The sequence below is a fragment of the Meles meles genome, chromosome 20 (genome assembly GCF_922984935.1).
Source record: "Meles meles chromosome 20, mMelMel3.1 paternal haplotype, whole genome shotgun sequence".
NCBI lineage: Eukaryota > Metazoa > Chordata > Mammalia > Carnivora > Mustelidae > Meles > Meles meles.
This window is the reverse complement of record NC_060085.1, coordinates 12071425-12132372: the sequence shown is the minus strand read 5'-3', so window position 1 is coordinate 12132372 and position 60948 is coordinate 12071425. Positions and strand designations below refer to the sequence as shown.

General features: G+C 55.2%; 3 protein-coding genes across 3 annotated transcripts in view; all 3 read left to right on the top strand.

Annotated features, from left to right (window-relative positions):
• The first annotated feature begins 917 nt into the window (after positions 1-917).
• EPHX3 (epoxide hydrolase 3) lies at positions 918-5832 on the top strand. The gene is made up of 9 exons (XM_045989801.1): positions 918-1047; positions 1437-1526; positions 1724-2231; positions 2447-2532; positions 2907-3064; positions 3156-3284; positions 4122-4225; positions 4318-4454; positions 4548-5832. The coding sequence occupies exons 3-9, from the start codon at positions 1989-1991 to the stop codon at positions 4771-4773; spliced, it is 1083 nt and encodes a 360-aa protein (XP_045845757.1). The 5' UTR covers positions 918-1047; positions 1437-1526; positions 1724-1988; the 3' UTR covers positions 4774-5832.
• A 10001-nt stretch (positions 5833-15833) lies between these two features.
• On the top strand, positions 15834-47677 carry NOTCH3 (notch receptor 3). Its single transcript, XM_045991626.1, has 33 exons — positions 15834-16004; positions 18540-18618; positions 22156-22298; positions 22378-22716; positions 22806-22928; positions 23014-23247; positions 23854-24009; positions 24105-24290; positions 24947-25060; positions 25461-25574; positions 26131-26364; positions 26481-26591; positions 27064-27256; positions 27333-27484; positions 27706-27819; positions 28285-28440; positions 29353-29578; positions 29995-30196; positions 30297-30450; positions 30890-31074; positions 31613-31745; positions 31832-32089; positions 32170-32288; positions 32637-33202; positions 34602-34934; positions 36415-36569; positions 36668-36890; positions 37854-37938; positions 40379-40541; positions 41626-41930; positions 42183-42330; positions 44691-44788; positions 45595-47677. Exons 1-33 carry the CDS (start codon positions 15887-15889, stop codon positions 46645-46647), a joined length of 6972 nt encoding a protein of 2323 aa, XP_045847582.1. The 5' UTR covers positions 15834-15886; the 3' UTR covers positions 46648-47677.
• Positions 47678-59760: 12083 nt separating this feature from the next.
• LOC123932195 (olfactory receptor 10T2-like) overlaps positions 59761-60948 on the top strand; it is a 5029-nt gene continuing 3841 nt past the window's right edge. Inside the window, exon 1 of the mRNA XM_045989950.1 lies at positions 59761-59769. Within this exon, the coding sequence (XP_045845906.1) occupies positions 59761-59769 (9 nt within the window). The remainder of the gene's footprint in view (positions 59770-60948) is intronic.

Here is a 60948-nt window from a genome sequence, read left to right as displayed (position 1 = left end):
AAATTGATTTGATGGGTAGTGTTAAAGGAACCAAAGCTATGATACAGGCTAATCGTGCAAGAAAAGAAAGGTACTAAGTACAGGGAGAATAAACCTTTGTACAATACTGGCTGTGTAATCATAACCGTCTACCTGAGGCTGAGATACATTGTTTACTGAAGTGGAACCACATAAACCACCATTCCCCTTTATGTAGGAACCCACAGACTTAATTATGGTCCCAGGACAGTGTAATGTTTAGCAGTCAGAACAATACAAAGGTAAGGTTAGAAGGGGGAGGTGACAGAAACCATGAGTAGAGTGCTGAAAGTTAAAGGAAACCAATAGGAAAACTAAAAACGGGTAAGGCCTGTCCGGTGGTGATGACGGAGTCCATGCAATGCTTAATGCCCCAAATTGGTCATCAAGAAATAGCCACACAAGCGGATTGCGAGATACCTGGATAATCACCAGAAGAAAGCTATAAGCATTCCGACGGCTGCCTCTTGGCTGAAGTGGAGGTGGAGCCTGACATTGTTGATTTTTTTCTGTCAGTCCTGCTCAGCAAGCTGTGTGGCTTTAGGCAAATGACTTAAGCCCGGAATTTCAGGTTCATGGTCTGTAATACAGAGATGTGATAATAGTACCTAAACTTAATAGGGGTTGTTATACGGGTTAAACCATGAGTGACCCTGAAATGTTCAGGATCTTGGGGGAAGATTGCAAAACAGGAGGAGGAAGCTGGCCCTATTGGGCCTCTCGCCCGACCTTACCCCACTTCCTCTTTCAGACAACCCTACGGGCTCAACCGGCCTGGTCCTCCGGCTCCCGGGCCGGGCCTGCCTTCTAGAAGTCAGAGTCTCCCAGTCTTCATTGGTCCGCCCCCGCGGAGCCCCCGGCCTCAACACCTGCCTATTGGCTGCCGGGCGAGACCTGTGGTCTGCACGTCAATAACCACCGCCCTCCAATCACAGCCGCGTAGGGGCGGGCCGACGACGGACCCGCCGGACTAACTGGAGGCCGGCGCGGGATCGAGGCCACTGGACCGGCCGTTGGAAACAGGCCTGGGTGAGGGTGCTGCTAGTTCTCTCCCAGCCAGGCCAAGGACAGGGTCGCACGCTCCAGGAGGGGGAGCTCTCGGAGGGCGGCGGAAGGGGCCCCCCAGGCCTCCTCGGCTTACGGCGACCGCCCTTGCCTAATCCCAGCCAAGGCACCACCTGCCTCCTCCTTCCGCTTCCGGGCCCACCGGCCCCGCCATATTAGGTTCCGGCCCCGCCCCCCGTCTCATTGGCCCGGACCTAGGCCCACCTCCAGTTTATTGGTCCAGCCCTCGCACCCAAACCCTCCCCGCCCAGCCTAGGGCCTGCTCCCGGCTACCTTCAGGCCCCTCCTAGTCTGGGCTCCACCCTCTCTCCGCCCACCCTTTAAGCCACGCCTCGGTCGTGCAACGCTTCTAGGCCAAATTGGGTCCAAGTTTCCGGCTCGTAGGCCGCACCTACCCTGCATTGCTCCGCCCCTTCGTTCCAGGCTCCGCCCATTTCACCCAGGTACTCCGCGGTACCCCGCTCGTTAGTCAGCATATCTATCTACCCCTACACTTCGGATCCCCACCCACCGGCGCCGGGAGTCCTACTAGACCCCGCCCCCTCCTTAAGCCCCGCCCAAGCCTGCCTAGGCCCCGCCCGCAATTCGCAGCCCTTCTCGCTAAGGCCCCACCCCAGCCACCAAAGCCCGGTCCTCACAGGCTCCATCCCTGCACCCCATCCTGTTCCCTGTGGCCGTCGCACCCAGGTGTTTACCTGGCTCTTAGGTGAGTCGTGTGCCGTGGCGGTTTCGGTCTAAGCCTCCCGCCTCTTCTCCGGGAGGGTTCCTCAAGCCCGGAAGACACGGAGGGGCCCCAGACCAAAGGCGGTGGGCTCCCCAGCGCGGGTCCCGCCTCGGTGCGGCTGCTCGCGCCCCCCGCCCACACCCCCGAAGGCAGCGCCGAAGTGGCCCCGGGTCGCGGCGACATGCCCGAGCTGGTGGTGACAGCGCTGCTGGCGCCGTCGCGCCTCAGTCTGAAGCTGCTGCGCGCCTTCATGTGGAGCCTCGTGTTCTCCGCGGCGCTGCTGGCCGCCGCCGTCTATGGCTGCATCGCGTTCACACACGTGCTGTGCCGGCCCCGACGCGGCTGCTGCGGGCGCCCCCGGAGCGCCCCACCCGCCTGCGTGAGCGACCCCACGCTGGGCGAACACTGCTTCCTGACCCTCAAGGTGAGCGCTCGCGCGCCCCGGGGCGGGCGGGGCGGGGGTTGTGTGTGCAGCCTTCGGGGCGTGGAGGGGGGCGTCAAGCGGCCCGGAAGTCAGGCCCTGTGGGGCTAGGGGGGCGGGGTGAGCAGACAGCAAATGGTTGAATCCAAATCTGGGGCTGGGGTGTTCAAGCCTAGCGAGGAAGGGTTTCCGCCGTCTCAGACTGTGCCGTCCCCCAGAGCTCGGGCCTGCGCCTGCACTATGTCTCCGCTGGACGTGGCAATGGGCCCCTCATGCTGTTTCTGCACGGCTTCCCAGAGAACTGGTAGGTCTGAAGCCCAGGCTCCTGGGGCACACAAGCCCGGAGGCGGGGATGGAGATGGAGCTCACACCACCAGGGCGTCCAGAAGGTGGGCTCGCGGGCTGGGTAGACTGGGGGCACAGAGCATCCAGATGGGGTGCTCAAGGACAGAGATCTGTCTACAGGAGGAGGCCCTGAAGGGATGGGACAAAGAGGTCTTGGATCCAGTGTGCAGCTGACCTTGCCCTCTGCATGGGGTTCCCCCGTCTTAGTTTCTGGGAAGCCCTTCCCCACAGGGCAGGAAGGTTGGGGGAGGTGATGGCCCCTGCTGGGCATAGGGTGGAGGTGGAGATGCAGCCTGGGGACCCTGACAGCCTCCCTCCCCACCCGCCGGACAGGTTCTCCTGGCGCTACCAGCTTTGGGAATTCCAGAGCCGCTTCCACGTGGTGGCTGTGGACCTACGGGGATACGGCCCCTCAGATGCCCCTCGGGATGTAGACTGCTACACCATGGACCTGCTGATGACGGACATCCAGGATATCATCCTGGGCCTGGGTGGGGATACCCCCCTCCCAGACCTGGCCTCCCTCCCCCTGCCTCGCCTCTCCCTGGCATCTCGCTGACACCAGTTCCTCTGGCCCCCCAGGTTATTCTAGGTGTATCCTGGTGGCCCATGACTGGGGTGCGCTCATCGCCTGGAATTTCTCCATCTACTACCCATCCCTGGTCGAGCGGATGGTAATTGTCAGTGCTGCCCCCATGTCTGTGTACCAAGGTGTGTTGGGGAGTCCAGGGTGCTGGGATGTGCCTGTGTCTGTGTCTGTGCTTCCCCAGGGGCTGGGGACACACATACCACTCCCCACCTGCAGTCAGTGACAGCGCACGTAGGAGTGACTCAGTGTCTGGAGCGCCTGCAGGTAACCATTGCTCCGACAGGGAGCGCACATACAGTAACCTACACAAGCCTCCTGAGCAGATGAAAGTGTTATCATCTTCGTGGTCCAGTTGAGGGAAACTAAGGCAAGAGAGGTTAAATGCCTTTCTTCTGGCAAGGAAGGTGTAGATAACTAAGCAACTACCATAGCATGAGATGCCTTTCACCTCACCTGATTCTATTTCCCAGTATTGCAGTCGAAGTGACATAGGGACATGGCCTCTCATCTTTTTTCTCTCTCTCTCTTTCTCTCCCTCTTTCCGTCCCTTTCTGTTGACTTTTCTCAGCTCTCTCTGTCTTTAGACTGTCAGCTCCCAGGGGCCGGGGAGTTTGGTCTGTTCCTTTTACTGCTGTGTCTCCAGGGTTTTAAACAGGTCCTAGGTGCTCAGTAAATACTGAAATGCAGGCCTGGGCAGGCGAAGCACACCAATGGCTCTGGGGGCTCCTGAGAGCTGCAGAGGGAGGGGCCCCCGTTTTGTGGGCACAGTGACAACTGGGCAGGGAGGGAAGCTGGTACCCAGGCCGGGAGGAGTGTCGAGCATCCTCAGGGCCTCAGGCAAGCATTCCTGAGTGTTGGCACATCTTGTGCGCCTGACCCGGGCGCCTGTAGGAGCGCAGGGGTATGGGCCACCCTGGGCCCAGGCCTAGGCCTCACATCTGCCTTTCCCCTGCCCCCAGACTACTCCATACACCACATCGGCCAGTTCTTCCGTTCCAACTACATTTTCCTGTTCCAGCTTCCCTGGCTGCCTGAGAAATTACTGTCCATGTCTGACTTCCAGGTGCAGTGGGGCAAAGGCCGGTGGTAGGTGAGGGTAGGGGGTTGGGCCAGGGCAGGCGGGGCACTGAAACCACAGTCCTGTTGTGTACCCAGATCCTGAAGACCACCCTCACACACCGCAAGAGAGGCATCCCACACTTAACCCCCAACGAGCTTGAGGCCTTCCTTTATGACTTCTCACAGCCCGGTGGTCTCACTGGGCCCCTCAACTATTACCGAAACCTTTTCAGGTGAGAACAGATCCAGGGCGGAAAGCTCAGGAGAGTTGTCGGGGCAGGGAGTTGGGGCAGTCATTCTTCTGTCTGTCCCTGTCTTGGCCACAGGAACTTCCCCCTGGAGCCCCAGGAGCTTGCCACCCCCACTCTGCTGCTGTGGGGAGAGAAGGACACCTACTTCGAGCAGGGGCTGGTGGGAGCCATCAGCAGTCGCTTTGTGCCCGGCCGGCTGGAGGCCCACATCCTGCCAGGTGTGGGGCACTGGATCCCACAGAGCAACCCTGGGGAGATGCATGAGTACATGTGGGCCTTCTTGCAAGACCTGCTGGACTAGTGCTCCTCACTCACTGGCCTGTGTGCACCTAGGAGACCCCACAGTGCATGTACATGGGTGGACTCCTGGATTGTGCACAGGTGTGGAACTCGAGGCACGCAAGGGTGTCTGCGGAGGCCCTCAGGCGCACCAGCCCATGGGCTCGCACACAGGTGTGCGTGCGTGCGCAGGTGAACAAGCGCCTCGATCCTGGAGAACCAGGGGCAGCTCTCCTCGTAGAGCTAGATGTGGAGCGTCCTACCTCCGCCCTGCCCCGGGGCCTCACTCTTCTCCCCAGCGTCAGCCATCGGAGCAGCACCAGACACAGATTCTGACCTTCCTGTCCCTGGCTTTCCTCTGCAGTCTGAGTCTTCAGCTAAATGCTGCTGTGTCTGATAGGGTGCTGGCCGTCACATCTGGCTGCTTCAGTTCACATGCAAAGTAACTAAAAGAAAATCAATTAAAAATTCAGTTCCCCAGTCACGCTGGCCATACTTCAAGGGCTCAGTTGTCACAGCAGTATAAGGGATTCCGCTGGACAGTGCCGAGGGGCGTGCTCCTAGAATAGGGGTATCCACACCGGGCTCCTGACCAGCTTCCCCGAGGGAGGACCCTCCTGTGCCAGCAGCTGGGTATCTAGACTCTGGTCTAGCTGGACCCTGAGCAGTTCCCACAACCTTCCGCCCAGCTGTGACTCCAGGCCTTGTAAGCTCAAGTTCTCTTGCTGCGGCCTGGGAAAGATCCCTGGGACCCCTGTCTCAGATCCATGGAAAAATGGCTCTAGGCTCCATTAGGTTGGATGTGTGAGATTCTGGACTGGCCCAGGAAGGGACCAGCTCCTTGAATGATCATCTGAGATCTGAGGACTGCCTCTCCAGCTCCGGGAATCTTCTCCAAATGAACCACAGTTTCTCCTGATTCTTTCTGGGGTCCTCCCGCTCCAGCCTCTGGGTGAGGGAGGTGCAAGTAGAGGGTGAACCATCCAGCCCCAGGCTGATGACAGCACTTCGATCTCCCCAGCTTTTGCCTGGCCTTTGGGGACAGTGTCATGACCTGCCATGTGATGAACGTCTCTGGAGACAAGCAACCTTAGAAATACATTCTCTTATTCATGGGATGGCCCAGCCTGACTAACGCCTGCCTGCTGGTCACCCCCCTCTGTCCTCTCTTGTCTCCACCATAACATCCTGCCTCTTGTGCGTCATGTGTGCCAGGCACTGATCTAGGCCCCCGTGGTGGAGTTAGCAGAGAACAGGCATAGAGAGTTATGTGAGAGTATGACGGCTCTGGAAGGGCTTCCCTAGCTGGGGGACGCACTTCTAAGCAGTAAATTGGAAGGTCGGAGGCTGAAATAAGCTTAGGCCGGCTACTGGAGGAACAACGTGGGGATTAGCGGCTGCTAGGGCAGAGCGAGGGAGGAGAAGAGGCCACACAGCCAGACCGCCAGGGGCTGCGAGGAGTTTGGATTGATTCTCAAGGGGAGCCAGGGGAGGGTTTTCAGCAGGGGAGGGACATGGCTTGCATTTTGAAAAGCTCCCTGTTGTGGCTGGGCCGTCCCACGCAAGAGAGCGAGCGGGGAAACAGGCAGGGGGCTATGCACAGCCTCAGCACGGGGCAGCCCGTTTGGCCCGACGGGATCCGGGGCCCCCCACCCCCGCCTGGGTGGGAGCAGCGCCCCCTAGGGGCGAGGAGATGGGCGCGAGGGGACGGGGACCCTGCGATCTCGGAGCCTAGGGCGAGGAGGCCTGCGGGCAGGATGGGGACGGTGTGTCCAGGGGGCGGTGGGTCTGGCGACGGTTGCCAGGGGGACGGGGAAAGGGCTGATGGTTGACCGGAACGGGTAGCGGTTGTCTGGGCGATTGAAGGGGCCCAGGCGAAGGCTGACGGGAGGCCTCGGACAGTTGCCGGGGCGACGGGTCCGCTGACGGTTGCCAGGGCAACTAGAAGGCGCCGTCTTCCGACTCCTCTGCAGCAGGCGGGAGGGAGTCAGAGTCTAGGGGGTGGGGGCGAAGATTAATCGCGCTGATTGGACAGAGTCCTGGCCAGTGAGCCAATGGAGGCTCGTGGCTCGGCCAAAGCCCTCCTCTCCCATCCTGAACCAATCCTGGCGCGCCTTTCTCCCGGCCGAGGGGCTCGGCGCGCGCAACCCTTCGAGCGGGAGAAGGGATCCCGAGGGCTCTGCGAGGGGGGCGGGAGAAGCGGCTCCCGCTGGGACCCCCTCCCAGGCGCGGCAACTCCCTCTCCTTGCTCTGAGCTCCCGCCTCCGAATCACCTTTCACCAGTCAGTCACCCGTTCATCTGTCCCTACTACCAGCTCTAAGCCTCTGGCCCGGCACCAGAGGGGCGGGGGAGCCAGAGCCGGAGCTGGGCTCGAGCGGAATAAGGCACGGGGCGCTTACTTAAGGAGTGGGAGGGAAGGCTCCCTGGAGGAGGCAGCCTTGGAGCTAAACTCTACAAGGGCGTGCGCCAACCCACCCTCCAATCCAACCTCCAGGCCCAGCTGATTGTGTTCCGCGAGACTGGGGGGAAAGTTTGGGATGGGACGATGTGGGATTGCAAAGGACTTCAAACATCGGGCAGACGGGGAGCTTGATCCCCAGTAGGATGGGCGCCAGCAGGGGAGGGTTCCGGGCAGATTTGCGTGTTTGGAATCTTACTTGGGGGATGGCCAGGGGGAAGGACCAGAGGGGGAAGACTGAGGGTCAGGAGGCCTGGAAAGAGGATGGGCATGGTTCAGACAATAAAGGGTGAGATGCAAATCTAGGCTCTGGGTGAGGAGCAGATCCAAAGGGAAGACCAGAAGCCGGCTTAGGTCATGCTCAGTCTAAGGGGCCTGAATCCCTGGGCCAAGGACCTAGACACATCTGTGGGTTAAAGACAAAGATGGCCAAGCGACCATGTCTGTGTGGTGGGGCAGAGGGATGCCGAAGCTGGGTAAGGATTAAGTCTCCCCAGAACAGAGCAGACAACAAAACTGGAGACAGAGCCCTTGGGGCCCCAACATCTAAGGGACAGGCAGAGCAGAGAAACCACAGAGTTAGGAGGCAAAGCAGGCAAGCATGATGCCCCCGCCGCGGTTGGGGGGTGGTGTCAAGGAGGAGCACACAGCCCATGGTGTCACAAGCTGCTGACAGATTGAGAGGACTGAGCCATGCACAACTGGGGGGGGGGGGGGGGCGGATCTGAGAGTGGAGGCTGAGGATACAGGACTTGGATGTTCTGAGCATCCTTAAACAAGAGAAGGAGGGAAGCATGGGGACCCCAGCTGGGAGCCTAGGAGAGATAAGTGGCACATTCCAGTGGGGTAATTTAAGGCAGGGTTGCTATAGGGACTATATACAGTGGGCAGGGTTTGGGGAAGCCAAAAGGGTGAGCACCCATGGAGAGCCATTACCATCTCTCGGTTCTCCCTGACCAGACAAGGGGAAAGAGGAACGGTAGAACCCAGGGGTAGATTTATGTGCACAGGGCCTTTGGTCAGGGGATACAACCCCTGAGGTGACCCTATGGGAAGGGATGCCGGAGGATTAATATCCCATTCTCTCCCTCGGCTTCATCTTCCGCCAGTGCCTTCTGTTGGCCAAACCCACCTGGCAGCCAGAGGACAAGGCCGTCCATTGATGCAGTCTGTAGAGGTCAGCCTCTGGGGGCACGGAGTGGAGGGGAGAAGGGGAAGAATGAAGCCAGGCATGTGCAGAGAAGCAGGGGAGAGAGTGAGGGGGTGGGGGTGGGGGACGTGAGACTGTGAGACGAGCATTTGCTATGGATTCCTGCAAACTTCACCGCATCATGGAAGCGACCTCAACCTATGGCCAAGGGACGAGGTAATGAAAAGCCCTGGGGGAGGCACTCCCCTTTTCTGAAGCAGGAGGACAAGTGCCATACCTACAGGAAGGACAGGCTTCAAGGGCTAGGGAGCCAAGGACAGGCAGGGGACATCAGAGCATCATGGTTCAGACCTGAGCAGGAGATGGGGGCTGGAAGATGAGAGTGGTCTGAGCCCAGGGTCCATGAGGCCAAGACATCCAGTGGGTGTCCCACCCAATGGAGGGTCCTAAGACAAGGAAACCACCATCTGTCTCCATGAGGCATGGGAGATGCCCTCCCCTTTCGCTTGTCCAGAACTGCAGGGCCTGTAGCTTCTCACTTGAAGTGAGTTCACTTCTCTTCACGCTCTTCCATATTCAATTTTCGCCCCCTCTCCTCCTTGAGAAGCCCTACCAGCCCCCATCCCTGCCTGTGACCAAAGCCTGATTCAATGGGGATGTCTCAAGGGCTGGCACTGGGCACATTCAGGTCCCAGCTCCTGGGTCTTGCTCTGCACTGAGAGGTGCTTGGTGTATCCATTCATTCGGCCTACTGTGAAACAGACTCACCGCTAGACACCGTGGATTCAGCAGCAAGCCAGACAGATGCCCGCAGGGCTCAGAATGTGATGGGGAGCCAGGAAGGATCACACGGAGTAAAGAGGCCATGGGAGGCCAGAGGAGATGGTGGAGCCTCAGGGACAACTCCCCTGGAGAGAAGAAGGTCCATGTTCCAGAGTGGTCTTCTACAGCTTCCGTCAGATCAGCTTCTCCCTGCTAAAACCCTCCAGTGGCGACCACCATGCTTGTGATAGAATCCCAGACCCTGTAGCCCCTTGCGACCTGGCCTGAATCATCTCCCTCAACCTCCCACCCCTCACTCCCTCTGTGCCTAGCAACCCGGCTTCATCCCTGTTCCTCTCCTATCCACTTGCCCCTTCTTCCTCTGGCTGGCCTTTGCACTTGCCAGTCCCTCTACCTGGCACCCCCTTCCTCTGGCTGTTTGCTCCTGCTTGGCTTCTCCTCCTTCAGGTCTAAGCTGTTATGTCCTCTAATTCAGCGAGGACTGTCCTGCCCCCCAACACTGAAATCTCCCCTTCCCCTGAGCCACACTCAATGGTTATTTGTGTGCCTTCTTGTTTCTGGTCTGTCTCCTCCATCAGGACAGGAAACAGCTCTGGCTTTGTCACCTCTGCCTTAATAGGGCCTAGCACCCAGTAGGTAGTCAGTAAGGTTTGTTGAATGAATGAATGAATGAAGGCGAGAAGAGCTGGAGGGTCCTAGTGAATGGCCAGGTGAAAGGAGCCTTCAGGGTATGAGAAAGTTGCTCCTGTGGTGGGTACAATGCGTGCCAAGACTGGGAAGGCTGGGAGACTAGTGAAGCTGGTGAGGTGAGGACGGTGTCACTCTGGGCAGTGGGGAGCCATAGAGGGTTGGAGCATGAGAGGGCCCTAGGGAGGCAGTGTCCAAAAGAACTGATTGGGTCTGTAGCCAATGGCCTCTGGAGTCCAGCCTTCCCACTCTTGCCCAGGGCCCACAGCCAGCAGCCCTCACCCCTGCTGGTCCTTCTTGGACTCCCATGGCCCAATGGGCATGAGGACCTGGCCCCAGCTTTGGTGACAAGGGCAGGACTGTGGTCCCGGGAGGAGAAGCTGAGGGCACGTTCTCAGGTTCCTGGTCATCGGCCCTGGGCCCAGCAGCTGCGTCTTGGCCTGGCCCCAGGTCCTGTGTCCCTGGGGACTGAGCTCATTGAGGAGAAATGCAGTCCTGGGCCAAGGCTGCCGGCAGGGGCAGGGGAGAGGGCTCTCGAGCTCACCCCTACCCCCACCACATTGGGAACTGTGTGGCAGCCCACTGCAAGGCTGTGGGAATGGTTGCTCCTGACTATCCTGTCCCCTAAGGATCCTGACAATTTGCGGTGGTTCTGCCACTGTGGTTCAAGGGTGGCAGGAATCTGGAGCCAGGAATCCACGTTCTGCTGGCTGAGTCATGGGGACTTCAGAAAGGGATTGGCACACAATAGGCACTCTGTAGACTTTCTTTCTTTTGTTCCCACTCTTCCCCCCACCCCCTGCCACGCTGGCCTCACCTATGTTTTCACTATTATTGCTCCCCCTCTGTCTCTGTTTGTCACAGACCAGAGTCCACCAGATCAGCAGAGTCACAGACTCTAGACTTCCTGTCTAGCAAAATGTGGGTCCAGGTTCCTTGGTTGCTCCTTCTGATGGGGAGCTCAGCATCTCATAGGCCATCCATTCCAGCAAAAAGTCCTTTCTCAGATGGGTCAGGGTTGGAGCTAGCCTGCCTCCTGAAGCCCCTACCTTTGTCCCTGGAGCCCTAGCCTCTGGAAGGGTACTGAAGAGAGTGGTCCCCCTGCGGCAGCCTTTCTGGGGTGGGCATCCTAACTCCTTCAGCCAGTTCCTGAGTCACCAAACCCTCCCATGCCATCCCTTCTGTGTCCACAGCATACTCTGTGATGCCTGGTTTCTGGGAAGCTCCTGGTTTAGATACAGAGAAGGATACAGATATCCCAGCTATTTATGGATAAGGCAGAGACAGAAGGAGGATGCTGGGAAAGCCCAGGGGGGCTCTGCCTGCAGGGGAAGAGAGGCCTTCCTAGAACAGGAACATACTTCTTCCTTCCTTTCTTACCTTCCTTCCTTCCTTCCTTCCTTCCTTCCTTCCTTCCTTCCTTCTTTCTTTTTTAAAGATTGTGTTTATTTCAGAGAGAGAGAGCATGGGGGTGGTGGTGTCAGAGGCAGAAGCAGCCTTCCTGCTGAGCAGGGATCCTGTGTGGCTGGATCCTAGGACCCTGGGACCATGACCTGAGCCACAAGCAGATGCTTAACTGACTGAGCCACCCAGGCGCCCCACCCTGGAGCCGGACTCTTGAGGAATAACCGGGAGTTCCCCAGGTACAGGAAAGGGGAGTTGGAAGGCAAGCCAGAAAGAGGGACCTGCATGGGTAAAGGGGTGTCATGTGTGGGAAATAACAGAGTATTCCCTATAACTAGAAGAAAATACATTTTTGAAGAGAACGCATTTGTTGTGAGTTCCTGCTGGGGAAGGAAGCAAAGGGTCCTTTTAGCTTGTTGGGTGTCTCAGTCGAGGGAAGAACCTGGGCAAAGGCCATGAGGACGCAAGGCCTGCTGGGTGAGGAGGCAGTTTGACTCAGTGTGATGGGGGAGGGCTGGAGAGGGCACAGGGGCAGATGGGCTAAGGGCTCTGAAAGCAAAGCCAGGGAAGGGGGAGGGGGGCTTGGATTTCCTCCTGGGATGATGGGCAAGGGGAAGGACCAAAGCCACACCTGCCCTAGGACCTGTTGACTCAGCACGCTCACTGTGAATCAGGCTGCACCCCTTCTTGTGCAACTTTTGTCCGTTTTGCTGCCCAATCCCCAGCCTCACCCTACCCCACCCCTCACACTTCATGTGGCCTGGAGTCACTCAGCCCTGGGCTTGAATGTCAGTTCCTCCTCTAGAAAGCCTCCAGCAAGTCACCAGAAGATGGGCAGCTACTCCCTCCCCGTGGGAGCCCCAGCCAGAACCTGGGGGAGGGGCAGAGCATCCTCAGTTCCTGTCCCCAGGGGCTGGCCTGTCTATACCCGCCGGGCCAGGCCGGGCTCCAGCCAATCCTTCCACTTGCACTCTGGGCCCTTCCTGCTGCTTCGTTCTCTCTGACAGCACTTCTCTGCCTCCTTCCCCTTGTCCTTTACAAGCATTTAAAAATCATCTCACGGGGCGCCTGGGAGGCTGAGTCGCTGGGTGTCTGCCTTCGGCTCAGGTCGTGATTCCAGGGTTCTGGGATTAGGCCTGCATCCGGCTCCCTGCTCAGCAGGAGCCCTGCTTCTCCCTCTGCCACTCCCCCTGCTTGTGCTCCTTCTCTCCCTGTGTCTCTCTCTGTCAAATAAATAAAATCTTAAAAAAAAACCAAAACAAACCACCTGATTGGGGGGGATGCTTGGGTCGCTCAGTTGGTTAAGTGACTGCCTTCTGCTCAGGTAGTGATCCTGGGGTTCTGGGGTGGAGTCTCACATGGGCTTTCTGCTCAGCAGGGAGTCTGCTTCTCCCCTGACCCTCCCTTTGTTGTGCTCTTTCTCTCTCTCTCTCTCTCTCTCCCATTCTCTCTCCCAAATAAATAAATTTTTAAAAATCTTAAAAAAAAAATCACCTTGGGTTGCCTGGGTGGCTAGGTTTGTTAAGCAGCGGCCTTCAGCTCAGGTCATGGGGTCATGTTCCCAGGGTCCTGGGATGGAGCCCCGCATTGGGCTCTCTGCACGGCGGGGGGCCTGCTTCTCCCTCTGCCTGCCACTCTGCCTACTTGTACTCTCTATCTCTCTGTCAAATAAATAAATAAAATCTTTTAAAAAATCATCGCACGTATTAATGGGTGAATGGATAAGCAAAATATGGTATAGCCATTCAATGGGCTATTAGTCCGCCACGAGAAAGAATGATGCTACATGGAGAACCCCCCAAAACGTGAGGCTGAGTGAAACAAAAGCCAGACACAGAAAGCCCCACACTGATTCCATGTACACAAAATGTTTAGAACAGGCAAATCCTTAGAGGCAGAAGGCAGACCCCTGGCTGCCTGGGGCTGGGGGAGGGGGCTTGGGAGTGCCTGCCTTTGGGGAAGGGGCTTCCTTTAGGGGTGATGGAAGTGTCCTGGAAGTAGATACAGGTGATGCTTGCACTAAAGTCTCTGAACTTTACACTCAAAAACGGTAAGTTGTTGGGGCGCCTGGGGGGCTCAGTGGATTAAGCCGCTACCTTCGGCTCAGGTCATGGTCTCAGGGTCCTGGGATCGAGCCCCGCATCGGGCTCTCTGCTCAGCAGGGAGCCTGCTTCCCCCCTCTCCCTCTCCCTTCCTCTCTGCCTACTTGTGATCTCTCTCTCTCTGTCAAATAAATAAGTAAAATCTTTTTTTTTTTTAAGATTTTATTTATTTATTTGGCAGAGAGAGAGATCACAAGTAGGCAGAGAGGCAGGGAGAGAGAGAGGGAGAAGCAGGCTCCCTGCTGAGCAGAGAGCCCGATGCGGGGTTCGATCCCAGGACCCTGAGATCATGACCTGAGCGGAAGGCAGAGGCTTAACCCACTGAGCCACCCAGGCACCCCAATAAGTAAAATATTAAAAAAAATTAATATCACAGAAGATGGGGGAAAGCTAACGAACTGATTCAGATTACAGGGCACCAAGAGACATGACCAGTTCATGAAACACATGGTCAGGGATTGGATCCTGGGCCAGCAAAGAAACATGCTATCGAAGATGCTACTGGGACAACAGAAAACTTGGAACACAGACTAAAGGGGACAGCCGTGGTCTGTTTGGGTAAGAGAATGCGCTCATGCTCAGAAAACATGGTGTATTAGGTGTGTATTAGGTGTATGGTGGTGTATTAGGGAGTAAAGGGACATTGTATCTGCGATCTGCTCTTAAAACCGAAACACAACTGGGCACCTGGATCTCAGTTGATTGAGCAGGGGACTCTTGGTTTCTGCTCTCTGGCTCTCTGGTCTGATCTCTAGGTGGAGAGGTGCTCAGCGGGGAGTCTCCTTGGGATTTTCTCGCTCTCCCTCTGCCCCTCCCCCTGCCTGTGCAGGCTCTCTCACTTTCTCAAAATAAATAAAAACTCAAAAAAATAAAATAAAAAAGGCACATAGATAGATACGCGTGTGTGTCCATATATATCTGTAAAGCAAACGTGGCCAAGTGCGGAAAGAGTTGGTGAATCTGGACAAAGGGAATATGGAAATTGTGTTATTCAACACTTGAAATTATTTTAAAATAAAAAGGTTAAAAGTTGCCTGAAGATCTCGGGGTGCCTTTGTGACTATCTCCCACCATGGCTTCCCTGTGCTCAGCCCCAGTGTTCAGCTGCACATAGGTGACCCCCAGGCTCCACGGACTCAGCACCTCACTCCCCAGACCATTCCTCCCCCTGCAGCCTTACCAGCAAGCCAAATACCAGGGAGGCAGTCTGGCCTTCTCCTCCTCATCCAGGCCATTGTGACCCTGGCCTGTCCACTCCTTCTCCTTTCTCTGCTCCCTCCTGTGGCTGCAGGCCTGTGTCTCTGCTGGGATGTTTTCCCTCTAATTCATCTGTCCTGGGTGAGCTCCACGGGGCCCCCCTCTGGGAAGCCCTCTCTGGAGGAGCAAGGTGTACCTCCAGCCCCTGGAACAAAGTCAGACATAGGACTGGAGCTTTATACCTACTCGTTGAATAAATGAATGAACAAGTTAAGTAACTACTCTCAGGCCCAGCCCTCACCAGCCCCTCTATGGACCCTTCCCAGACTCTGCCCTCCCAGACACTGTCCCTCTGGCCCAGCTCTGAACCCCCAGTGCTGGGGGTGGGGGCCGGGTTCTCTGCCCAACTTCTTCTTCCGCAGACTGAGGGCTCCTCCAGGGTTGGGCTTGGGGTCTTTTGGAATCCCCATTATCGCCACAGGGACAGAATGGGCTGCTCCGTGGCTTTGCAGCAGAACTGATTTTGGAAAAGGCAGTTGATCCAAAATCAGCAGGACTGATTTGGGAAAAGGCGGTTGATGGAACTGCCAGGCTGAGCAGCAAAGCTGTGTAGGGTTTGGGTGGGGCTGGGGGCTGGGATGGACCTTTGGAGTTCACACAGGGTAGTAAGGAGCTTTCTAGGAGAGTAAGAAGGTGTGTGTGTGTGTGTGTGTGAGTGTGTGTGTGTGTGTGTGTGTGTGTGTGTATCTGCTCACATGCATGAGGCTCCTTCCTAATGTGTGTCTGAGGTCTGAGGCTGCAGATGCTGCCCCCGGCTCAAGGCCTGGCTGGGCCTGAGCTTCGGGTTTGTTTTATACTTTCAGTGCCCATGAAGCTCTGGGCATGCGTCTGCATTTGTGCATGGTAGCTGTGTGTGCATGAGCTTCTCAGGACGTGCTTGGCCTCAGTTTTGGGGTATCTGGAGGTCTGTGTTTGCGCCCTGGCTCTGTGTGTGTCCCGGGCTCTGAGTGTGCGCTGGGAGCCAGGGTGTTCACGAAGCCGGTGTGTCTGTCACTGCGGATTCAACCCACACTTCACCACATGGCCGGCCTGAATTTCCTAGGGTCTGTGGGTCCCAGGCTGTGTGGGTGGAGGGTGGGCAGGGACCCCGGGAGGCTGGGGGGGGGATTAGGGGTGGGGGGTGCGGGGGAGCTCAGGGCCGGCCCCGGGGCGGGGCGAGCCGCCCAGGGCTGGGGGCGGGGCGGCCCGGCAGCCTCACTTTGGCGAAGTTGGCGGCGCGGAGGCTGGCCCGGGACGCGCCCGGAGCCCAGGGAAGGAGGGAGGAGGGAGGAGGGAGGGTCGCGGCCTGCCGCCATGGGGCCGGGGACCCGGGGCCGCCGCCGCCGCCGTCGCCCGATGTCGCCGCCGCCACCACTGCCGCCCGTGCGGGCGCTGCCCCTGTTGCTACTGCTAGCGGGGCCCGGGGCTGCAGGTGAGGGGCTGGGACCTAGCGGGCGGGACTGGGTGGGTGGGTTGGGGGAGGGTAAGAGCGGAGTTTAAGGACCCCCGAGTCTGGGACTGGGAAGCTGGTCTAGAAGCCAAGGACTAGAGCGGGGGCAGGGAGCAGGAGCTCGGGGGCTACGTGCCAGTCCCGGGGGGACAGGGGCTCAGTGGGGGAAGGGGGCAGGTCCCTAGAGGTCCGAAGAATAGGGGCCCCGGAGCGATCAGTGTTGCAGATGAAGGGACCCAGGAATGAGGGACTGGGAGCTGGAGGGGCGGGGATCAGGGACGCAAGATCGGGGGGACCAAGAGTCTGGGGCTCGCTCCCAATGCACGTCGGTCTGCAGTCTTGGGAAAGTCACGGTTGGAGCCCAATACCCCCAGGTTGGGGACCCCTCGCACAAAAGCCCCCCTACACACCCAGGGCTGGCCTGGCCGGGCGGGGGACGGGGAGGGGGCGCGAAGTTCTCGGAGCTCCGAACTCGGGGAAAAACTTCTCAGGCCGGAGCGCGGCAAGACCCGGAGCCGGAGTCGGAGCTGGAGGCACATCGGCGCCCGCGCCCCTTTCCCCGCCCGCGGCCCCGCTCCCTCCCCTGGCAGCAGAGACCGGGAGGCCAGGGGACCCCGCCCCCGCGAGGGGAGGGAAAGAGAGGGCGGGGGGCGCGAGCCCACGTGCTCCTCTCCAGCTCCAGCGCCCCGTCTCCGCAGCCCGAGCCCCTCCCCAGCCGGCCGGGGCCCCCAGCCCCTCCCCCTCCCCCGCTCTCCCTTCCCCCGCTTGGGACAATGGCCGCGCCGTCTAGACACCCCCTCCCCCCCGGGCCGGCCTCGCGCTTTCTTTGCCAGACAAAGCGGGACGGGCGGCGGGGCCTGGGCGGGGGCTGCGGGGGCGCACACCCCCAAGGGAGGCCTGGCCGGCGGAAGAGGGACACTGGCCGAACGCCCCTGGCCCTGGGTCCCGGGGAGCCGCTGTGGGGCTCGGTGCTGGGAAGGAAGGGCCTGCACCGCCCAGCCCGGTGCCCGACGGGGCAGGATGGGGCAGGAGCTGCCGCCCCCGCAGGGCCAGCGCACACACACATGGCCTGTCACACAATCGGAGGCACACACAGCCCGGGGTCACACAGGCAGCTAGAGACGTGCACACACACACGCACACGCACTACACCCGCACAGTGGATACGCAGCCCGTACACTATCATACTTGCACATACAATTACACATGTTCATACACTTTGTACACGCTGCCGGTGTACATTCAGACACACACAGATCCAAGGCATGCCTGCACCCAGTGTAATATGTGCAAAGAGGCACACCCAACCCATACACAGACACTCGAGAATACACTGGATGCGGAGACACACAGCTGTGTACCATATGAACGGGGCTCACATGCACCAGCACGCGCGACAGACCCAGTGCACTCATAGATGGCGCAGGCATTTGTACACACATGTACTTCCAGCACACACACATGTGGCTCACATGGCCCACTGCTCGGTCAGGCCCGCAGTCTGCCTCATGTGGCTCCTACTGTGAGTTCCCAAACACCCCCAGGCCCTTGTCTGGGTGGTAGTGTCCTGTCTCTCCCTGTCCCCTGAGGAAGGGGACACCTGCCCTGTTGTCCTCTTAGCATGTCCAGCTCAACTTGTGTGTCTCTTCCTCTCTCTCTCTGCACATCTCTGCCTGCTCTCTGTGTTGGCCTGCTTCTAGTTTCCTTGTGTCTGTCTCCGTTTTTCTCTATCTCCCTCTATCTCTTTCCATCTCTCCATCTCACACACACACACACACACACACACACACACACACACACACAGAGGCCCCACACCTGCTGGCATACACAATTCTCCACTAGCTCACACCCAGCCGCGTCTGGCACAGACCAGTCTGGCAGGACAGTTAGACTGCCACGCCCCAGAGGGACACAGCCCTCAGGGATGGGGACGCTGGACCGGGCAGCAAATGCCTACTGCCAGCTGCCCCTCCCTTCAACCCACACTCTATCCCTGCAGCATCCAGTGCTGGCTAGGCTTGGGGTACAAGCCTTGGCCCCTCTCACCAGAGCACCACACTGCTCTGCCCAGCTGGAGCAGATGCCCAACATCAGGCCAAGAAAGACCCAGGGCTCCAGGCCTCCTTGCCCCTGCCCTCTCCATTACCCTGGGATCTGGGCACACAGCCCCGGACCTCCCTTCAACGCTCAGCACCCTCATTTCCTGCCTCTGCACCCCCCATTCTGGCAGCTTCCTGAGTCCCCACATCTGGCACAAGTCAGCACCTCCTCCTGCCCGCCCCTGCCTTGTGGTTCCCAGGGCTTGAGCTGGCAGGGACAGCTGCAGCCCCAACAGCTGGGGCCGGGGCGGGGGGCCGTGGGAACTGGGGATGCGGGGGCTCCATGAACCCACAGAGACACCCCCAGCCCATTGCAGCTGTTGCCTGGGGGAGGGAAGGATGGGCTCTGTCACTCTGAGCCGGGGTTCCTGGGTGCCTGACTGACCCCCTCCCCCAACTTTCCTTTGCCCCTACACAGTACCTCCTTGCCTGGACGGAAGCCCGTGTATGAATGGAGGTCGCTGCACCCAGCTGCCCTCCCGGGAGGCTGCCTGCCTGTGAGTGCCTGGCTCTGAGCCATCAGTGGGTCCTGTGTGGGGAGGTAGTCTGTCTTCTTCCCTTGCCTCTGTGTCCACCACCAACGCCTCTACCACTTCCTACATGTGTGTGGCTTGGGTAACCTCTTGTTCCGCATTGGAATCGAGCAGGGTTAAGAAGTGAGGAAGGTTAAGAGCGGGGGCTCTGCAATTTGCGGGGCTGGGGTTCAGATCCCACATCGTGTTGCTGACTGCCTGGGACCTAAACCCTTTAAGCTTTGGTATCCTGGTCTGGTAAACAGGCACATTAAACCCCACTTCACAGAGTTCTTGGCTGCCTGAGGTCATGTGTAGAGCCTCCGATGGAGGTAGTTATTATTCAATCAACAGATCTTCAGGGACCAATGGCTTGGTAATAGTGGGCACACCAATTGCATCTTCCCATGTCTCGACCTTTAGTGGTGGGGGCACGGGGGGCTGTAAGATAGCTCTGCAATGTCACTTTCTTGTTGTGTGACCTGGGGTTAGTCACTTCTCCCTGGATCTCAGAAGTAGGGGCACTTTCCCCTGGATTGTGACCTTTGTTAGAATTCAGTCATTAGATAATATAGGGAAAGGCAGAGGGTTGAAGTTGCTGAGCGAAGGCTGGGAAAGAACTGAGCAGAGGGAGGGAGAACTCAATTTGAATTCTGGGCTCTGGGATACCTTGAGCAAGTGCTTTGAGCTCTCTGAACCTCAGTTTTTGCATCTGGAAAATGGGGCAATCATAGTCCCTCCTTAATGGGGTTGACTGTAAAGATTACGAGACCCTTCATGGGATGAACTCAGTGTAAAGCTCAGCGAGCAGTAAGTGCTCAATAAATAGGGAAGAAGATGATGATGATGAAGATTAGGGGCACAGGAAATACGTGCCATAAAGGTGAACGTCTCAAGGTTTTGGGGAAATGGGTAGGTCCGTTTATAATATCGTCGTTAGTAATAGTAGCCATTGATTGATTCATTACTGTATTCGTTTATTCAACAACAAGTTGAATGTGTGGGCCACGCTGGGCGGGTCTGAGGTGACTTTTGATCCCGGAGAGCCCCTTTGAAGTTACACACGCGCTTTGACTGGAGCCCACTTGGGCTCACCCAGGTGGGGACTTAGCCTCGCCGAGCGGGTTCCTCGGGTTGGGAGTCTGCGATGGTGGGGGTGGGGGAAAGTGTGACCTTATCTGGAACCACTCACCTGGGAGGCGGAGCCGCGGGGCCGGGCGCCTGCGCAGTGGAGCTCAGCCCCTGGAATACTGCCGACAGGTGAATGCTGCCGCGGCTGCCCCGCCCCTCAACAGGTGAATCACCAGCGCGCGCGGCGGCCCGGAGCCCGGATTACCCGGAGTGGAGCGGGCTGCTCCCCGAGCTGGGCCGTGGGAACCACTCCCCACGGGTCCCCCAATCTCCTTCAAGGTTCCGAATACTCGTGTCTTTTCAGGAACGCCCCAATATGTCATTTCTCCACGAATCCCCCCTTAGCCTTTTCCTCAAAGTAGCCTCCCAAGCCAACGTCTCCGTCTCCCAGTCCTCGCCGCACCCCCTCCCCTCCCCTCCCCTCCCCTCCCCTCCCCTCTCCTCCCCTCCCCTCTCGCCGACCCCCAACCAAGTGTGCTCTTCCCCCCCTCTCGGTTCCCCCAAAGCCCTGGCTGCGAGGCGGGGCGCGGGCGGAGGCTGGAACCGGCCCGACCGGTCGGCGGGGGAGCGGGGCGCAGAGCGTGGGAACCCGCCCGGGGCGTCGGGAGGGGGCCGCGCGGCCGCGCCCTGCCTGGCGGTGGGACCTGCAGTCCCCGGCGCCCGGCGCAGCGCGCCCCCTCTCGGCGCGCAGTCGAGACGGACGTCCTCACCCTGCGGGGCTTTGGGGAGGGGGTTGGGAGCCTCGCCCTCCCTTCTCAACACTATTGGCACCCCTGCCCTGCCGTGCCTAGACCTGTTTCGCTGGGGGCCGGGGTGGGGGATCTTGTGGGTGACGCTAGGGACTGAGTCAGCTGCCTGAGGTTAGCCCCAAGCGGCTGGGATGAGCCAGAGGGAGGGAACGCGCCAGGGGTGGGCAGCGTCAGGGCGGCACCTTGGACCCTCTTGCCAGTCTAAACCCTTCCCTCCCAGCCCGCCAGTGTCCTTCCGGAGGTTTCCAGTCTTAAGGCCAACCGCCTTATTTCCTTCCTACTCAAGGTTTTCTTGGGGGGTTTGGGGAAGGGGCTGCGGGCGGAGGATTCTCTCCGGGTCAGAGGGCACCAGCACTGGTGTCCACCTCCTCCTCCCAGTGGCAGGAAGGGTTGTCTGTGCCTCCAGGAAAGGCTGGAGGATTTGGGAGAGTTACACTCTCTGTCCACATGAGAGCTACCCATCTGTGAACTGAGCTGTGGATTTGGGTCTGAATGTTCGCCAGGCCAGAATGTGGAATTGGCCCTCCTGCTGTGTTATCTGAGTCTGTCTGTGCTAGAGTGGTTGTCTTCTGGAGTCTGAGACTTTGCATTTGCTATTCCCTCTGCCTGGAAGGCTCTTCCTTACACAACCCTGTGCCCCTCTCCCTTACCTTCTTCGGTCCGAAAATATCATGTTTGCCTTCCTTCCTTACTCATCTCCCTCATCCTGTGTCCTAGTTTCCTGGCTACCATAACAAACCACCAAACACTGGGTGGTTTAAAAAAGAGAAATTTATTCTCACAGTTCTGGGGGTCAGAAGTCTGAATTCCAGGTGCTGGCAGCCCCGCCGTCTGCAGTGGCTTTCCAAGAGAATCCTTCCTGGCCTCTTCCACCTCCTGGCAGCTCCAGGAGCTCCTTGGCTTGTGGTGCAGCACCCTGTGTCTGCTTCTGTCTTCCATTTGGCCTTCTCCTCTTTCTCCCATATCTCCCTCGGCCAATGGATTTGGGGGCCCATTTGGAAAATCCAGAAGGATCTCATCTTGTTATCTGTCACTTAGTTACCTCCTCAATAAGGTCAGAATCACAGGTTCTGGGACATGGGCATTTCTTTCCTGGGGCCGTGACTCAAAACCCACTCAACTGGGGTGCCTGGGTGGCTCAGTGGGTTAAGCCTCTACCTTTGGCTCAGGTCATGATCTCAGGATCCTGGGATGGAGCCCCATATTGGGCTCTCTGCTCAGCGGGGAGCCTGCTTCCCAAATCTCTATCTGCCTGCCTCTCTGCCTACTTTTGATCTCTCTCTGTCAAATAAATAAATAATTAAAAAACAAATCAACAACCCACTGAACTCTTCATGGCCCTTACCACACCATGCTGGCATGTTATCTCATTTATTATTTGTGTATCTTCTCTTTGCCCAGCTTGGTTGTGAGCATAAAGAGGGTGGGGATGACTTTTAATGTGTTTGTGACTGTATTCCTATTGTTAAGAACACATTAGTTAGTCAGTGAATGTTGGTTGCATGAACGAATGGGCGTGCTTGATTGTTGGGCTGCTTGCGTGTGTATTTCTTGCTGTCACGTGTGTGTATCTCCGTGTCTGGGATGCTTCTGTCTGGTACCACCCTAGTACATCTCTATACTAAGCTATCTCTGCCTACAGGTGCCCGCCAGGTTGGGTGGGTGAGCGATGCCAGCTGGAAGACCCCTGCCATTCGGGTCCCTGTGCTGGCCGGGGCGTCTGCCAGAGCTCCGTGGTGGCAGGCGCCGCCCGGTTCTCCTGCCGCTGCCCCCGTGGCTTCCGAGGTAAGGGATGGTCTAGAGGGAAGCCCAAGCCAGTCAAGCATGTGAACAGCCAAAGCTCACCCTCTTCTGGTTCCTCTAGGTCCCGACTGTTCCCTGCCGGACCCCTGCCTCAGCAGCCCCTGTACCCATGGTGCCCGTTGCTCGGTGGGGCCGGATGGCCGGTACATCTGCTCCTGCCCGCCTGGCTACCAGGGCCGCAGCTGCCGAAGCGATGTGGATGAGTGCCGGGGGGGAGGGCCCTGCCGCCACGGTAGCACCTGCCTCAACACGCCTGGTTCCTTCCGCTGCCACTGCCCAGCTGGCTACACGGGGCCACTGTGTGAGAATGCTGCCGTGCCCTGCGCCCCCTCACCGTGCCGTAACGGGGGAACATGCAGACAGAGTGGCGATCTTACCTATGACTGTGCCTGCCTTCCTGGTGAGGAAGCTGTGCCCTGGGGAGGCAGCAGGAGTGCAGGGATAGCAGGCCACCTGGCAGTGACCGTCTTTGCTTTCCTCCCCTGCTAGGGTTCGAGGGCCAGAACTGTGAAGTCAATGTGGACGACTGTCCAGGGCACCGATGTCTAAATGGGGGGACATGTGTGGATGGCGTGAACACCTACAACTGCCAGTGCCCTCCTGAATGGACAGGTGAGCAGCAGGGCTGAAGAGAGCCAGGTGGCAGACCTTGGGTGGGCATGCAGCGGGTGTGGACTGCTGTGTCTGTGTGCCACAGGCCAATTCTGCACGGAGGATGTGGATGAATGTCAGCTGCAGCCCAACGCTTGCCACAATGGGGGCACCTGCTTCAACACTCTGGGTGGCCACAGCTGTGTGTGTGTCAATGGCTGGACCGGCGAGAGCTGCAGTCAGAATATCGATGATTGTGCCACGGCTGTGTGCTTCCATGGGGCCACCTGCCATGACCGTGTGGCCTCGTTCTACTGTGCCTGTCCCATGGGCAAGACTGGTGAGTGGCTGTTTTCCTTATAAGCAGCAGGGAGCCATTGATGGTTCTGTAATGGGAGCAGGGATAGAGTCTGACTTAAGTGTTAGAATGATTTGGGGTGCAGGGTGAGCCTGGGAGGGGTCTAAGGAGACGCTGGCCCACAGTCCAGGGCAGTAGGCATGGGAATAGAAAGCCACCTGTGACTGAGAAAGAGATGGGACCTTTGCAAGTGGCCAGGGTCAGGGAAGGTGTTTGGGAGGGGGACTTGGATATGGAGGACAGGGTATGTCAGGCAGAAGATACCGCAGAGGCAAAGACTTGACAGTATGTAATCAGAAAAGGAGTCAACATATTTTAAAACAGTGTGTCGATGTTTCCAACTCATTTTCAAGTGGTTCAGAAAAACACTGACAACAACATGAAGCTAACAAGAGTTGAATCTAGGTAGTGGGCGTATGAATCAACTCTGCTATACATTTGAAAATTTTCATAATAAATGATTGGGGAAAATAGCTCCTAAATACACTGCAGATTGATAGAAACAAAACACAAAACGGTATGTGGAGGATGTGAGACCTTTGAGCAGAGCTGGAGGGTGCCCCCCGAACTCTGCCTAACCTCTTCCAGGGCTTCTATGTCATCTGGATGACGCCTGCGTCAGCAACCCCTGTCACGAGGATGCTATCTGCGACACGAACCCCGTGAATGGCCGGGCCATCTGCACCTGTCCACCAGGCTTCACCGGCGGGGCTTGTGACCAGGATGTGGATGAGTGCTCCATTGGTGAGGGGCGGGGTGTGTGATCTGAGAGTTGGGAGGGAGGGGAGAGGCGGGTCCTTAGCCACCCACACTCACACTGGCGTTGCTTCCTCCTGCAGGCGCCAACCCATGTGAACACCTCGGCCGGTGCGTGAACACACAGGGCTCCTTCCTGTGCCAGTGTGGCCGTGGCTACACTGGCCCGCGCTGTGAGACCGATGTCAACGAGTGCCTATCTGGGCCCTGCCGCAACCAGGCCACGTGCCTCGACCGCATAGGCCAGTTCACCTGCATCTGCATGGCAGGTGCGTGGTGGGTGTGGCCAGGGCGGAGCCTGAGGCTGGGGGGCGTGGTGAGGGAAGCCAGCAGGCCACGACACCTTCCTCCCCTTTCCTGGTGAAACTGTCTGGAACAGAACCCTGAGACGAGGTGGAGGCTGGGCCAGAGTAGCAGCTTCGTGCAAGGCTGGGGCCACGATCAAAGGGAGTCTGTAGAACCTCAGATGGGCTGGGACTGGAGTCTGTGCCTTAGGACCCACTCGGGGGCGGCAGATGATACCAGGGCTGGACCAGGAGCTGGAGTGGGTCAAGGTGGAGCCTGCAGACAGTCTTGCACTGACCCTGGGATGGGATGGAGGCTGGGACCAAGGTTACAGTGGGTGCTGGGCCTGGTACCCAAAGACCCGGTAGAGTGTGAGGACTGCAGAGGGAAGAGGGTGGTCTGAAGGGAAGGCCCATAGGGAGGCTCGTAAGCTTTGGACCGTTCGGATCCACAGTTGGGTGAGGTCCATCAAGAGGTCAAAGCTGAATCTGGGATTGGCCTTGGGGGGTGGGGGTGGGCAAGGCCAAGCAAGGCTCAGAGGAACCGTCTATGGGTAGCAAAGGGAGTACCTTCCCACGTGCTTTCCCTGTAGACCAGAGGCTAACCCGCACTGCCCTAATCCCCCTCCCTCACTCCCCAGGCTTTACAGGCACCTACTGTGAGGTGGACATGGATGAGTGTCAGAGCAGCCCTTGTGTCAATGGTGGGGTCTGCAAGGACAGAGTCAACGGCTTCAGCTGCACCTGCCCCTCGGGTGAGGACTCTGGCCAGGGAGCCTGAAGAAGACAGGTCCCTGCAGAGACAAAGGCTCTAGGGGAGCCCTATAAGACCGTGTTAGTGGATAACTATCATAACAGAAACCACATACTATGAAAAACCTTGAAATTAATTTAAAACCAAGTTGGGGTGCCTGGGTAACTGGGTTAAACCTGATTCTTGATCTCAGCTCAGGTCTTGGTCTCAGGGTTGAGTTCAAGCCCTCCATTGGCCTCCATGCTGGGCATGGAGCCTATTTAAAAAACAGACAAAAGACACACACATTAAAACTAAGTAAATGATCATCCCACTCATCCCACCCGAACAAGGCAGGGCTGGCAAGGGGTGACTTCTCTGACCCTATCTGGGCCTCTGCCCATCCCACTTCCCACCCTAAGGCTTCAGTGGGGCCATGTGTCAGCTGGATGTGGATGAGTGCGCGAGCACACCCTGCCGGAATGGAGCCAAATGTGTGGACCAGCCTGATGGCTATGAATGCCGCTGCGCAGAGGGTGAGAGAGGGCCAGTGACAGGCCAGCAAGAGTCCGGGGGCGGGGCAAGGGGGGAAGGCAAATAACAGCCTTGGGGACAATTTGGGGGCAGGGCTGCAGCAAGGCAGGACTCGGGAGAGCCAATGACAGAGCCAGGGGATGGAGCCAATGATGGAAGTAAGCAGTGGTAAGGCTAAGAGTGGGGCCAATGGGTCTGGCAGAGAAGGGGTGCACTTTGGTTGAGGGGAAGTGTCCAAATCCCTCTACACCCAGGCACTTCCCATGTGTCCCCATTTCCAGTCCAGAGTGGGAAGTGAGGCGGAACAGGGCTGATAGGGTAAAGACTGGAGGAGATGTTGCGGTTGGGGATGGGATTTATCTGTGGAAGTGTCTTGGCCAGGGCCGAGTCCTGGAGCTTGTGGCGGGAGGGAGTTAAGAGGCGGGGCCTGAATTGAGCCCACCTCCTGCTGGATAGATGGGCAGGGCCTGAGGTAGAGCTGGGCGAGGATTGGGCAGAGGCCACGGCTGTGGGCAGGGCCTTGGCAAGTGGGTGGAGCCTGACCCTCTGGTCCTCCAGGCTTTGAGGGCACGCTGTGTGAGCGCAACGTGGATGACTGCTCCCCGGACCCGTGCCACCATGGGCGTTGTGTGGACGGCATTGCCAGCTTCTCGTGCGCCTGCGCCCCGGGATACACAGGCACACGCTGTGAGAGCCAGGTGGACGAGTGCCGCAGCCAGCCCTGCCGCCACGGAGGCAAATGTCTAGACTTGGTGGACAAATATCTCTGCCGCTGCCCTCCTGGCACCACAGGTGGGGCTGGAGGCCGGGTTGGGGCGGGAACAGTACATCTGGAAGGGCACAGATGCTTTGGAAATGGTGCCCCTGGGCTCAGTGGTGGCTACCCCTGCCGTGTTCCCCCTCCCCAGGAGTGAACTGCGAGGTGAACATTGATGATTGTGCCAGCAACCCCTGCACCTTTGGAGTCTGCCGCGATGGCATCAACCGCTATGACTGTGTCTGCCAGCCTGGCTTTACAGGTGGGCAGGTGGCTGCCATGGGAAGGGGGTCTTTTTAGGCTGAGAGGGTGAGGATGAAAGTACTCTATTCTTAGTTGAGTTTGCCCCTCTCTTTGCTTGTCCAATGAGATTGTCCACACTTAGCCCTGAGGTTGTGCTCTCTCCCACTGGACTGAGGTTGTCCCCATATCAGCTCAAGGTTATCCTGGACCACAGATGAGGGTCCAGTCTCAGGTATCGTGTTTCTGCATGGGGTCCAAAGTAATCCTTGGTGAAAATGAAGGTGATTTCATGGAAGTCTGGGGACAAGTATGATCTGGGGGCAGCTCTGGGTTGAGGAGCTGGCTGTCCTAATCTATACAAGAGCTGTTGTGTTATGAAGGTGAGATTGTTCTTGCTCAAGGGTGTGGCCGTGCTAAATGAGGCAAGGTTGCCTTTCCCTGTTGGCACCATCGTCCTTGTCCTGGGATGAGGTTGCCTTCGTGCTCTCCAGGGCCCCTTTGCAACGTGGAGATCAACGAGTGTGTGTCCAGTCCGTGCGGTGATGGAGGCTCCTGTGTGGATGGGGAAAATGGCTTCCGCTGCCTCTGCCCTCCTGGCTCCCTGCCCCCACTCTGCCTCCCCGCGAGCCATCCCTGTGCCCAAGATCCTTGCAGTCATGGTGTCTGCCACGATGCGCCTGGAGGGTGAGGCCTCTCCCCAACTCCTGAACCCCTGCTGTGTCCCTGCCCATGGGCATTCCCTGACTGCCTTCCCCTCCAGGTTCCGCTGTGTGTGTGAGCCTGGCTGGAGTGGTCCCCGATGCAGCCAGAGCCTGGCTCGAGATGCCTGTGAATCCCAGCCCTGCCGGTCTGGCGGCACCTGCACCAGTGATGGAATGGGCTTCCACTGCACCTGTCCCCCTGGTGTACAAGGTGTGTGTCCCCATGTTCTCACCCCAGGCTCGCCCTCCCCACTTCTTCCTGCTCGTTTCCTTTCTGCTCCACTCCCCATCCTCTACATTTGGCTTTTTTCCCCCTTTTCCTCCCTTATTCTCCCCCAGGAGGTTTGGAGGTGGGTAACAAGGTGGGGACCCTGGAAGGAGATGGGGAAAAGGAATCTGTCAAGACTATCTTACTCTGCCTGCCCACCACAGGTCATCAGTGTGAGCTGCTGTCCCCCTGTGCCCCGAACCCCTGTGAGCACGGGGGCCACTGTGAGTCTGTCCCTGGCCAGCTGCCTATCTGCTCCTGCCCCCCTGGCTGGCAAGGTACACCACCTGCTTCTTCCTCCTCCTCCTCCTTTCCTTCACCTCCTCTGCACCCTGCTGCGTAGTCGGTGGTGCTGGGGACCCAGAGGGAAACATGTCCTTGGCCCTGTGTTTTGAGGGGGGTTCTTTTAAGGAAGGGACCAAGCTGAACACAGACACTTGCAACCGTGTGGTCAGTTCTGGAGAAGATGAAGGGATATGGGAGTGGGGAAGCTAGGATTCAGGCGGAGGGTTTGGGGACAGCTCCCTGGAGGGGCAGACCTCAATCAGAAAGCCTTCACTACCCACTGAAATAAGGCGAAGGCAGTTTGGGAACAGCATGTGCAAACACCCAGAGGCAAATGACCATGAAGCTTGTTCTTGTATTCACCCCCTCAGCCTTCAGGTTCTTCCTGAGGGCCAGGTACTCTCAGGCCCTGCCCTGTACCCTCTAACCCTGGATGTTACCTTGCTCCTCATCCCCAGGCCCACGATGCCAGCAGGATGTGGATGAGTGTGCTGGCCCCTCCCCCTGTGGCTCCCACGGTACCTGCACCAACTTGGAGGGCAGTTTCAGCTGTACCTGCCACAGGGGGTATAGTGGGCCTTCCTGTGACCAGGACATCGATGACTGTGACCCCAGTGAGTTCAGGAGAGACCCCGGGGGGGGGGGGGCTGCTCTAGAGAGCGCATTCCTCAAGCCCATACTATGTGCCCAGCACTGAGCTTTCTTGTTCACTCTTCTTTCACTTTCCCCATTTTATTCTTGAAAACCAAGGTCCCAAAAAGGTTAGGTGGCTTGCCCAAGGTCACGAAGGGAGAGGGACGAGGTGGGATTTGAGCACAGGTCTGTCTGAAGCCTGTAAGCTGCCTGTGGCAACAAGCAAATTAACATTATGTGGAAAGTAGGACATAATAGACGCCGAGTGAGTGCTCTAGGAGCACGGTCTGAGAGGCCAGTAACGTAAGTCACATATACACATAAAATTTTTCTAGTCACCACATTGAAAAAGTAAAAAAAAAAAAAGGTTAAATTTAATAATATATTTTTAAACTTATATATTAAAATGTTATTTTGACATTAATCAACATGAAATTATTGAGATCTTTTACATTCATTTTTGTTTTCATAGGAAGTCTTCAAAATCAGAAATCTAGTGTTTATTTTACTCCTATAGCACACCCCAATTTGGGTCAGCCACATGTCAAGGGCTTACTAGATACACGAGGCCAATCCTCCACTGGCCAGCAGAGGTCTGGAGGCCTTCTGTGCTGTGCCCAGGAATTAAATAGACATCTAGCAGCACGTGCTTGGCGGCTCAGAGGGACCTTTTGGCTCCCCCATCTCTCTCTTCCTTGCACATAGGTGAGGCTTCCAGATAAGGGAGGGGATGAGGCCACAGAGGGGACAGAATTTGATCCCTCTGACCAAATGTGCCACTCCAAGTTAAGCCTGGTTTCCTCCTGATTTCCCTCTATGAAAGGCATGGCTGGGTCAGATTGAGCTGATGGGGGGCAAAGTGTATGACCAGGGCTTCTCCCTTTGGACCTTAGACCCCTGCCTGAACGGTGGCTCCTGTCAGGATGGCCTGGGCTCCTTTTCGTGCTCCTGCCTTCCTGGTTTCGCTGGTCCCCGTTGTGCCCGAGATGTGGACGAGTGTCTGAGCAGCCCATGTGGCCCAGGCACATGCACTGACCACGTGGCCTCCTTTACCTGCACCTGCCCACCTGGTTATGGAGGTTTCCACTGCGAGCAGGATCTACCAGACTGCAGCCCCAGGTGCGTGGGGTCCCTACTAGGAGCTTGGGGACCCTGGCATGGGATGGGGTTTGGAACATGAGAAGGAGTGGGGACAAGAAGGGGGTTCTTGGCTTGGCACGCACCTCACAGCTCTGATCCGTGATGGAGCAGTGTCCGGGAAGGGTTAGGGCTCTGTTTGGAGGTCACCTTAGGGACGCTGGTCCCAAAAGGAGCGAGGTCAGGTCAGGGCGGGGCCTCCACGTGGCTCCCACCTTAGCTCTGAAGTACTTGGTAAGTTGGGGCTATGGAACAGGAAGGGGCGGGACCTCTGCTAGGGCTGCAGCTTCTCGTGGGTAAGGGGGTCACAGAAGAGTGCCCTCTCGGCGCGGGGAGGGGCCAGGAAGGCGGGGCCTGCATAGGGGCGGAGCCTGACCTATCCCTCCCTTCCCCTCCAGCTCCTGCTTCCACGGTGGGACCTGCGTGGACGGCGTGAACTCGTTCAGTTGCCAGTGCCGTCCCGGCTACACGGGCGCACACTGCCAACACGAGGCTGATCCCTGCCTCTCTCGGCCCTGTCTGCATGGCGGCGTCTGCAGTGCGGCCCACCCGGGCTTCCGCTGCACCTGCCCGGAGGGCTTCACTGGCGCGCAGTGCCAGGTGGGTGGTCTAGGGTAGGGGCCTGCCTGGGACCCTGGAGAAGCTGGGGTGCGGCTCCTCGGGGGTCCTTGAGCGCTGACGCTGACAGCTTCCCCTCCAGACGCTGGTAGACTGGTGCAGCCGCGCGCCCTGTCAGAACGGGGGTCGCTGTGCCCGGACCGGGGCCACCTTCTACTGCCTTTGCCCCCCGGGGTGGAGCGGCCGCCTCTGTGACATCCGGAGTCTGCCCTGCAGGGAGGCCGCAGCCCAGATGGGTGAGGGGGAGCACAGAGGCGGGGTGTGGGGCTCCAGAGGGTGTGTGTGCGCGCATACTTCTTGCTAACGAGAGCCCAGTAAGGCTATGGCAGAGCGTATGGGCGGGATGGGGTGTGTGGCTGAGTTTTTGTGGATGTGTAATGTGGGGCAGCTGGCCAGTGCCGGGATGGTGGATGCCTCTGTCGCCATGAGGTAGCTGGGATGACATCGTAGCAGGGATGAGGTAGCTGTGTGTGACTGAGCTAGTGTGGACAGCAAAGGTGTGGATATGTGTTTGTGTGACAGTGTCTGAGACCGTGCCAGTTTGGAGGGCTGACAACCCAATGGGGTGTGTGTGAAACCCTAGTGACTGATGCCAGCAGGGGTGTTTGGTGATGCTGTGAGCGATGCAGTCAGGAAGGGGCAAATACATGATTGACCCTGCTCTCCTCTGCGCAGGGGTGCGGCTGGAAGAGCTGTGTCAGACAGATGGGCAGTGCGTGGACAAGGACAATTCCCACTACTGCGTGTGCCCAAAAGGCCGCACGGGCAGCCACTGTGAGCAGGAGGTGGACCCCTGCTTGGGCCAGCCCTGCCAGCATGGGGGCACCTGCCAAGGCTACATGGGGGGTTATGTGTGTGAGGTAAGGGGCACCCAGACTCGGGGAGAGGGGAGCTAGTCATGCTGTGTGTGTGTGACCTGGTGTGGGTGTGTTGCATGTCTGGGTTTTTGCTTTTGTGTCTTTGGATCTAATCTTGTGGGTGTATTTCTTGGTTGATCTGAGAGACTTTCTGTCTGTCTGGGTGTGCCTCTGTCTTTGGTTGTTTCCTAGATGTATCTCTGTATTCCTCCATGTACCCTGCCCTTTGGGTGTGAATGCACGTGGTGGTGTCCTACTGCATCTGTGGTTGTGTGCGCCTTGGGTGCATCTGGATGTTTCTCCTGTGCGTCTATCCTGTGCATTTGTGTGTGTGTGTCCTTCTGCACTGGCTGTGTCTCTAACCCTCTGTGACTGGGTGTATTTCCTTGTATTGTGTGTGTGCGTGTGTGTTTCTGTACATGGGCATGCCTCTCTGTGTTGGATGATATAGTAGGTCCTCTTGTTCTGTGACCTCTGTGTCTTCATGGGGGAGTATCTGTGTCCCTCTGGGCTTAGAGGTCCCTGTCTCATATCGCTGCAGTGTCCAGCTGGCTACACGGGGGACAGCTGTGAGGATGATGTGAACGAGTGTGCCTCCCAGCCCTGCCAGCACGGGGGCTTCTGCATTGACCTTGTGGCCCGCTATCTCTGCTCCTGCCCCCCAGGAACACTGGGTATGCCAGGGCCACGGTTGGCGGACAGGAGGGGAGGCTGGGTCTCTGTCCCCTCCTGACTGCTCCCCCATCCTCCCCTCCCCAAGGTGTGCTCTGTGAGATTAATGAGGACGACTGCGGCCCAGGCCCACCCCTGGACCAGGGCCCCCGGTGCCTGCACAATGGTACCTGCGTGGACCTGGTGGGGGGCTTCCGCTGCACCTGCCCCCCTGGGTACACTGGCTTGCGCTGTGAGGCGGACATCAATGAGTGTCACCCGGGTGCCTGCCACGATGCACACACTCGGGATTGTCTGCAGGACCCAGGTGGGGGCTTCCGCTGCATTTGCCGTCCAGGCTTCACAGGTAAGCATCCGAGGCGGCTGCCCTGGGACCCTGCCTGTGTTCCTACCCTGTGGCTGACCCGCCAGCTCCTACTTGTCTAGGTCCCCGCTGTCAGACTGCCCTGTCTCCCTGCGAGTCCCAGCCCTGCCAGCATGGAGGCCAGTGCCGTCCCAGCCCAGGCCCTGGGGGTGTGCTGACATTTACCTGTCACTGCATTCCGGTAGGTCACATCAGTGTCTCTGGGAGAGGAGTGGGAGCTTGGCCTTTTTGGAGGGCGTGGCTTTAGGGGGGAAGAGATGGTAGGGAAGGGGGTTCCTGAGAAATATTGAAAATGCCTGGAGAGAGAGAGAGAGAGAGAGAGAGAGAGTGTGTGTGTGTGTGTGTGTGTGTGTGTTGGGGGGAGGCACAGGTTTGGAGGCATGGCCTCCGGGGGAAGGCGGGGCTTCTCTGCTAGGGGAGAGGTTGGGTGGGACCTGGGGAGGTCAACCTTCTGAAGCCTTGACCCCCTATCGTCCCCTTTCTCTCTTCTCCACCTTTCCAAATGCCTCGCTGCCCTCTCCTTCCCCAGCCCTTTTGGGGCCCGCGTTGCGAGCGGGTGGCGCGCTCCTGCCGGGAACTGCAGTGCCCAGCCGGCGTCCCGTGCCAGCAGACGGTCCGTGGGCCGCGCTGCGCCTGTCCCCCAGGACTATCCGGGCCCGCCTGCCGGGGCGCGCGGGGGTCGCCGCCGGGGGCCGCCAACGCCAGCTGCGTGGCCTCCCCGTGCCTCCACGGGGGCTCCTGCCGCCCCGCGCCGCTCGCACCCTTCTTCCGCTGCGCGTGCGCGCCGGGCTGGGCCGGATCAAGGTGCGAGGCGCCCGCGGCGGCGCCCGAGGCCCCGGAGGAGCCCCTGTGCCCGAGCGCCGCCTGCGAGGCCAAGAGCGGGGACAAGCGCTGCGACCGCGAGTGCAACAGCCCGGGCTGCGGCTGGGACGGCGGCGACTGCTCGCTGAGCGTGGGCGACCCCTGGCGGCAGTGCGCGGCGCTGCAGTGCTGGCGCCTCTTCAACAACAGCCGCTGCGACCCCGCCTGCAGCTCGCCCGCCTGCCTCTACGACAACTTCGATTGCCGCGCCGGCGGCCGCGAGCGCACCTGCAAGTGAGCCCCTCCGTCTGTCGTCTGTCCGTCGTCCCTCTAACCCGTCCGTTCGACCGCTCGCCGGTCTGTGTCTTCTCCGTCCGTGGGCCCCACCTGCGCATCTGTGGGCCCCGCCTCTCTCTCTGCCGCTTCACTGGCTTAGTGTCAGTCCATCCTTGGACTGTCCGTAGGATGTCCACTCATTCGCCCTCAGTTTCCTCGTGGACCCCGTCTGCCCGTCTGAGTGCTGTTGGTCTGTCTGTGCAGCTATCTGCCCATCCATGTGCCACTGCTGTCTGTCCCTCCATCCACACACGACATGACCTGTCCATGTTGTGTCTTTCTTTCTACCTGTGCACTCCATCTGCCTCTCCCCACGTCCTGTTTGTCCATCTTTGGACTTTGTTCTGTCCATCCGTGAATTCCTTTCGTCCCTCAGCACACCCAAATGTCTGTCTACTTCTTCTTCTTCTTTTTTTTTTTTTTTAAGATTTTTTTTAGATTTTATCCGTTCATTTGAGAGAGGGAGAGCATGCACAGAAGCTGGGGAAGGGGAGGGGCAGAGGGAGAAGCAGACTCCCTGATGAGCAGGAAGCCTGATGGGGGAGTTGGTCCCAGGCCCCTGAGATCATGACCTGAGCTGAAGGCAGATGCTTAACTGACTGAGCCACCCAGGTGTCCCTGTCTACACCTCTTCTGGTCCATTCTTGGACCTCATCTGTCCATCCATCTGCTCTGCCTCTTTTGTCCCTCTGTCTGCCTGGAACACTTCCCTCACTTTTATCTCCCTGTCTTTATTACCCCGACTTTCCTCCTCACTCACTGTGCTCCAGATACCCTGGCCTCTGCCATTTCTCAGATACCTTAGGCTTGGTTGCACCCCAGGGTCTTTGCACTGCACTGGCTGTTCCCTCTGCCAGGAATCCTCTTCCCTCAGGAAGCTACATGGTTCCTTCCTCACCTCCTTCAAGCCTTCACTCCAACAGCCGTCCCTTCTCAGTGAGCTCCTCCCTGGCCACCGCCAGTACTTCCCCTGCTTTAGTTTCCTCCTTAGCCTTTACTTCCCATAGTACCCTGCATATGTGTGTGTTTATATTCAGCTTTTTCTGATGTGTAATTGAAATGCTCTGTATTCTGCTGCTCATTCATCTCTTTCAGTGTCTGTCTCTGCCCACTGGAATGCCTGCTGTCCCTGGGCGGGCATATTTCGGGATGCCTACAGCAGGCATCTGTCCATAGTTATTTGCTACTAGTTACTGAAGGAACGGCTGGGTTTGCAGAAGGCCTGACACCTGTCGGATACATTCGAGCCCTCTGCGCTCTCACCGTCTGTCCCCCTTGTGTCTCTGGAGTCTGGGTTCTCTGTGGCGCATGTGCGGGAGTGTTGGATGATTCTGACTGCACTCCTCTCCTCCCCCAGCCCCGTGTACGAGAAGTACTGTGCGGACCACTTTGCTGATGGCCGCTGCGACCAGGGCTGCAACACAGAGGAGTGCGGCTGGGATGGGCTGGACTGTGCGGGTGAGGTGCCCGCCCTGCTGGCCCGCGGCGTGCTGGTGCTCACTGTGCTGCTGCCGCCCGAGGAGCTGCTGCGCTCCAGCGCCGACTTCCTGCAGCGGCTCAGCGGCATCCTGCGCACCTCGCTGCGCTTCCGCCTGGACGAGAACGGCCAGGCCATGGTCTTTCCTTACCACCGGCCGGGTCCTGGCTCCGAGTCCCGGAACCGGCGCGAACTGGCCCCGGAGGTGATCGGGTGCGTGCTGCACCCTGGAGGAGCTGCGGGGGCCCTTGGGAGTGCTGGTCTGGGAGGGGAGGGTCCCCACTCCTCAGGGCTTATGGGTTTCACTTCCTTTAACATCTTGGGGAGCCTTCTTGGTGATGTGACCTGCATGTCCCACCATCTGCACCTCTGTCATCTGGGGCCGGGTCATTGTTTGCTTGGGGGGGGGTTGTCTTGGGTGCTACCGGATGCTCAGCAGGAGCAGTCTTGGCCTCCACCCACTATGTGCAGGTGCCCCCCCCCCCAAGATGTGACAGAAGTGCCTCTGGGTACCAGAAAGGGTCCTCTGGAGAGCAGAATGGTTAAGGGCATGTGGTGTAGTTTTTGCTTTTTTTTTTTTTTTTTAGAAGTGGAAAACAGAATTTTCCTGAGGGTGGCCTGGGAGGGAGGCCAGAAGGGAGGTGTGGCCTCTGAGCAGGCAGGGGGCCCTTGGCCAAGGAGGGCTGGATTCTAGAGATGGAGGGCAGGGGCTCTGACGGGGACAGCTGGCGTGGGGGAGTGGATGGAGTCTGGCTGACCTACCGGTCCCTGGCTGCTCCCTGGGTGTGGTGATACGGTCTCTGGGCAGCGGGGACAGGGGTGTGTGTCTCACCCAGAAAAGGACACAGGGTGATAAACAGGGGTCATAGGCTTGCAGAATCTGAGGAGTCTGGGGTATTGTAGAGGTCCCCCTCCAGGAGACAGGCAAGGCTGAAGACACAGATAAGAAAGACAAAGGGGTGTTGAAGCCATGGGGGGGACTCAAAGAAGTGGAGACAAAAGAATGACTTGGGGACACAGAGACGCAGGGATTGGTTGAGGGAAATCAGCTCACAAATGAGGAGAGGGAGCAGCCAGAGAGCTAGGATGGCATCTCGAGATGAGAGGGAGTTTGGAGAGTCTGAGATGGGGATTCAGACGCATGTGCCACAAGGAAAGGGGTGCTCTCAGGAGAGAGGGAAGGAGGGAAGCAGGATGGGGCAGGAAGGGGTCTTGGTCTGGCCTCAGTGTAATTCCTCAGGGAGCTCTAGAGCACAAATGACACCCTGAGTCATTTGAGACCGGAGGGCCACTGTGTACACCCACTGTGTATCACCCAGTCCCGGGCTGAGGGCTGCCCCAAGGGGTGTCACCTCCCAAGTGAAGAGGTCGCCACTTCGCTGAGGTCCACTTCCTGGAGAAGAGGCGGCTGTCAGCTGTTAGAAGCTGGAGACTTGGGTGTGCGCTGACGGCGTCCACTAGAGATGTTGACGGGAAAACAGTGCTCACTGGATTTGTGGTCAGGGGACCCTGGTGGCCACAGCAAGACTGGTTTCGGGGCGTTGGTGGGGTTCGGTGCCAGACTGGGGGCATGTGGGCCCTGACAACATGGTGAGAGGAGAGGGCTCTTCTGAGCTCTGGGGATGGCACTCCGGGCCTGGCTGACGGCAGGTGTGCCGTGGAACATGCCTGTCCTTCCCTCACATCCCTGCAGCTCTGTGGTGATGCTGGAGATCGACAACCGGCTGTGCCTGCAGTCGCCCGAGAATGACCACTGCTTCCCCGATGCCCAGAGCGCGGCCGACTACCTGGGAGCGCTGTCGGCCGTGGAGCGCCTGGACTTCCCGTACCCGCTGCGGGCCGTGCGGGGTGAGGCCCGGCCTGGTGGGTGATGAGGGTGGAGTTGGGGCTCCACGGGGGTGGGGGGGCCAGGCCTGTGCTCGAGCCCCCCTGCCTCCCGCCCCCAGGGGAGCCGCTGGAGCTGCCGGAGCCAAGTGTGCCGTTGCTTCCCCTGCTGGCTGCCAGCGCAGTCTTCCTGCTGGTCATCCTCGTCCTGGGGGTCATGGTGGCCCGCCGCAAGCGTGAGCACAGCACCCTCTGGTTCCCCGAGGGCTTCGCGCTCCACAAGGATGTGGCTGCTGGCCACAAGGGCCGGCGGGAGCCTGTGGGCCAAGACGCACTGGGCATGAAGTAAGGACCCTGGCTGCGCCCTATGCCTGACTATGGGGGCGCTTGGGAGCCCTTGAGTCCCCTGTGGCCTGACTCCGACCTCTCATCCCAAGCAGACCCTAACTTCAGATTCCAGCCAGGACCTCAGGGCTCATCCCCTTAACCACTGACTGACTCCATGATCCCTGGGGGCCACGCCAGACTCATGACCCCCCGACCCCATTTCCTGTATCTCAGTTTCCTTGACCCCAATCCTACTCTCACCCCACTGTGACCCTGCCCTGATCCGGGCCTCCCAAACTTCACCGTGATACTCAAATTTGTTCCTACCTGACTGCGGGCCTCATGATCCCTGTCTGTACCTCAATCCCTTACTGACCTGTGGCCCCATCCTCTATGGCTCCTCAGTACCACCTCTGGCTCTAACTCACCCTGACCTTTGACTTCATTCTGACCTTGGCACGGGGCCTCGCCTCCAACTCCCTGATGTGTCCCTCAAGACCTCCAGCCCCACCCTGACCTAACCCCTGGATTTACCCCTCTCCTGTGACCCCATGACCTCCTGACTCCTCACTACAACCTCCTTGATCCTGGCTTCATCTCACCTGTGGTGAAGATAACTCTATCCTCATGACTCCTGATGTCATCTTCTGTAATCCCTGCTGCATGCCTGTGACCTTCACCTATCCCATAGCCCACTGTGCTGACCCCTAACCCCGCTCCTTACCCAATTCTATCTTAAGACCCTGGCTGCCACCCATCATAACTTCTGACTACCCTCCACTGTGACCTTGGCTTCATCCTGCATCCCTTCTTTGGACCCTGTATCTTGACCCTGTCTCCTGTGCCTACTGACCGAGGACCCCAAAACCCAGACCCAGACCTGGCCTCTGGGAGCTCTTCTCGACCCCACCCCAATCCTCCTATCAGGTTGCATGTCCCCATTGTCTCCTCTCTCCCATCCCCTTTCAACTGTCCCCACAGGAACATGGCCAAGAGCGAGAGTCTGATGGGGGAGGTGGCCACAGACTGGATGGATACGGAGTGCCCAGAGGCTAAGCGACTGAAGGTTGTGCCCCCTTTCTCTGATTCCTGCCCTAAGGGTCCTGGGTGGAGGTCCCGATGGCCGGGGGAGAGTCAGGGGAAATCTTTGCTCTTCCCAGCTCTGGGGAACAGTCATGGCACCGCCCCATCCTGCCCTTCTCTAACCAGGCCTCTGCTCCCAGGCCAAGGTGGGGTCTTCCTGGAGGAGAGCCCCTGGCCCAGACAGCGACTCTGCTTTTTCTTTGCTGGGTTCAACTCTGTCCAGCGCGTGCAGGCCGAAAATGTTCCCAGAGGTTTTTAAACAAGTCCTCTGCTGGGTCATACCCATGGGATCTTTGTTAGCTTGGGCTGCCGCACACGGCATTCCTCTGTGGGCCTGGAGGGGGAGAGCCTTGGTGCTTCTTCCTTTTCTTACAAGGATATCAATCCTATTGCATGAGGGCCCCACTCTACGCTCTCGTGTCACCTTAATTACCTCCTTAAAGGTCCCACATCCAAATATAGTCACGTTGGAGGTTAGGGCTTCCACATATGACTTTTGGGGGAGCACAGTTCTGTCTGTAACAGGTTCCTGCTAGCATTTCCTTCTACTTGCTGAATGTCTTGAACACACACAAGCCTCTAATTTCGTCTTTATGAGGATCCTATAAAGCAGCTATTAATATACACCTCAGTTCTCAGCTGCCTCTCCCTGCCTAGAGGCAGTTCTCAGTCTGCCTCTCCCCTTTATTTATGAGAGAGAGAGTGAGAGAGCGAGAGTGCACACACAAGCTGGGGAGGGGCAGAGGACAAGGAAGAGAGAATCTCAGGCAGACGGGGCTGAGCGTGGAGCCCGTCCTGGGGTTCGGTCTCCCCATCCTGAGATTGTAACCTGAGCCAAAACCAAGAGTCTGTTGCTTAAGTGACTGAGCCACACGGGCACCCCCAGCCTAGATTTTAATGTTCATGAAATGGAGACATATATTACAATTGACGCCTGAAGAAATCTGTTCACCTCAGCCTTTTCTTTTTCATTCTCATCCCAAAGTGGATATTAAGTAGATAGCGCAATATTTTTTTAAGCACAATTTTTTTTTTTTTAAGATTTTACTTATTTATTGGACAGACAGAGATCACAAGTAGGCAGAGAAGCAGGTGGGGGGAGGGAAGCAGGCTCCCTGCTGAGCAGAGCCCGATGTGGGGCTCGATCCCAGGACCCCGGGATCATGACTGGAGCCGAAGGCAGAGGCTTTAACCCACTGAGCCACCCAGGTGCCCCCACAATATGTTTTTGATGGCATTTTCACATTGCAGAATGACAGCATTATCCTGACTTTGCTAATGAGATGTGCTCAGAGCTCTAGTGTGATTTGCCAGCTGAGGAACAGCTAACCAGAAAGGGTCAGGGAGGATGAGACAACTAACCATCATCTGGCTTTCCCCTTCCATGAAACTCAACTCTCTACCTGGGTCCTTAAGCGTGGGTCTGACTCGATCAGGCTATGTTTGGAGCCTGAAGGCTCTTAAATGTCCTGGCAGGCTAGTTAAGAATACTCTATCCTGTTCCCATAACATCACTATGCCTTTTGGACCCTGAGTCTGAAATTTATCAAGCTCCTGCCAGGGGCCCAGGTGCTATGCTTGTGAAGGGAAATCGGTACATTTGTGTATGACTGTTCTGTCCTGATACCTTATGTTCATGTTCATGGTACTGAGTAAGAGTCCCACTTGGTACCCAGAGCATCTCCCTTGATTTTCTCTTTCTCTCCCACCCAGTCATCCTTTTCTCAGATTAAAATTGATCCGTGAAGGACCACCCAGCCCCGCCCCTGCATTTCTTTTACCTGTGATTTATAGCTTCCAGAACGCAAGTTTTGCATTTCTTCTGTTAAATTTACTTTTAAATATTATATTCTTCTTGATACTGTTGTCATGATATTGTTCCCCTAATTTCACTTTTGGTGTGTTATGTCTCGTGTATAGACAGGTGTGTTCTGACAGGTGCTATGTTCTCTGTCTCTTCCTTGATCACCCATCTTGGGTTCCTAGCCCTCCCCACTTCCAACCCAGAGTAAAATCCCTCTTCTCCCGGGGCATCTGAGTGGCACAGTTGGTTAGGCGACTGCCTTCCTTCAGTTGGCATCTTTATCCTGGAGTCCTGGGATCCAGTCCTGCACTGGGCTCCCTGCTCAGCGGGGAGTCTGCTTCTCCCTCTGACTCTCTTCCCTCTTGTGCTCTCTCTCACACTCTCTCACTCAAGTAAATAAATAAAATCTGTAAAAAAAATCCCTGTTCTTCCTTTGATGAGTTCTGAGCTCCAGCATGTCAATTTCCTGTTTCCGTAGGCATAAGAGAAGCAGGATATTCATGGTTTCTTGGGACTGTGAGTGCATTTCCATGAGAGGAACCTGTGAGGGTGCTCAGACTGTCCCTCTAACTGTATCTCTTTCAACTCTTTGTGAGATCCTTGGTCCTTGTGCCTCCAGGTAGAGGAGCCCGGTGTGGGGGCCGAGGATACTGTGGATTGCCGCCAGTGGACCCAACACCACCTGGTTGCTGCCGACATCCGTGTGGCGCCGGCCATGGCCTTGACACCCCCGCAGGGCGATGTGGATGCCGATGGCATGGATGTCAATGTGCGAGGCCCAGGTCAGTGACGGGGCCTCCCCGCCAAGGATGCCCCTTCCCCGTCCTGCTGTGAAAACTTGCATCTAGGTCTGCGTTCTGGGGAGAGTTGGCTGTGTCCAGCGTGCGTCTGTAGGGGTGTATTTAATCAGCACTCTTGGTTGTGAGTGATAATAGCCCTTCTCAAACTAGGTGAAGTAAAACAAGGGATTTACTGGCTCTTGTAACCAGAAGCGTCATGGATATTTGGGTCCAGGACGCCCTGCCGCGCGGCTCCAGCCTGCGGAGGCGTTCTCCTGGGGGTGCCGTAGACACAAGCCTCACCAGCCTTATCAAACCTGTATTACCAGCTGCACCCTCAGAAGTTCCAGAATGACTTCTGATTGGATGGGCTAGCGTCACGTGCCCAGCCCTCAGCTAATCAGTGTGCTACGGGGGGCTGGAATATGCAGATGAACTCAGGGGGCGGGGCTAAAGCTCTGAGCCAGGGACTGGGTTTAGCTCTATCCAGGACTAGAGGGTGGGGAATGGGGTTCGCGTGGCTCCCCTAACCAGGGCAAATGCTCACGCGGAGGGTAGCAGATCACATTATTTGGATCCTTTTGGATCCGTTTTTGCCACATTTCAGGGTAGTCCTCCTCTAGCTCATTTTGCTTTTGTTCCAAATGGCCTGCTCCTGTGGCTCTCTTTTGAATTCCTCAAGCTACCAGGGTCTGAGCTGCCTGGGATCTTATGTCCCTGGAGTGGCTCTTACCCGGTGGGTGGGGGCGTGGGAAAGGCACAGCTCTTGAGCCTCGAGCAGTTTGAGGTACAGCTCAGCCTCCAGAGTCCCCCTTCAGGATCAGGCTGACCTAACCTCCTGGGAATTTGCCTGAGGCTGAAGGCTTGCTCCTCCCTCCCTCCTGGATCCCCTCCTGCTTCTGTGAGTCCTCATCTGGGCTGGCTTCTGGGGTACCTGACACAGGTGTGTGTGTGCGCGTGTGTGCACGCGCCATTCCCTCTTGTGCTCCCATGTGTCCCGTTTCCTCCTAATGCAGTGTCCTCAGTGGTATTCCCTGGAAAGGTCTCTGTGCCCACCTCCCTTGTGACAGACTCCTGGTCCCCACAGATGGCTTCACCCCACTGATGCTGGCCTCCTTCTGTGGGGGGGCTCTGGAGCCAATGCCCACCGAGGAGGATGAGGCAGAAGACACATCAGCCAGCATCATCTCAGACTTGATCTGTCAGGGAGCCCAGCTTGGGGCACGGACTGACCGCACAGGCGAGACGGCCCTGCACCTGGCTGCCCGCTATGCCCGGGCTGATGCAGCCAAGCGGCTGCTGGATGCGGGGGCAGACACCAATGCCCAGGACCACTCAGGGCGCACTCCTTTGCACACTGCTGTCACCGCAGATGCCCAGGGTGTGTTCCAGGTGAGATGCACCAACCCTTTTGGACTCTGGAGCTGGCCCACGCATCAGACCTGGGTTTGAGCCCTCGTCCTGCAAAATACAGCTCTGTTTTTCTCATTTGTGAAGTGGCGATATACGGTGGCTGGCAGGTAGCTGCTTCCCGAAGTTTGGAGTCTAGGGGCTGTGGGGATTGGGGAATTCGGGGGACTTAGAGATGCTCCTGGTCCCTCTATTAATGCCATGACCCTCCCTTCTGCATGCCTTCCCTTCTAGATTCTCATCCGGAACCGCTCCACAGACCTGGATGCCCGCATGGCAGATGGCTCCACGGCACTGATCCTGGCAGCCCGCCTGGCGGTGGAGGGCATGGTGGAAGAACTCATTGCCAGCCACGCTGATGTCAATGCCGTGGATGAGCTCGGTAAGCTGTGGGGAGTAGCAATGGGGGAGGCTTTAGAGGATGTCCCTTGGGTCCCGACTGTCATGTATGTTGTGTGAATTATGTGAATTATTTTGAGACCCAATCACTGAAACTCACACACATATGAGGGCTTCGACATGGACTTAAACGCACATGCTTTTTCTTCATTTTTCACGGCGTCCCCTAGCCCATAGGATATCTCAGTGACTTAGAAAAAGGCGGCCTTCCCCAAAGCACGTCATTTCCATCGGTTTTGTTAGAAGAACCTACTCTGCTGCCCTCTGCTGGACAGTTGGCATACTATGTTTGTGAATTAGCCAAATCCACACGTGGTGTTAACCTACCTCTGTGGAGGTGGCTTGATGGCCCAGGTCCTGGCCTGAGCGGCCCGAGCGGATTCCCAGCAACCTGCCCTCATGGCCGGAGATCTCACACAACTGCAGACACACTCAGATGCTCATAAACATCCTTGGGAGCTGCTGTTCTCAACCTCTGCACCATTTACACTTGGGGCTGAATGATTCTTTGTGAGGAGGGCTGTCCTTGCAATGTAGAATATTAAGCGGCATCCCTGGCCTTGACCCAGGAGATGCCAGCAACACTCCACTCCCTAGCTGTGCAAATGTCCCTGGGTGGGGACATCACCCCAGTTGAGAACTGTGGCTCTGGAGGACTGCTGTCCAATAGAACTTTCCATGATGATGGAAATGTTCCTGGTCTGTGCCATCCATTGTGGTGGCCGCTGGCCACACTTGGTGGTTTGGGAGCTCTTGAAATGTGGCTAGGCTGAATGAAGGGCTAAATGTCTTATTTTATTTAAATTTTTAAAGAGGTTTTATGTATTTATTTCATACAGAGAGAGAGCGAGAGAGTAAGCATGAGTTGGTGGGGGGAGAGACAGAGGGAGAGGGAGAAGCAGACTCCCCACTGAGCAGAGACCCCAACACCAAGCTTGATCCCAGGATCCCAGAATCATGACCTGAGCTGAAGGCAGACTCTTACGGACTGAGCCACCCAGGCGCCCTTATTTAATTTTTTAACCTTTGTTCTGCTTGCCTTTTTTTTTTTTTTTTAAAGTATTTCTTTATTTATTTATTAAAGATTTTATTTATTTATTTGAGGGAGAGACAGTGAAAGAGAGCATGAAAGGGGAGAAGGTCAGAGGGAGCAGACACTCCATGGAGCAGGGAACCCGATGTGGGACTCGATCCCAGGATCCCGGGATCATGACCTGAGCTGAAGGCAGTCGCTTAACCAACTGAGCCACCCAGGCGTCCTGAAGTCTTTATTTAGATATAATTCACATACCATACAGTTAGCCATTGGAAGTATAACATCCAGTGGCTTTTCATATAATCACATGATTGTGACTCTGTCGTCACAATACATTTTAGGACGTTTTCATCACCTGGAACACAAACTCTCACTGTTACTGACTCCCTCCAATCTTGTCTTCCTAGCCCTGGGCAACCATTAACGAATGTACTTTCTGTCTCTATGGATTTGCCTACTCTGAGTATTTCCTATAAGGGGTATCAAATAATATGTCGTCTTTTTGATGGGCTGCTTTCACTTAGCGTAATATTTTTAAGGTTTATGAAGTGTGGTAGCATGGATCAGTACTTTTAATTTGTTTTTAATTTTTTAAAAAAGATTTTACTTATTTATTTATTTGACAGACAGAGATCACAAGAAGGCAGAGAGGCAGGCAGAGAGGAGGAAGCAGGCTCCCTGCTGAGCAGAGAGCCCGATGCGGGGCTCAATCCCAGGACCCTAGGACCATGACCCGAGCCAAAGGCAGAAGATTTAACCCACTGAGCCACCCAGGCCCCCCATCTTTTTTGTTTTTTAAAAGATTTTAGGGGTGCCTTTGTGGCTCAGTGGGTTAAGCCTCTGCCTTTGGCTCAGGTCATGATCTCAGGGTCCTGGGATCGAGCCCCGCATCGGGCTCTCTTCTCAGCAGAGAGCCTGCTTCCCCCTTTCTCTCTGCCTGTGTCTATGCCTACTTATGATCTCTTTCTCTCTATCATATAAACAGATAAAATCTTAAAGAAAAAATTTAATTCCAGGTGCCTGGGTGGCTCAGCTGTTTAAGCAATTGCCTCAAGCTTGGGTCATGATCCTGGGGTTCTGGGATTGAGTCCTGCATGGGGTTCCCTGCTCTCCTGGACAGAGAGAGTCACTCCACAGGTCTGCACAGACATGGATCCAAACACATGGTCAGATACTCATGGCAGATCCCCACCCCCCACAGCCCACTCCCTTAAAAGGCCATATTCTGGATACGTCCTCTCCCTCTGCCATGGGATCCCAGCAGATGAACCCAGACCTAACCTGACCTCTCTTCCCGCACCCCCCAGGGAAATCAGCCTTACACTGGGCAGCAGCGGTCAACAATGTGGAGGCCACCTTGGCCCTGCTCAAAAATGGAGCCAACAAGGACATGCAGGATAGCAAGGTGAGCCCCAGCTCTTGACCCACCAGGCAGTCAGCCCTGGTACAATCCCCTAAATGTGGCAAAGAGCAGGGTGGGGTAAGTTAGTGGGGGCATTATCTTGCCTGTAGCCAGGTTTCAGTGTAGGATTTGGACCTAACAGGCTCCAGCTGTGGGTCAGAGGAAAAAGCTGTGTGAACCTGGGCAAATTGCTTAACATCTCTGAACTTTACTGTCCTCATCTTGAAGTGGGGAAGCACCAGTACCCACCACACTTTTGTCTCCTGAGGATTCAGTGAAATCAAACATTTGTAAAATGCTTAGCAGATCCTCAGTAAAACATAAGTGTTACGAGCGTTGTTTTAAAACCCTAGCAAGGTGGAATTACTCTCCTCCCTTTATAAATGGGAAGAGTGAGGCCTAGAGGGGCACAGGGTAGATTCTGTCCTTATCTGACATTTTGATATTTTATTCATTATGTATTTTTTGCAGTACTCTTAATTTAAAAAGTAATGCATTCAAATACCATTTATTTTGATGATTGGTTTTTGACACCCCTTAAACGTTGTACCTAAAGAGGCACCTTACTTTCCTTACCCTAGTCCTGGCTTTGAGGCATGGTGCTTAGTAGGTCCTGGATGAAAGCGCTTTAAGAGAACTTGCCCAGTTTCTGTTAGCAGAACTGGGATTCTAGCCAAGTCTGTTGGGCTGGAGAGTGTGAATTCTTGGCTCTCAGTGTCCGCCAGGGGCCTATGAGACCTTGGCCAGGAGTTAGTCCTGGCTCTCGGGACGCTGACCTCTGGTGGGTTCTGCGCCCCACTCCCCCTCAGGAGGAAACTCCATTGTTTCTGGCCGCCCGGGAGGGCAGCTACGAGGCTGCCAAGCTGCTGCTGGACCACTTTGCCAACCGTGAGATCACGGACCACCTGGACAGGCTGCCGCGGGATGTGGCCCAGGAGCGGCTGCACCAGGACATCGTACGCCTGCTGGACCAGCCCAGTGGGCCCCGCAGCCCTCATGGCCCACATGGCCTGGGGCCCCTCCTCTGCCCCCCAGGGGCCTTCCTTCCTGGCCTCAAGGTGGCACAGTCAGGGGGCAAGAAGAGCCGGAGGCCACCAGGGAAGGCGGGGCTGGGGCCGCAGGGCACCCGGGGACGGGGCAAGAAGCTGACGCTGGCCTGCCCAGGTCCCCTGGCCGAGAGCTCGGTCACACTGTCGCCCGTGGACTCGCTGGACTCCCCGCGGCCCTTTGGTGGGCCCCCTGCGTCCCCCGGCGGCTTCTCCCTCGAGGGGCCCTATGCAGCAGCCACTGCCACGGCCGTGTCCCTGGCTCAGCTTGGTGGTGCGGGCCGGGCGGGTCTAGGGCGCCAGCCCCCCGGGGGCTGCGTGCTCAGCTTGGGTCTACTGAACCCTGTGGCTGTTCCCCTCGACTGGGCCCGGCTGCCTCCACCTGCCCCGCCAGGCCCCTCGTTCCTGCTGCCGCTGGCGCCGGGGCCCCAGCTGCTGAATCCTGGGACCCCGGTATCCCCCCAGGAACGGCCCCCGCCATATCTGGCGGCTGCGGGACATGGCGAAGAGTACCCGGCAGCTGGCACCCATGGCAGCCCCCCCAAGGCCCGCTTCCTGAGGGTCCCGAGCGAGCACCCTTACCTGACCCCATCCCCCGAGTCCCCTGAGCACTGGGCCAGCCCCTCGCCTCCCTCGCTGTCGGACTGGTCAGACTCCACGCCCAGCCCAGCCACTGCCACGGGGCCTACGGCCACAGCCACTGGGGCGCTGCCTGCCCAGCCGCTCCCCCTTTCCGTCCCAGGCCCCCTAGCTCAGGCCCAAACCCAGCTGGGGCCCCAGCCAGAGGTCACCCCCAAGAGGCAGGTGTTGGCCTGAAGGCTCTTCAGTTCCTGGATTTTGGGGGGCCGAACAGACATCCCTCCTGACTCTCACTCTCTTTCTTTTTAGACCTTTCCATTCCCTTCTCTCTCCCCCTACCCTCCTGGAATCCTCCCAGCCCCCTGAAGCTGACTGAGATGGGTCAGCAGCCTAGGCTTTTTCTCCTTTATTTATAGGGGGTGCGTGCTGACCCCCGCCCTCTGGGCCTTGTGAAGAGCCTGGGACCTCCTCCTGTATCCCCCTCTTCCTCATTCTTCCTCCCCCCTTCCCTTCCCGCCCTCTCTGGTCTCTGTCCTTACACTCTGACACGAGTGGATTATTATTATGTTTTGTTTTTTTTTTTTACATTTTGTATAGAAACAAATTCATTTAAGCAAACTTATTATTATTATTATTTTTTACAAAATATATATATGGAGACACTCCCTGCCCCTGCAAACCCCCCAGTGCCCCCGTGGGGCTGAGTCTGTGGGCCCATTCGGCCAAGCTGGATTCTGTGTACCGAGTACACAGGCATGACCGGGGTCCTGTGTACCGAGTACACAACCCTGGTGTGTACCACGTAGGCACCCTTGGACGTACCCTCCGGGGCAGGGCTCGGGTGAGACTTGGGAGCCTCTTTCCTATCCCACCTCCCTCACTTCACTGCATTCCAGATGGAACTTGTTCTATAGCTTTGCCGGGGAAGGACCCTTCTGGCCCACAGAGCCTGCCCCAGGTCCCCCCACCCTAGAGCCTTGGAGAACTGGGTGGGGGTGGCAGGTGAGAACAGGATGACCAGGGGAGATGTGTGTGTTTCACTTTGTCTCCCTGTAAATATGGGACTCTAGGAAGGGAAGGAGCCACCTGTGTGGCGCCCCCTCCTCCTGGTACTCCCCTGGCCCAGCCCCGGGGCAGAATAGAAGTATTTTTAGGCTATTTTTGTAATGTGGCTTCTGGCCACAGTCCCTGTGTAGCTAAGTTCCCAAGCCTTGTGTTGTACAGCTCCCACTCCCCTCAGCACCTAATAAAGGAATAGTTAACACTCCGTGCCGCTGGTCTGTGTCTGGGGGGCGCGGTTGGTGGTACCGGTGGATCTTCCGTCTCTCCAGGGCCAGTGTGTGAGCTGCCTTCTTGGAGTGAAGGCGTTTAGCTTGTCCTCCCGCCCCTGTTTCCGCTTTTGACAGCTGACCCCACTGATTGTGGCTCAGAGGTGGTCACCTGACTCGAGGTGAGCCCATCAGAGTCCCCTGCCCCTGAAGGATTTTAATGAGGTGCTAAGAAAGCGGTCACTTGCTGGAACTTCTAAGGCCAAAGGCAGATGGAGAAATACGGGTGGCCAGGCTGGGGTGGTGAGGGTGGCTGAGCACAGAGCAGAGGAATGGGGCTGACGTGCAGGGAGAAGCAGAGATGAGAGCTCAGATGTCTCCGGAGCATTGGAGGCGTCTCTCAGTTCCAGATGGAGCGTCCATTCCGGTGACTTGAGCATGCATCCCATTGACTTCAACAGGTCCTTATTCATTGCCTCCTCGAGTGCCCAACGCCGGTTCTGCAGGAATCTCACCTCTCCCTCATCCTCCCTTGGGTTCTGGAGGAATGGATCCTCCATTCCACATACCAGCTTGAATAGTGTCTTGCAACCTGCTGTGCCCCCAAACGACATTGTGTTTATACCGGGGACCCTCCTGGAAAGGAGGATGGGATAATCATTCATCCTGTCATTTTGTCATTGGCCCGGTCCCTTCTCTGCCTCTACGCTGATCTCGGTTCTTAGTTCTTGAGTTTGGCTGAGAAAGAATTGAGAGTTAAATTCTCAAGCAAGAGTTTGATACAGTAAAGGATAACGTGTACTCCCAGGAAGGGAGAGTGGGCAGGTCCGGAAGTGGCAATTCTACGAGGGGTCAGGGTTGTCCTGCTTTTATATTTGCGTGGGTCACAGGTGATAGCTAGGGCCGTCTCTCTCTACCTCTCTCTCTCTGGTTTCAGGAGTTTGGTTTTATTTTGCAGTACAAAATCATTTGGAGCCATTTTGAGACAGTCGTCAGGGACGTGGGGGCTCTGCAAATCGATACTGCATTGCAGCTGGGTCGGTTGAGGAAGACAAGCCTGGGATTCAAAAGAAGCTTCTCTGCTTACCAGCTTTGTGATAGGTTTCTTTCCCTTTTGCTTTCATCAATTTTGTAAGGTCAAAACATGGCACACAGCTTGGGTGGTCTCTGCCTGGGGCTGCCTCCCATCATCTAAGGGACTCCTCCTACTGGACAGCCGGGGGCAGTGGTGGTGGTTTGCAATCCCCCCCTCTCCCCACCCAATGGTCCTTGTGGAACTGTCCTGGCAGCCCTCCCCTGCAGGGGGTGTCAGAACTGCAAGGTAAATGTATTATTATGAAGCTAGAGGTTCCTGGAGGGCAGCAGTTGGAGGGGAGAACTCACGTCTATCCTCTCCGCGCCCCCACGGGGCTGTCTCTGCTGTGTGGAACTTGGTGTCGCCCTTTTGGTCACTTGGAAAGCATTTGTCCCCCACTCGCATCTCGCTGACTGCCTACCTTATCCATTTGGAGTGCCCTTGGTTGCAAGTGACCAAAAAGCCGACTCAATTGGCTTAAACAGGAAAGGAATTTAGCAGCTCATTTAACTAAAGAAGACCAGCTTCAGGGGAGATTGGATCTAGTGGCTCAGATGAAGTGAACAACGGCTGAATTTCTCTTTATCTCTATAGATTTTTCTCTGGGCATCAGCGTCACCCTCGGGCTCCACTAGGACCCAACCTAACCTCTCTTCCCACCCCACACAGCTCTAACCCGCCTTCTGTGTTCGCAACATCAGGGCAAAGGGCATAGGCCATATTACACTTTCCAGAGAATTGAGAAGCTTCTAGTTTTTTTTTTTTTTTTTAAGATTTTATTTATTTATTTGAGAAAGAGAGAGAGCACAACTGAGGGGCGGGAGGGGCAGAGGGAGAGGGAGAAGCAGGCCCCCCTCTGAGCAGGGAGCATGACATGGGGCTCGATCCCAGGACCCCAGGATCATGACCTGAACCAAAGGCAGATGCTCAACCAACTGAGCCACCCGGGCGCCCTCAGAAGCTTCTAGTTTTGAGGTTGATTTTTTTTTATTGGCCCCAACTGGATCATGTATCTGTCCTCTGACTAAGGGTTTCTCAACACTGACAGTATCGACATTTGGGGCCAGATCATTCTTTGCTCTGGGGGCTGATCCTGTGCATTGTAAAATGTTTAACAGGGGGCACCTGGGTGGATCAGTGGGTTAAAGCCTCTGCCTTCAGCTCAGGTCATGATCCCAGGGTCCTGGGATCGTGCCCCACATTGGGTTCTCTGCTCAGCAGGGAGCCTGCTTCCTCCTCTCTCTCTGCCTGCCTCTCTGCCTACTTGTGATCTCTGTCAAATAAATAAATAGAATCTTTGAAAAAAAAAAAGTTTAACAGCATCCCTGGCCTCCACCCACTAGATGCTTGCAGCAACACGTCCCCTTCCATTGCAACAATGGAAAATGTCTCCAGACATGGCCAGTTGTTCCCTGGGAGTGGGGGGAATTGTTCCCTGGGAGTGGGGGCAGTTGCTCTTCAACACCACCGCTCAACTAGTTACTGTGGCAATGGGAGGTGGGATGTGCTGATTTCTTTCTTTTTTTTTTTTTTTAAAGGTTATTTATTTATTTATTTGACAGAGAAAGATCACAAGTAGGCAGAGAGGCAAGCAGAGAGAGAGGAGGAAGCAGGCTCCTCGCTGAGCGAAGATCCCGATGTGGGGCTCGATGTGGGGCACGATCTCAGGACCCTGGGATCATGACCTGAGCCGAAGGCAGAGGCTTTAACCCACTGAGCCACCCAGGCGCCCCAGATGTGCTGATTTCTTAAAGCAATTGGTCTCTACTCTAAAACTGGAGGGGTGTGTGTGTGTGTGTGTGTGTGTGCGTGTGTGTGTTAAACTTAGGGACAATCAGGTGTGCAGAAGTAGGCTTTCTGTGGAAACAACTAATACATGTTCCCTCTCTCTCCCCACCTCTGGATAAATCTTTGGAGATGGAATAATCTCTTTTGTCATTGTCTTAAGTTTATTTTATTGCATGTTCATCTAGCCTCTGGTTGCTTGTTGGGCGTTTACTGCATGCCAAATTCTGGACTAGTTGGGAGTAGAATGAGGAATTATATGGCCCACTCTCTGCTCTTATGGTATTTCAGGCGAGTTAGGGGATGGGTAGTGGGCCTGCCACTGTGTCCCTTTGGATCTTACCATTCCAGATGTTAGCAGAGTCTCAGAACTCCAAAAACTCTCCACCTGGGGGCTTTCTCTTGTGTGGGGCAGGAATTGCCCTCAAGACTGAGAGGTGGATAGGAGTTGATGGATAAATACCCCAGTCTCCTTGCTCCTCTGTGGGGAAAATTCAGAGATGCATCCCACAGACTCAGAGGATGTCCACTGGGATTGAGCCCATTGCCCATGGCAGCAACTAACTTTCCTGGGAGTCCCTTCCCTGGGACTTTGTGGGGTGTTCCTTTTTGGAATGTTCATACTGGGTATTTCTTGAATAATTTTTCAGATAAAGTCTTTGCACTTGAATCCTTGGCTCCAGAGAGAGCCATCTTGGTTGTGTGCATGAGTTGAAAGAAACCGGGGAGAAACCAAGACATTTGGGGATCTTCTTCCTGAGTGCTATTCAAAGGAAGAGAAAGTCATTCTACCACCCACTTTGCTTACTTTATCATGCAACCCTGACTTATATAAACAGGGCATTGGAGGGGCGCCTGGGTGGCTCAGTCGTTCAGTGTCTGCCTTCGGCTCAGGTCATGATCCCAGGGTCCTGGAATCGAGTCCCACGTCGGGCGCCCTGCTCAGTGGGGAGTCTGCTTCTCCCTCTCCCTCTGCTGCTCCCCCTGCTTGTGCTCTCGCTCTCTCTCTCCGTCAAATAAATAAATAAAATATTAAAAAAATAAATTGGAGATGCTTGTACCACAAGGTGGAACCTATTTTCATGTCTGGTGGAGTCAGGTTTTTTAAGTACATGTGAGACTTCTCTGCTCTGGGGGCTCCCTGGAATGGTTGGGGGAGGGGTGTCACGTGGGAGAAGAGGAAGTCTGTTCACTTCCTCAGTGAGCTAGTGAGATTCAAAGATTCCTGTGCATGTGACTTTACTAGTAGCCACAAGTTTCAGAGACATTCAGGTTCATTACCCTAGTTGATTTTTTAAAAAGATTTATTTATTTATTCTAGGGAGAGAGAGAGCATGTCTGTGTGTGGGCGAGGGGCAGAGGCTTCTCGACTGAAAAGATAATTCTAAAACAGCTGTGTGCCCGCTGTTCGCCCCTCCAGACCTACCCTCACCCTTCTCCACTCTGTTCTGTGCTTGGGAGGATGACGCAAGCAGATGGCGTCATTGGGCTCCTCTATCCTCTGGCTTCCATTTGGGTTTGGCCAATGAGATGGAAGATGAGAGAATAGAATGCACGTATTTTCCTGGTTCTTCTCCTGCAGGGTAGCTGTGGTACTCTCCTAGCTGCCCTCTGTTTGAGTCTGAGTATTTATTCTCTCTCCCTCTCCTTGGCCCTTCTGGCCTAGGGGTGGTAAAGTCTCTCTATCATTGCAAGTTCCAAGGTCCAGTCCCACAACTTGCCTACATCCTGCCCTTTCTTCCTTTCTTTCCTTTTTCTTTCTTTCTCCCAGAAGAAGAAAGGAGGATGTTTTCTCCCTTTCTTCCTTCCTTCCTTCCTCCTTTCCTTTCCTCTTTCTCTCTCTCTCTCTCTCCCTCCCTCCATTCCTTCCTTCCTTCTTTCCTTCCATCATTTACCTGTTCATTTATTTTTGTTCAGCTTTATGAGGTATTACTAACATTTAATAAACTTTAAAAAAAGATTTTTATTTATTTATTTTTGAGAGAGAAAGAGAGAGAGAGAGCGCGAGCAGGTTGAGGGGCAGAGGGAGAAGCAGACTCTTTGCTGAGCAGGGTGCTCAATGCGGGGCTGGATCCCAGGACCCTGGGATCATGACCTAACCTGAAGGCAGATCCTTAACCAGCTGAGCCACCCAGGTGCCCTACTAACATAAAGTTAATCTGCTTTAAGTGTAAAAATGATGACTTTGGACAAATGGAGTCACAAAGCCACTACCACAATCATGTTTCCCACACTCTTGTGTGGTCAATATCCTCCCACACCTCTGGCTGTAACAATCATGGGTTTGCTGCCCGTCCCTATAGTTTTGCCTTTTCTAGAATTCATACAAATGGAATTATGCAGTGTGTTGCGTTTTGAATCTGGCTTTCAAAACTCGCCATAGTGGGGCAGCTGGGTGGCTCAGTGGGTTAAAGCCTCTGCCTTCGGCTCAGGTCATGATCCCAGGGTCCCGGGATCGAGCCCCGCATCGGGCTCTCTGCTCCGCAGGGAGCCTGCTTCCTCCTCTCTCTCTCTGCCTACTTGTGATCGCTGTCTGTCACATAAATAAATAAAATATTAAAAAAACTCGCCATAATGCTTTTGCGACTCATCCATGTTATAAGATACATTAGTTCTTATGAGCGTCATGTGCTTTTTTATTGCTGACGACCGTATGCATGACGTGCGTTACAGATGCATAGCGATTGGCGTATCCATTTGTCAGTTGAGGGACATTTTGGTACTTTTCAACTTGGGGTGTTATGAATGAATGTCCTATAAACGTTCGTCATGTGGACACGTTTGCATTTCTGTTAGGTATGTTTCCTTAGGTGTGAGATGGCTGGGTTTTATGGTGTTTGTCGACCTTCAAGAAACCGTCCAACTGTTTTCTTAAGCGGCTGTACCATTTTGCCTTCCCACTGGCGATGCATGAGAGCGCCAGGGGCTCCACATCTTTGTTAACCCTTGCTATTGTCAGTTTTCTTAATGTTAGTTCTGCTGGTGATATAGTGGTATTCCACTGTGCTTTTTAAAAAATTTTTTTTAAAAATATTTTATTTATTTGACAGAGAGAAATCACAACTAGGCAGAGAGACAGGCAGAGAGAGAGGAGGCAGCAGGCTCCATGCAGAGCAGAGAGCCGGACGTGGGGCTCGATCCCAGGACTCTGGGATCATGACCTGAGCCGAAGGCAGAGGCTTTAACCCACTGAGCCACCCAGGCGCCCCATCCACTGTGCTTTTTATTTGTGTTTAATTTGAAAATGAGTGCATCTCATCATTTGCTTATTTGAGACTCATCATCTTTGGTGAAGTATGTGTTCAGATCTTTTTCCCATTTAAATATTTTCTTTCTTTCTTTTTTTTTAGTTTTCAAAATAACATACTACAAAATTTACTTTGTAGGCATGCACAGATCTGTGTTTTCACATGTACGTAGATTTACGTCTAGCCTACCACTCCAGGAAAATTCCTCACTCTGCATTTTTGTGGTCATGCCTTCCCACCAGTCCTAACCCTTGGCAACTGTTGATCTGCTCTTCATTCTTTTACTTTTGCCTTAAAACACGTACACACACACACACACACACACACACACCAAATGGAATCATACATTCTGTAACCTTTTGAAATTTGCTGTTTTACTCAGCATAATGATCTTTGAGATTCATCTATGGTGTTACGTATTCCAATAGTTTCCTCTTTCTCTTAGTGAGTAATATTCCCTCACGGCAAGGATGTATCCCAGTGTGCTTGAGCATTTACTCATTGGTGGACTTTTGCGTTGTTTCCAGTTTTTGGAGATTATGAGTAGAGCTGTTATAAACATTTTGTGTACAGGCTTTGAGTGGACACATAATTTCATTTCCTAGCTTTCAGTGTCGTGACTAGGAACTTCTTGCCTTATTGTGTGGGGCAGGACCTCAGGATGATATTGAATAGGAGTGGTAAAAGGAGACAGCTTTGCCTTGTTTTATATCTTAGGGGAAACACACTTAGTCTTTTTTTTTTTTTTAAGATTTTATTCCTTTATTTGACAGACAGAGATCACAAGTAGGCAGAGAGGCAGGCAGAGAGAGAGGAGGAAGCAGGCTCCTCATGGAGCAGGGAGCCCAATGTGGGGCTTGATCCCAGGATCCTGGGATCATGACCCGAGCCGAAGGCAGAGGCTTTACTGCTGAGCCACCCAGGTGCCCCAACACATTTAGTCTTTAAGTAGAATGTTAGCTGTAGGTTTGTGTGGAAGCAGAACATCAAGTTGTGTCAGTCCCTCCTATTTCTAGCTTGCTAACAGTCTTTATCAGGCATGGGTGTTGGATTTTGTCAAGAGCTTTTTCTGTGTCAACTGATACAATTAAAAATTTTTCTTTCTTTTCTTCTTGCTTGTTAATATGGTGGGTTACATTGTTATTTATTTATTTATTTATTTTAAAATTTATTTATTTTTTATTTGTTTGACAGAAATCACGAGTAGGCAGAGAGGCAGGTAGAGACAGAAAGGGAAGCAGGCTCCCCGCTGAGCAGAGAGCCCAAATCAGGGCTTGATTCCAGGACCCCAAGACCATGATCAGAGCCAAAAGCAGAGGTTTAACCCAGTGAGCCACCCAGGCACCCCGATTGATATTTATTTTTAAGATTTTATTTAATTTTTAAAAAATTAGAAAGATTTTATTTATTTATTTATTTATTTAGCGTGTGGGAGTGGTCAAGAGGGGCAGAGGGAGAGGAAAAGAGAGGATCTTAAGCAGACTCCATGCTGACTGTAGAGCCCGACTTGGGGCTTGATCCCATGACCCTGAGATCATGACCTGAGCTGAAATCAAGAGCTGGATGCTCAACTGACTGAGCTACCCAGGTGCCCCTTTAAGATTTTATTTTAAGTTACTTCTACATCCAATATGGGGTTGAAACTCACGACCCTGAAATCAGGAATCGCGTGCTCTACTGGCTGAGCCAGCCAGGCATCACACATTAATGAATTTTTAAATTAAGACATACTGTAAAATTCACCACTCACCATTTTTTAAAAAGATTTTTAAAAATTTATTTATTTGACAGAGAGAGAGAGAGAGAGAGAGAGATATCACAAGTAGGCAGAGAAGCAGGCAGAGGGAGGGAGGGGGGAAGCAGGCTCTCCGCCGAGCAGAGAGCCTAATGTGGGGCCAGATCCCAGGACCCTGAGGTCATGACCCGAGCTGAAGGCAGAGGCTTAACCCACTGAGCCACCCAGGTGCCCCACCACTCACCATTTAAACATAAATTCATACATTCACCATTTAGACATTTACAGTTCAGTGGGTAATAGTATATTCCACACGGTTATGCACTCACCTTCACTGTTCAATTCCAATTTTCTCATTGCTCTCTGAGGGAGGAATTTTTGATGGTCATTACCCTGACATTTTTGCTGACATCACTCCTCATGTTGATTGATTTTTGGTTGTTGGTATTATGGGTCTGCCATTCAGAGGGCGTGAGTGATGTAGGGTGTAGGTTTGGGGAGTACTGGCATGGGGATGGGATTTAACTCCATATGATTATACTGATCAGCTAGGGGGAGAGGAGAGCATCAAGACTAAAGCCCTGGATAGCCCCAGTCTTAGGGCTGAGGAAGAGAAGGAGACTGGGATGGAGTGTCAGAGACCAAGGGGGGAAAACGAGGTATAGCAGATACCCCTGTCCATAGTGCTTTGCTCTGACCAGGTTAGTGAACATCAGCCTGACTTCTCCCAGCCAGTGCTCACATCTGTTTGTCTGAGGGCATTCTCCGCCATGAAAGCCTACTCCACTCACATGTGCAGCCAGCCAGGATTGCTGGGGAATTACCCCCAGCACCAGCCCTCAACAATGACCAGCTGGGCTTGGTGTCTACATGCCTCAGCTCCCTTACCCCTTTGAAGTGAATATATCCACAGAGGGAATGAACCCCAACTGCTCCAGGGAGAGCTTGCTTGAGAAACATGCTTTCATAGCTTCTTTTCCTTTCTTTTCTCCTCTCTCCACTCCCCTACTTGCCTTTTCTGGGCTCACCTCCCAAATTAACTTACCTCCACTGGAATCCTTGTCAGAGGGGCTGCTTCTGGGGGAACCCAACTACGACCAGAGGAGTACTTCTGGAGGTAGTGCCTACCTCCTCTTGCCTACGTCTAGAGGAGGTAGGCAAAATCATGAGACTGAGCTCATGTACACTCATGAAATTTAACTCATGAGATTAAATACCTCATGAGGACTCCCATATTCACCGCAGCTCTATTCACAATAGCCAAAATGTGGAAACAACCTAAATGTCAATCAGTAGATGGATGCATAAAGATGCCCAGCTATGGAAAGAACCTAGACGTCCAACAACAGATGAATGAATAAAGAAGATGTGTTTTATATATATATATATACAATGGAATACTATGCAGCCATCAAAAGAAATGAAATCTTGCCATCTGCAACGACATGGATGGAACTAGAGGGTATTATGCTGAGCGAAATAAGTCAATCAGAGAAAGACAATTCTCATATGATCTTGAGGGTATTATCCTGAGCAAAATAAGTCAATCAGAGAAAGATAATTCTCATATGATCTCCCTGATATGAGGAATTTGAGAGGCAGAGTGGGCGGCTGTGGAGGGTAGGGAAGGAAAAAATGAAACAAGATGGGATTGGGAGAGAGACAAACTGTAAGAGACTCTTAATCTCAGGAAACAAACTGAGGGTTGCTGGGGCGTGGGGGGCAGGGAGAAGGTGGCTGGGTGATGGACATTGGGGAGGGTATGTGCTATGGTGAGTGCTGTGAAATGTGTAAGCCTGATGATTCACAGACCTGTACCCCTGGGGCAAAAAATACATTATATGCTAATAAAAATAATTAAAAAAAGATGTGTGTGTGTGTGTGTATACACTGCATATATAATAGACATTGTTTATAATGTGTATCTGTATGTATGTGTGTATACACACTCACACACAATGGGATGTTTGTTATTCAGCCACAAGAAAGAAGGAAGTTGTGCCCATTGTGACAACTTGGTGAACCATGATGCTAAGTGAGATAACTCAGACACAGGACAAATACTGTGTGATATCACTCTTATGTGGAATTTCAAGAAGCAAAACTCAGAAAAACAGAGAATAGAATAGTGGTTACCAGGAATTCAAGGTGGGGATAATGGGGAGATATTGATCCAAGGACACAAACTTCCAGTTATAAGATTAACAAGTTCTGGTTCTCCTGGGTGGTTCAGTTGTTGGACGTCTGCTTTCGGCTCAGGTCATAATCCCAGGGTCCTGGGAGTGATTCCCACATCAGGCTCCCTGTGCAGCGGGAAGCCTGCTTTTCCCTCTCCCACTCCCCCTGCTTGTGTTCCCTCTCTCACTGTCTCTCTCTTTGTTACGTAAGTAAATAAAATTAAAAGTTTAACAAGTTCTGAGGATCTAATGTGCAACATGGTGATTATAGTTAATAATACTGTATTATATACTTGAAAGTTGCTAAGAGAGTAGATCTTAAATGGGCTCACCACAAAAAAAGAAATGGTAATTATGTGATCGGTTGGAGGTATTGGCTAACACTTTGGTGGTAATCATTTTGCAATATATAAGTGTATCAAATCAACAGGCAGCAGACCTTAAACTTACCCAATTTTTAAAAAAGATTTTATTTATTGGGGCGCCTGGGTGGCTCAGTGGGCTAAAGCCTCTGCCTTTGGCTCAGGTCATGTTCCCAGGGTCCTGGGATCCAGCCACACTTGGGGGTCTCTGCTCAGCAGGGAACCTGCTTCCTCCTCTCTCTCTGCCCGTTTCTCTGCCTACTTGTGATCTCTGTATGTCAAATAAATAAATAAAATTAAAAAATGATTTTATTTATTTGGTTGACAGGGAGAGAGACAGTGAGAGAGGGAACACAAGCTGGGGGAGTGGGAGAAGGAGAAGCAGGCTCCCCACTGAGCAGGGAGTCTGATGAGGGGGTCCATCCCAGGACCTTGGGATCATTACCTGAGCCAAAGGCAGACACCTAACTGACTGAGCCACCCAGATGTCCCTAAACGTACACAATGTTATATGTCAATTGTATCCCAATAAAGCTGGGGAAAATTAAAAAAAAAAAAAAAAAAGATTATCAGTTAGGGAGAGAAGAAAGGGTCTAGGACTGAACTCTGGGAGTTCTAATTTTAGATGCTGTGAGAGGAAGGGACTGAGAAAGGGTGGTGTGTGGGGGTGGAGAAAAAGCAGGTGCCATGGAAAGCAAGAGAGTGGCCATGGCAAGAAGGGAGCTCATCATTTGCGTTTAAAGCTCCTGGAAGGTGGAGAGGGAGGAGGACCATTCCAGGGAGCTCACAGGCTAGGGAGAGACACACAAGGACACAGACAATATGAAGAGGAATCCCAGGATGTCGGGGAGTGCAGATGCCACAGGTGACTAGCCTGGCGTAATCAGGGAAGGCTTCTTAGGGGAGGTGATAGAGATGTGTCTTTCTGGAGAAGCAGGAATTTCCCAGGAGGCTAGGAGGAGGGAAAAAGAAATTCCTGAGAGAATAGCATGGAGGGAGGGGGTGGGCAAAAAGGTATCAAACAGCATGGGAATGTCAGAAGAAGGGTCAGCAAGTTGGAATGGCTGGGTCTATGCCTCACATCCTTATGATTAATCGGATAAATGGATGCATGTCATTTTGTGTGGAACCATGGCTGGATTTGGAAGTAGAGGAGATAGCAGGGGCTAGATCACAAGGGTCTTGAATATGAAAATGGGGAATTTCAAACTTTACGCTGGGAGCAATGGGGAGCCACAGAGGTCTCTGAGTAGAGAGGGGACACAGCCAGAGCCTTCTGTTTTGGTGGCCAATACAGAGGATGGACTGGAGGGAGGTGGTACTGCAGGCTTCTGCTGGGTGAGAACGATGCCTTTGAGTTAGGGTGGGTCTGGGGGGTTAGTATAGAAAAGGAAAACACTGGAGAAAACACCAGAGAAAACACTGGACAATTCTGGGGAGAGTAGGGAGAGGGATTGACGGGGCTGGGGTCACTATAAGAAGTTAAGCCTGGGCAATGTGTGTATAACATCTAGTGATCCACTTCTTCCTCCCAGCCCTGGGGGGAGGGAGCGTGCATGTGTGTGCGTGCGTGTGTGCATGTGTGCGTGCGTGTGTGCATGTGTGCGTGCGTGTGTGTGAATGTGTGTATGCGACATGCATCTTCCCTGGGGCAGCAGCCTTGCCCAGCACACAGCGAGCACTGATGGGCACTGGGGAGCATGGATGGAGTGAGGAGGGTGTTTGTGAGCTCCACCACAAAAATAAATCATAATTAGTTCTTCCCCCCACTTTTTGCCCTTGGAGCCTGGGGGCTGGGGAAGCCATCTCTGGGGTTTCTAGTTTCCAGTAGGGAGAAAATCTGCAGGGAGTCACCAGCCTGAGCCCTGGGGTGCTTGTTAGTGGCTGGGGAGCCCTTACGGCAGGAGCTCTGGGGACCCCCTGCATAACAGGATCTGGGTCTTCAGCCCCCCCTTCTCAGGCTGTGAGCAGAGAGAAATGCAGGCAGGCACCGTGGGAACCTGTCTTGGCCATGGTGAGTGTGGATTCAGAGCCTTTGTAAGGCTGGAGAAGTCACTCTGGCCCATCCCTGGTCCTATGGGTGAAATATGAAAATAAGTCGGGAGAGAGAAATGCCAGAGTGACTGAGTGTTAACCTGAAAAGATGGGCTTGGATGGCATTTGCCGGAAGTGTGTGTGAGTCCTCCAAGCTTAGCTCAGCATATGTCTGCCGCCGGTATTCCCTGAGACGACAGAGTCTCCTGGGCCCCCTAGCTGGACCCGTCTTGCCCTGCATACTCTTGAAGCTGCTCGGCTGTCCCCGTCCCCTGTCTTTTCTTTCACACCTGCATCCAACCTGTTAGGAAGTCTGGTGGGCTCCACCTGCACAACCTGTCCAGCATTGCCCACCTCTCACCGCCTCTGTGGCCCTCACCCTGGTCAGTGCCCGTCCTCCCTCACCTGGACCAGCTCAGCCACCTCCTCCTCGGTCTCCCAACTTTCACCTGTGTCCCCCACCGCACTCTGTTCTCCCTCAATGATCAGAGGGTGCCTGGGAAAGGCTGAGTCAGGTCACGTCCCTGCTCTGCTCAGAATCTCCCATCGGCCCCATACCACTTGGCATGAGAGCTAAAGTCCTCCCTGGAACCCACAAGACCCTAGCAACTTGCCCCCGTCACTCCTGTGGCCTCACCTTCTTTCCCCCTTTTGCTCCCTCTATCACTCTGTTCCTGCTGGCTCTTCTGGAAGGTTCCTCTAACTCCCTTAAGTCCCCATACTCAGCTTCCTATGATCTTCCTCAAAAGTCTGCCTCATGGCTTATCAAGAAGTCTTGTCACCTACCTCTCTGCAGTCTGTACTAGACCTTTGCTGTTCAGGGTACATATAGCAAATGTTAATCAGAAATGGTG

What these genes read in the sequence shown, in the direction of transcription:
- EPHX3 (XM_045989801.1), top strand. Translation starts at nt 1,989, where the DNA reads ATGCCCGAGCTGGTGGTGACAGCGCTGCTGGCGCCGTCGCGCCTCAGT. An exon ending in GGATATCATCCTGGGCCTGG is followed by an intron (nt 3,065 to 3,155) that starts GTGGGGATACCC and finishes CTGGCCCCCCAG; the next exon opens with GTTATTCTAGGTGTATCCTG. An exon ending in TGTCCATGTCTGACTTCCAG is followed by an intron (nt 4,226 to 4,317) that starts GTGCAGTGGGGC and finishes TTGTGTACCCAG; the next exon opens with ATCCTGAAGACCACCCTCAC.
- NOTCH3 (XM_045991626.1), top strand. Translation starts at nt 15,887, where the DNA reads ATGGGGCCGGGGACCCGGGGCCGCCGCCGCCGCCGTCGCCCGATGTCG. An exon ending in TGACTGTGCCTGCCTTCCTG is followed by an intron (nt 22,717 to 22,805) that starts GTGAGGAAGCTG and finishes CTCCCCTGCTAG; the next exon opens with GGTTCGAGGGCCAGAACTGT. An exon ending in TGAATGCCGCTGCGCAGAGG is followed by an intron (nt 25,575 to 26,130) that starts GTGAGAGAGGGC and finishes CTGGTCCTCCAG; the next exon opens with GCTTTGAGGGCACGCTGTGT.